The following is a 70,893-nucleotide window of genomic DNA, read 5'->3' as shown; positions in this document are numbered from 1 at the left end:
GGCGTGATCGCCAAAGCCTTCTGCGTCCCAGGCAGGCCAGCGCCGCTGGGGCTGCGGGGCTCCGGGAGCCTCCTACGGCCGCAACACGGCGGGAGCACAGCCCGAGGCAGCGCCGAGCCGCACCGCGCTCCGGGCTCCCGACCCGGCTGCGCCGGGAAGGTACCACCCCGCTCCCAAAAAAACTTCCCACCGCGGGCCACTCGGCTGCGATGCCGCGCCCCGGCCGCCGCCGAGCGCAGCGGGAAGGACCTGCCCCTTACTCCTTGCCCCCTCTCCGCTCCGCTCCCCGGCGGGCCCGGCTGCCCACCTTGGCGGCAGGGGGGCTGCGGGGCGGGCCCCCCGAGCCAATGGCCGCGGCAAGGCGGGCAGGGAGCGGGGGGCGGCGCCGGGCCGACAATAGGGGCGGTGTGGGGAGCGGGGCCGGGCGGGGAGCCGCGGGAGAGCCGGGCAGCACCTTGCGGCGGGCGGAAGGTGAGTGCCGCCGCGCCGGGGAAAGGGGATTTCCTCGCTCGTTTTGCAGCCGGGAAGTTTGCGCAGGGGTCGAGCGGTCGGGTGCGTTCTTCTTCGGCCGTTCTCTTCCTCCCTTCTTTCGAAATTTTCTTTTAGAGGAGAGTGCTGAGCCTGCCTTCCCCTTCCTGATTTCCCCCTCCTGTCTCCCCGCTCCTGCCTCCTCGGCTCATTAATTTAACAAAGGGAGTTGTTCTCAGTCCCCGGGAGCTTTGCGAGAGGGGAGCCCCTCGGGGCCGCGTTCCTGGGGTCCCGGCGCAGAGGTTGGGGTGGAATCGGGGCTCAGCCCACAGTTTTTGCCTGGCTTCGCCTGGAGGAGCGGGCGCTTTGGGCAAACACAAAGAACTGAGGATCTGGACCCATGCTGGGCGATGGGGTGATGAAGCCTCAGGCTTTGTGTGGCTGGTGAAGGAAGGATGGAGTGGTGGGAGCTTGTCTTTTAACCCATCCGCCCGCGTGTGTGTACGGAACCGTGGCTTTTTGCTAGTAAAGTACTTAAGAGCGAAGCTGAACTTTGGGATCGTGGCATAATTCAGATTGCAGGGAGCGTCAGGTGGTCTCTAATCCAGTCTCCTTCAAAGCAGGGGCTTCTGCCTGGGGAGTGGGTAGCAGTGAAGGGACATCGGAGATGGGTGGCACATCTGGGTGCTCTTGAATGAACCTGGGAGCTCGAAGGAGGAGGCAGCACCAGTAGGACGAGACTTCAGAGGCAGTAGCGTTTGTGTCTTCTGATGTGCCTGGAAATACCCAATCCACAGCTCTCCCATGCCGGCAATCCCTGTTTTTGCTGCTTTTGTTATTCGGAGGGCTTAAAACTCATGATTGTTGGGAATAGCTGGCTCCATCCGCATGTGTGTCACGGTGCATCTACTCCTGCTGAGCATTACTTGATTCTTATTCCGACATTGCCTCCAGGAGTTTTTTCTTCAGGAGCAAGATTTATAAATAGGTGTCAAAACCTAGCTCTTGCTTGGGACTGGCTGTAAGGCGTGTACTTTATGTGGTAATTATGTGTGAGATATGTATATGTGTGTAAGAGCAGCCATAAAAGCTGTTCAGTTAGCCAAGCTTTTCATTTTCAAAGTGAAAGCAGGTATTGTAGCTGGGTGAAATGGCTGGGTCGGGCACAGACGGAAGAATGTTTGTTTTCTTTGCTCACAATTACTCTTTGCCCAGTGGCTTATAGATGCCTTTCACTGAACCACCCCTCACCCTCCATACCTGGAGTTTCCCGGTGCTGTGCACATTACCTGGCCAAGCAGGGGACATTTTCCTGTCTGCTGCTCTAAGATCTCTCAAGTGCGGGTGTGCTGATTTTGCTCTCAGCTTTATAGGGTAAGGCTGGAACAACTCCTTCTTGTGGAACAGTTTGTGTGTGTGTCCGCTGGATGCTTCGAGATCGCTTTTCCCTGTGCATTTTTTGTGGGTAAGTCAGAGAAGTGAAGCTTGTCTCTGCTCGGAGAACAGAAGGTATGGTGGGAATTTGAATATGTCTAAATACTGATTCTGTTTAACTCTGGATTGCCTGTCCTGTGCCACAGAACAGAATTTGTTCTCAGGTGTACTGTGTAACAAAGCTGGAGTCTAAGACTGGACAGTAAACCCCACCAGGTGATTTTTTTTTTAACCTTTTTTGAGTCCTGTGGGGAAGGACCTGCATCTTTAAATAGAATGATATAACTACCAGTCTTTGATTTGAAAATGAAAGCCAAAAATAAACTTGAAGAGGAAGATGCTCTTGCAGCATGACAGCAAGAATGCTTTTACTGTTTTTTGAGGAATACTGTGTGCTCTGGATGTTGCTCAGGAAAAAAAAAATAAGGAAAAGTGATGCTTTTAATTCATGTCTTTTTGTTCATCATGGGGATATTGGAAGAAATATGTATGTGACAAGTCCAATATAACTGCCACAAGTAAAAATATATTGCTTACTTATTGTGTTTCTGACTGCCTTGCTTGCAGTGGATTGAAAACTGATGGTCAAAGAACTATTTTATTATCCTTTTCCGGGTCTCTGAAGGGAGACCTTTTCTCTCAGTTTTGATTCCAATAATAAATTTCACCAGTTTGCTACTAGTGTTTTGTCTTTTTATAAATGTGAGCTGCAGTATGGCTTCTTTTTCCTTTTTTTTCGCTTTTGTGCACCTGTCTCACTTCCTTGGTGTGGGTAGTTTTGTAATTTCAAAAGCTTGTTGCTATGGTCCAATTTCCTTATATGCTTAAGAGTGTACGGAAGAACCTAGAGCTGAAATATACTTTTCTCAGCTGAAAAATACAGAAATTATGCAGAGCTCCACCCTCAAAGTGTTCTGGTTTTACAGTTCATCCTGTCATCAGCAGATAACAGAAACAAATAGAATTTGTAAAGGAACTGACCAGTCTTGGTGAGGATGTGCAAGATACAACGGAAACCAGATAACTAAAAATCAGACATTTCTTAAAAGCATGGTCAGCCATTAGCCCTCTGACAGGTACAAGAATGCCTACTGCTGGCTTTTTATCTCTGTGGGAAGGGAAAATGATACTGTGTGCCATACCTTTATTGTGTCAAAGAGTGTTTTTTTATACTTGGCAATGAGCTGAACTAATTTTCTCAGCCTGATGGCTTGGCTTGCATAGGAATTGGGGACAATGTCAGCATGTTCTGCTCGATGCTGAAGGTTTGCTCTTACGGAGAAAATAGTCCAGTGTGTGATTCTTCTTAGGCACTTGCACAGCTCTCATGTGGGAGGAGCTGCTTTGCACTCCTGTTGCCAGAGATGGGAATGGCTGAATCCGTTCCCCTTCGTGGCAGCAGAACTGGGACTGTCAGCCAGTGCTCACTGATGTAGCACAGAAGTCAGCAATCAGTTCTTTCCACCTGAGTTTAAGGCACATGGTGCTCTTTGAGAATGGATAGGTTAAAAGTATCTCATGCTGCTTGTACTAATCGGGTTTTTTACGCAAACTGAAGTTCAGGTTTGAAATTCCTGTGCTTGGGTGCAGCTGGGCACAGCATGTGCAGATGTGGATGTTGTGCCTGTGAGGAGTAATGCTCAGTGTTTCAGTGGTGATGACTGCCCCTGGCTTTGTGCAGGAAAGGGAGCTGACTTTTGTCCCATCCCACCTCAGGCTGGGGTGGGATGTGGATGAGCTTTGGGTCCTTCCCAAAAGAAGCTGTGGATGTCTTTGGGTCCTTCCATGGTCTGTCTTCTTTTTGGCACATGACACTCGGGTGCATGGCACAATTCCAGGGCCCTTCATGGGATCCATTTGATGAAAACATGGATGCTCCAAGCTCAAAACATTGTTGCTCTGAGCTGAACATGTCTCTCCAGCCTCCTAGTATGGTCTGCAAAGATAAATTGGAGACCCTTTTAGGATGTGCCTTATGTCACCTTCCTGTAGGTATTTTTAAAATAGGTCAGAGTTGCATTCTAAAAATGCCAGTTATTCTTGTAGTCCCCTGGTCTCCTCTGTCTCCACTGTGTTGTGTTGTATATTGGAGCTGCTGAGAGAAGTTTTATCTGCTCCTCTCGCTGTGGGGATGCAGGCAGCATTGCTAACAAATCCATCAGCAAAAACACTGTTGTAGTGTGGCTTTCACCCTTTCTCTTCATTTTAGCATCTTTTTGTTGGGATGGGAGAAGAGAAAGCAACAGCAACAACAAAAACCATCTGAGAAATGGATTTCCAGGGTAATGTGAAGAAAAAGTCCAAGTATTCAGTTCTGGTTTGTGTATTAATACACTCTTTCAGGCTGGCAGTGCAAGTGTTCTGGCTTCCACTCCTCCATTGTCAATCTCTTGTGTGTAGTCTGAGATTCAGGTTAAACAATAACTTCCTCTCTATAGTTGCTTTCCTTCTTGCAGTCTGTACTCTTTAGACCGACCATACAACTAGTTTGTTTTACTCTTAGGCTGGTATAACTTCCTTCAAGCCATTCTGTTTCGTACTTCCTGTCAAAAGTCAGAAGTGGTGCTGAATCAGGCAACCTTGTATCTTCTTAAGTTTAAAGAAGCAAAGAGAAAAAGGTGACTGGTGTAGAAAAAAAAAGTCCTAATTTCTGAAAATTTGGTGAAATCATAAGACTGCAGAAATAGTAACCAAATGTACTTTCTGGAAAGAAATAATTTTTGCCAAAGTAGCCCTTTGTGATCCCAACTACTATGTCAGAGTGTACAAAGTATATTGTGACTGCCTTGAAACCTATGACATCTAGCTGCAAATAGTTCCTTGATCTCAATGGGCCTTTAGCTGTGGGGCTGTGAGGAAGTCAAGCAGGGAGTGTGTGCTGCAGGCAGGTGGGGCATAAAGACCTGTGTCATACCTTTTTTTTCCTTATTTTTCCATGAAGTCTGTCCACATCCTATCTAAAAGGAAAATGGGAGGAATATTATTGCTATTTAAATTGTGGGTGTTTTGGGAATGAAGAAGTCTCCCAAGTTTACCTTAAGGCTTTGTTTCTTGCCCTTGTGAGTTTGCTGTGGATATTTACAGTGTCTGTCCATGGTTTACTGCTGATGGCATTTGATGACTTTCCAGATGGCAGCAGAGAGAAAGAAACTAAAATACAAAATGTTAGGACACATTTTGAAAGCCTGGCTTGCTAAGGTCACAGCACAGCTTTGAGTCACTCTCTGTAAGCATCAGTGGGGCTTTGAACTATCACCTTTCTTAATGACTGTTGTGGCACACCAGTATTTTAGATGATGCTTCCCTTACAAGGCAAAGCCCGTTTCTCAGGGCTGATGTTCTATTCATGAAGTAAGAGCTGGAGTGAGAAATATTTTTATTTGGCTTGCATCATGTGTGTTTTTTTTGTCTTTTGCATATAGTGTAATGCAAAATACCTTGTCACTTACTTAGCGTAAAGAAAATACAAGATAGATTATTATTTGTACCTACATATTCCCAAATGCTCATTCTCTGCTGATCCTAAAATATGAATGGCTTGGCCTCTTAACCCAGTCTCTTCTGTGGAAAGAATAGAGAAGTAATTCCTTATGTGAAACTTGTATTTAATTTCCCCAGCTATCTGTAAGTAAACATTATGCAGTTTTGCCAACAAGTTCAGCTTGAAAGCTTTGTGCCAGGATGATTCTACGATTTGCCTTTAGTAGGTATTTCAAGAATGTCTTATTTCAGTCATGCTTTGAGAGGCTAGAAGTGACAGCTGAATGTGGAATTCATGCAGTTCCAGGGGTAAGACTTGCTGGGGTTAAGCAAAAGCTGATTTCCTTCAGCAGCAGATGGGAGGGATATTCCAACTCCTCTTTCCCAATTCTCTGCATACTGCTGAAGCTGTTAGATTCATTCAGCTCAAGGCCCTGTGCTTGCCTGTGTGAGGTGTTTGAGGCTTTTATGGGAGCTCTCTAATGCCAGCATGTGTCAAGGTAGAGGAGGGAAAAAAAATGAGGCCAAGCTCATAATGTATCCTCTGCTTTTTTTGCTCATTGAACTGGGTACCTGAGCCTGAACTCCTGTGTCCCTTCACAATAGAAGGTAGATTTGTCAGATAACAGCTGCAAAGACCAAGGAGTGCCTAGCACAAAGAGGGATTAGCAGCAAAGGGACACATCAGGATTCAAAATGCAATATTGATTAGCTCATTAAAATGAATAAGACACTCAATTATGGAAGTCCCATTACATATTCCAGTTCTTCTGGAGATAGAACAGTTTATATGTCCTTGTCCTTTCAGAAGTACCTCACACAAGACAAATTTTAATGTCATTTTCCTCTGCAAACCACAGAACGTGTTAACTTTTAATAGAGCCCAAGTACCTCAGTGTTTTATTGGGAAAGCATTGTTTTTGGTAGGGCACTGTTTTTAAAAGACTGGAAGATGTAGGCATAGTAATTAAAAGTTTCTTTTACTGAGAGTGATCGAATTAGCATATAATTGGGCTAATGTTGTTTTAGGTAGGGTCAAAAGCTAAATGGGAGATATTCACATACTGGCCAATTTTAGCAAATCAGTCAAATCTGTCTCAAAATACAGGACACAGAGGGAAAACCCTTTGATTCAAGCTCAGGAGCTCAAGGAGCAAGTGTGTGAAAGGGCATGTTGTTCCTAAAAGGGAAAAGAGTAAAATTTTTCCCAGTTCTTCAGAAATATGTGTATTGCCTCCCTAGTACATAAATGCAGTTTTTAAGCTACAGATGTTTTTGCCTTATGGAATGTTAAATGGCTTAGAACTGGATTGCCAGTGTGAATTTCTGTGCTTTACTAAGTTTTGTGGTTGGGTTGTTCTTTGGTTGTTGTTTTTTGTTTGGTTGGTTTTTTAATAGTATCTTTACTAAAGACTTTGCTTGAGAGGGTTTGAGCCATCTGACTCAGGGCAATTCTTGCTGAAATTGCTTTAGGAATACTCAGTTTCCATGCAAGAGAGAGGCTGGAGGAAGATAAAGTCATAGAACTAAGACCTGTAATAATTGCTAATGTGATGGCACTTCTCATGGATGTGGCATTGCTACTTCTTTTTTCTACAGATGTTTGATGGAATTTTTTGCCACATTGCCCAGGAGAGATAGTTTTCCTGTTTAACCACAAAATGTTAACCACAAGCTTATAGTTCCCATCCATTTTACCCTGCCATTGTACTTATCTTCAGTCCCACTTTGCAATGTGTATTCACTTTCACTGTTGTTCCTCTGGTCTCATGATCACAGTAGATCACAGGTAATAACGAAAAAGCTTTGGGAGCTGAACTCAAAGGAGAGACCCAGAAATGAAATGGTGATAACACCGCACAGTCCTTCATCAAAACCATCCCCTTTCAAATAATCAAAGTCATTGGTAAGATTCTTTAGTAAAATGCATGCAGTTGTGGGTGTATGTTAAGGTGCTTGATACTTTCTGTTAAACTCCAAGATTGTGGAGATGTAAAAGCTATGCAAAAATATGTGTCATATGAAAGAGACTTCTCCCATTCCTATCCTCCTATCTGTAGAGAGAAATGGCAGAATTTGATCCAAATGTACCTGGAAGACTTAAATAGATTTAAGCACACGGAGGCTTTGGTTTGAGTCTCCAGTTCCTAATTTTGGGTGAGGAAGTGACTGTATCTACTACCTCCTAACAGTGAGTTACTAGCATTATAACTTAATTCTCCAAAATCAATGAGTAGCCTTACAGAAAACCAGGGAAGTTGTGAGGGAAGGAAGGAGAGGAAACTGCAGCACCAGCAACAAGTATTGTCTCACAGTTATCTTGATCTAATATAAAAATCTGCATTTTAATTTCTGGCTCATCAAGTTTCTTATTGTTGCATCAGCCTATATGTCTTGGTAATAAGGTGCCTGGGAAAAATTGCGGTCTCTTACATTTGTGTGTGCTATAAATTCTTCCGTGCAATTTTGACTCCCTTGGTAGCAGAGAGAATGAGTAAAAAGGCTGTACCATATTCACAGCAATCAGCAGGAGTCTAATCCAGTGCCAGGCCACTGCCAAAAGACTCCAAAGAAGTGAGACTGGAAGTACTTTTCCAGGCCTGCTTTAATTCCTTTGCATACGTTCCTAAACCAGATTTTAAAGAGTATGAATAAAATTAAACTGACATTTTATCTGGAGCTGTAAATTCCAGTGCCAGTCTTGTGTCTCTTGCCATTTCTAGGAGCCCTGACAATACTGAACTTAACTTGCAGCTTGGTTTCTTTTCTCTGCTTCCATTCCTTGATCATGTATGTCTTAAAGCATTGTCTGCTAGTTTGTTGGTTTTCCTTTTGCCTGTCTACAGAAACCTTGTTCATCTCCTGCCTATCTTTACTTTCCCTGACCACTCCCAAGACTGATGAGAAACAGATTCCTCACAGTTCTGTGGTCCTGAAGATATTGGGCAAGCACAGGTGAGCAGCAGGGAGGTAAAATACTTTGTCCTCCCCCCCCCCCCATTAATAAGCATCTTCTTTTGGGCTTGGGAGGAGGATGAAGACTGGATAGGGGAAGAAACCCATTATCTTCCTCTATTAAACAGGTAGTTCCGGTGATGTGTGGAAATACTTAAATCTTTAGATTTCATTATAAAGGCTGAGGGGGTAAGGGTAGGACTGGGAATGACAAAAGCAGGACGTGATTCAAGAAGAGAAAGCAAACAACTCGAGATTCCTTCAGGGCTCTCTTGCAAGACAGAAAATAGGCAACAGTGTCTGTGTAGGCTGTCTTCAGATGGAGGCAGACGGTCACAGGCGGTGTTCGGATTCCAGGTTCAATAAAAGGCACATCCTTCCATTAGAGGAGGCAAAACAGTGTCACTTGCTAGAATTCAAAATCCTTCTCTAAATGCCTCAGTGACTTGTCATCAAGTGACTCACTGCACTGTCATAGCAGGGCTTCTGGCTTTCCCATCCCAGTTATGCTTGCTGAAACAGTGTCTTGCCTGCTCATTCTAACAGTCCCCCCTCCCAAGCTTGTTTCTAGTTTACTCAGTGAAGAGGGGATTTGGGAGTGTCAGGGCAGGAGAAGGCTGCAAGGGCAGATCAGAAATCGCACTACCTTGTAGACTTCAGAATGCTAGCTTTTCATTTGTTTAGTGTGTCTCTGAAACAAGTCCTTGAGTTGCAGAAGAAAAACACTCAGCAGTGATGAACTGTAAAAAATGGTAAGAATTTAGTCATTTACTTTGTCCAACGAAAAATGTCTTTTCTTGCAGGCAAAGGCTTCTTTTAAAGTTGCTACTTTAGAAAAATGCTAATGTCAAAATGCTCTCAGCTTGATTTCCTTTATCCCCTGCAGTTCATTAGACGATCATCAGGATCATTTTTTTCTTTCTTTAATTCACATAATCAATTTTATTCTAGGTGACCTTTGTGTCTTTTTAAGAGCCAATTCTTTCTAACACTAGGTACATCCTGCAGGAGCCCTTCCTGCCTTCTGATCCAATAATTATTCGTCCTGGGACCTAGTCCAAATGCCACCAACAGTGTTTGTGTGGGCTTTCTTTGTTTGTTTCAAAGACATTTCATCATGTGATGACATATGGCAGCATTAAATGTGCAGTTTAGAATGTGATAGTCATGAAGATGAAAAGAATCTCACCCAAGCAGCAAGTGGCTTTCTGCTTTTTACATCATACCTGCTTTAAATTTAGTATTACAATGGATGCTTTGTGTTTCTGATGATGTTGCTTTTTGAATCCCACCCTGTTATTTTGGCTCAGTAATCGAGGAGTGGTGACTTCAACAAGGTGATCTCATCCAGTGTGTGGTGTGGCTGTGTTTCTTTCTGAAGGCTTGAGATCCCATTCCATCTGCACTTCCTGTAGCTTTAGGTAAATCATCTGAAATCCAAGACGGTGAGCATGCCTGATCTCTGTGCTCTGAATCTCCTTTCTCATTAATTCACGTGCCTCCCTTCTGTGATGGGGCTCCAGTGAGTGTTGTTTTTCTTTTCACTGGGATATGAATAGGTTGAGCAGGGAAAGGGTTCTCTATAAAGCATAACCTGTGCTAGTTTTGGCACAAAAACTCCCTTTGTGAGGGCTCTTAATTCCTAATGAATTAACTACAAATTTTGGGGAGAGTGTGGTTGACTTAAGATTCTTCTTGACTAGCGTATGAAAAGCTTGTGTTTCACTTTTTTTCTCAAAAGCCAGCTTGCACTGCCCTCCTCCCCCAAACTACAAAGCAAGGATGTGGCCGTTGGCAGCTGTTTTCCTTTTGATGTGGTCGACTCAAATTAACATTAAAAGTATAATTCTGAACTTGCATTTTCTTGGAGGATCAGTGCATGATGAAAGGACAGGAGGGATCTCTCTCCACCTGCTGGGTGGGAGTGTGCTTCTCACTTGAGTTTCTTAGGAGCTGAGATCAGAGGATGAAGCTTGACACAGCTGAGCTCATCGTGGCACACAGCCATCCAAAGACAAGGGTGCTTCTCCCTTTCAGCACTTGGCTGTGAGCTGACCTGGCAGGAAACTTTGCAAAGCAGTATGACTGTAGCTGTAGTGTAGTATTAAAGATCACTGAGCTGCCTGCAGGTCTGAGAGCTGGAAGTAAGGTCTGTAAGGTGTGTAGTGAGATCGAGCAGCTCCTCAGAACTGACGCTCAAGTAAGTGCCTTTTTACTCTGTCGTTGTGATACCTGTTGTATACAGCTTTTTATTCTGCTTATTTTGGTCCTATACCTCTCTCTACCCAAACTCTCTGAACCTCTAGCACCTACCCAGTCAGCTCCTGTGGGACGTGCTTATGCTGCAGATCTGGAAGTCTTTGGTGCCCAATGGATTTTATAGAATCATAGAATTGTTTGGGTTGGAATGACCTTAAAGATCGTCTACTTTTCAACCCACCTGCTGTAGGCAAGGAACCTTCTACTAGAGCAGGCTGATCAAAACCCCATTCCAGCCTGGTCTTGAACAGTTCCAGAGATGGGGCATCCACAGCTTTTCTGGGCAATCTGTGCCAGTGCCTCACTACTTTTATGGTAAAGAATTTCTTCCTAATATCAAACCTAAACCTACCCTCCCTCCTTCAGCTTAAGACAACCCCCCCACCCTTGCCCTGTCACTACATGCCCTTGTCAAAAGTCCCTCTCTAACCTTCTTTAGGTGCTGGAAGGGGCTTTAAGGTGTCCCTGGAGCCTTCTCTTCTCCAGGCTGAACAGCCCCAAGTTTGTGAGCCTTTTGATTTTGACTCTTCTCTAGTTGGTTCTCTGTCTTTAATAAATGTCTTTGAGAGAGATCCTGACAAAAAAATCACAACTGGATCATGTATTTCTCCCCATCCCATTGTTCTGTTGCTCTGAACCCTGATTTGATTTCCATATGGAGGAATAATTATTATAATCCCTGCCATGCTGTAGGGACTTCCATGCTTTGCCCAGTGGGTTCATTTGTTAGTTAACAGGGTTGGCTAACTAACAAATTAGTTGTTTGCTCTGTTAGCAGAGCACTTTTGGGATTTGTCCATCACCTTTCTGGATAATCTCTTGTGTTGTGTGTTATATGCATTCTTGAGAAGTTTTTCAGAATTGAAAGAATTATTATAAGCTGGGCCCAAACTTCTGGTTTTCAGCTGGAACTATATTTTTACTCAGACAGAATGAAGTTGGTAATGCTGTAGCCAGTCTCACAAAATTAAGTAATTCTGCTGTTCCCCTCTACCTTGCAGTCCTCCACTTCATAGCCAAAGTGTAGGAGTTGTACAAATGTTTGATGGATTTTTCATGGAGGTGATTCCTTGTCACCTTCCACCTAAACACTGCCAGTAAAGGCTCACAGTGAGTACGTAACACAACTGTGCTGGAGAAATAATGTGCTTTGTTCTGTCATATAGGTGTAAAGGGCAAACAGAGAAGCAGCAGGCGCACAGGAGGAGTAGGAAAACACATTTCTGATATAGCATAATGTCACTTTATCTCTGAATACCCTGCAATATGTACAGAAAGACTTCAGCAACATCTGTGCCTCAGAATTCCTAGCCAAGGTGAAAACAAAGCCTTCATCTGGCAGGAGCTGTGCAGCAGGTATTTGGTAAGATCGTCCTGGCATGAAAGAACAAAAATCAAAAGTTGTGGAGGGATTTTTCTTTCCTTTTTTAACTTATCTCATCCCCCACCCCCCTTCTTATTATTTATTTTTTCTTTTTTCTTCTTTTTTCTTCTTTTTTTTTTTTTTTTCTTCTCTCCCTAACCAGGAGGCATAACTCTCAGTAGCCTGTGTGTTTCAGTGGGAACATTCAGGGACTGTCTTAGCAGCACTTGAGAGCCTAACCTTGAGAACAAAAGTAGTGTTTCATGTGGTTACGTACTGAAAGATGTGGGTAGGCATCTAGTGGGAATCCAGAAAGCGCGTGGGCGCTTGATTCCCTCGGAAACTGTTGGGATTTGGCACCTAAGCTGGTAAAGTATTTTAGAAAACTTAAATATCTTTCTGAAAATTGGGTCTGATGTTGCTAATCACTGTGAAGGGTGGGGGATTTTTTTTATTGTGATGTAATGGTGCCTTTGATCTTTGTTACTTTCTAGTAGATAAACAGAAGGAAGTTGAAGGAAAGCAACAGAAGTGACTTTGGGGTTGGAGGGATTGACGCAAGAAGAAGATAAAAGCTGTATTCTTGTATAGTTTTTATAAAATGAGTAGGAGGGCAGGACTGCTAAGGGTTTCAGGAGGGTATAAATGCCAAGGAATGGAGGGTGTGGAAGAAAGAAACTTGAGTCTCTACTCTGCAAGTGCTTGTGCAGGCAGGTAGCTTCACACACAGCCTCATCCAAAAGGAGAATTTTCACAGAACCTTGTGATGGTTATAGGGACGTGCTGGTGAGGAACAGCAACTCTTTGTGTGGCAGCAAGGAAGGTACCTGCTATAGTACTTTAATCAGGGTAAACCACTAAAATCTGCAGTTGTTTGCACCTCAGATTGGTTAGCATCTATTAATGTCACCATGTCACACAAAAGCTGCTTTCCATTTGTGCTGGCCTTCCCAGACAGGAGGAGCTTTAGAAAACTCTGCTTTAGACCTCCATAGCTCCTGTCCCAAACTTGAATTGTTAGTGCTTGGGTCTCTACCTTGCCTTACAGGTGGCTGCCATGGTGACACAGTTTAATCTCTGTGATCTCTTGTGGTATCTGAAACTTTGACCAGGAGGGAAAAGCAGGGTGACAGCTGCTCCAGGGCACAAGTTGGTAGGAGGGGGACACTAGGTAGGTAAAACAGTCTGTCTTGGGACTACTCTTCTGGGATGTTAGGACATCACTTATTATATCCACTAGGACATAAATATTGTATGTGTGAGGATATAGTCCAATAAGATTTGAGTATCCTGGGGTGTGCTTGATGTCAAAGGTATAAAGAAGCTACTTGAAGATGACAAAGCAGAGAATATGAGTCTTAACTGCTGGAGGTGTTGGGGATTTCCTGTGTCAAGTGCACTTTTTGTAGCCAATAGATTGATAAACTAATTCGAGATAATTACTAAAGATAAAAATAGACCAAATAGGTAAATGTTAATAAGTCACCAGAGCTGGATGGCATTCAAGAGTCCTGAGGAGCTTGAATGTGAAACTGCAGAACTGCTGGCCAAGCTGTATAATTTATCACTACAGACGGCTGCTGTGCCAGAGGACTGGGGAGCTGCCAGTGTGATTCCCAACTATAAAAAGGGCTCTAGAGGGGATCCTGGGAACAACACAACAAAGAGTCATGCTACCAGGAGTGGAAAGGATCTCTGAATATGTAGAGAAGTGTTAACTGTTGGGAAGGTCGGTGTGGCTTCTGAAAATGAAAATCCGGCTGCCCAATGCCATGAAGTTCTGTGGGGTGTCAATAAGGAAAGGTTAAAGTGGATTATAAAATATCTGGATTTTCAGAAAACTTCTGTCAACACCTTGAGCTCCTGTAAGTTTGGAGGAAAGGCTTTTTTATGCTTTGAAAGCCATATGGCTATTAGAAAGTAAAAAATCTGGGACAATTTCACACCTTAAGATGGAGAGGGAAACACCACTGCATCAGCAACCAAAAAGGCCACCATCCTCATTGGGAAAGTGATGAACGACACCCTTTGGCTGGTAAAAATGCTCAATGCATGCTTATCTTGTGGGTGATGTGCAGGTCTGCTCTCCACATCTCTTGCAGAGCATAGTGGCATTGCAGAAAGGGCAAAGAAATGGGCCACCTTCCAAGAAGAAGCTAAAATAGTTGAGACTATTCCATATGGGAAGAAGGGAAGGAACACAGGTTTATATCACAAAGTCAGCAGGTAAAGCTAATATGAACCATCAGCTCCTCTGCTTTTACAGCCAGGGAACTTTTGAATAAACATGATGTGCTTTGATTTTAAAATAGGTGGAAGACCATACTTGTGCAGTGGAGAATGGGTGACTGTAGCCTCAGAATAGGTAGAATTTGGTGTCAGGCTTTCAGGTACTCACCTGTGCAGGGCAAATCCCAGTTGCACTTTGCAAGGCTCTTGCCTTTGCAAGAATCTCTAAATGACCCTTCCTTTCCCCAGGGCTCTCCTCTGCAGTTTTTCATAGGAAGCAATTATCCAGGTGGCTGGCAAGTGTTCGACACTCCCTTGTGTGCACAAAGAGATTTTTTTTTTTAATTATAAGTGACTTATTCCTCATAGAAGTATTTTTTTTAATGCTGTCTTCAGCAGGGTGTGCATGTGAACTTTATTTTAATTAAGAGTGAGGAATCTGTTTTACATAACTAAATCCCAAATTCTCATGAGAGAGTGAAAACAGCCCTGAGGGATTGATGAAAACTCCAGTGAAATCGGGTTGCCTCACAGATGGGAGGCCTGATTCCAATCTCTTAGGTTTTCTGTACCTGTGGGACTTGCTCCAAGCTGGTTGACAGACAGAGGAGTTGAACCAATGCAGAGGCACTGCCTCTTCACAGCTTTATTTTGGCCACTAATTTGTGGCTCTGGGCAGATACTGGGGTGGCTGTTGCAGCTCTGCCTGAGGTTGTTATCCCTGTAGTGGGAGTGGCCAAATGGGATGTGAATCTGCTTCCAAGTCCTTTCAGCCATGTCCTATTGCTAGCTCAGACAATTTCTGCCATTGTGACTGTTGCCAGTATTTGTATTGCAACGTGTGGTTTACCCATCTCTTTGGAACAGGGGTGCCTGTTACAATCAAAATGTGATCCCCACCAGCCAGCTGAGCTGCTAATTTAATGGCAGTACTAATGGGATTGGGTCAAGATGGTTCTCTGAATTTTTGAGAAAGAACAAATTTTAGCCAACATCATTTGTTTGTGACTTCCAGCACCATTTATTTTTCTGAGTGGTAAAACCTGAAAGGAACAGGGACCACATGAATAAAATGTTTCTGTACCATTAAGGAGGGAAAATCCAAGGTCTGTGCGTGGCCTTTTGTTTGTTTTCCTGTTAAGAAAAAAGAAGTGATAAAGGTGTTAAAACTCAGCTGTTGCTGAAACTGTACTGGAAGTGGAGCATACAAATAAAAGAGGACCTCTTTCACTGTGCACAAAGAGAAACATGAAAAACAAACCACAAACTCTGTAAAGAGGCTGATGAAGTTTGAGTTAAACCTGGCATGCTGTTAGCACCTGCTGCTTGTTTGTGGTGACTGAAGTAAGCATCCCTTTCAGAAAGTCTCTCATACTGAAGATAGTTTTACTATCCTGTAATCAGAACCTCTGTGTGGTTGAAGAGGCTGAACTGCTGATAAACTGCACAGCTGAGACCTTCAGCTTGATTCCTGCTGAATCTGGTGGTAGTTGGCAATTTTTTCTGATGCCAAAAATCTAGAGAGGTTTGGCGTGATCCCGCTGCATGTGGATAATGTTGGTTTTGTTCTATGTCTGCTTCTGCCCCAAGAGCTGGCTCTAGGGAGTATCTAGAAATTTGGCTTTTCTTATCAGAATCTTACATGAATCAAAGGATGGTTTTGATGCTGAGCTCTTAATGTTTCATTGAAGTGGCAGTTCATGCCATTCATCTGAAGAGTGTTTAGGAGTTGATGGGAATTGACTGGTGATGCTGGGGCTTTGCAGCCCCAGGTGGGCATCTGCCACCAATCTCCTGGGGAAGGAGGGAACAGATGAGCAAGGAGGTGAGGCAAAGATAAGCCTGTGGAAATAGATGTCCTTCAGCTGTTCATCAGAGCAACATAAATGAGTGCACTTTAGCGATGCAGGAATGTGATGGTCATGTCACAGCTTGGATGTGCTTTGCTTTGGGATGATTTCATAGGTTGGAGCATGTGGTTTGAGTGGAGGTCAAGAGATTCAGCCTGGTGTGAGGTGAGGGAAGTGGGGAACAAGTTCAGTGTCAGTCATGTCAGTCTGAGGGCATGTGCCGAGGGCTTTAAGCTGTAGAGAAATGTGCAGGAGCTGTAGAGAAATGTCTGATGGTGAAATGTTTTTCCAGGGGAAGAGGCCTGGCCATTTCCTTCATCTTAACAGACCATACGGAAATGGCCTCAAAGTATGCCAGGGGAGGTTTAGATTAGATATTATGATTTTTTTTTCCACAATGGAGTTGTAAATCATTGGAACAGACTGCTTAAGGAAGTGGTGGAGTCACCATCCCTGGAAGCGCTCAGAAAATGTGTGAATATGGCACTTGAGGACATGGTTTAATGGTGAATGTGGTGGTGGTGCTGGGTTGATGGTTGGACTTGATGATTTTAAAGGTTTTTTCCAACCCTAATAACTCTCTGATTCTGTGACATGAAAATTCCATTCCTGGCATAGGTGGTTGGAACAAGAACGCTATAAGCTGTGCCAGAAGCAGTGATCCAAATCTCTGCTTTATGCAACTTGTGCTCTATAGGGAGTAGGGTAAAATGTTGTAATCACTTGGTAGTTTAAACCAGGAACAAATCTGTGAGGCTCATTCAGGTGAAAAGGCAAAAGGGAGTGAGCAGTGCCAATGTCTCTGATTGGGAAAGTTGCACAGAAGATGGATAAGGATGGCTGAGTGCTGCCAGTTCCTCCTGCTCTCTGAGCTGTTTCCATTCTGATTGTGGTACCAGCCCCAGAAGCATCTGCCTGACAGCCTGTTCCAGCAGCAGATCCCTGCTCCATGCCTTACTCTGGAGTTGATTGCAAAATTAGCAGGGGGTTGGAGGGTTACAGGTGCAGAACCTGAACAGGACAGAAGCCTGGAAGATGTGTTTTCTTCTCTGCTGTAAACCTGCGTGACCTTTCTCAGCTCACTTCAGCTGTGTCCTCAGTTTATAGAAGGGTAGTGGAGCTACTGTGCACTTTCAGGTATTCTGTGTTACTGGGCAGAAGTTGTTCTTTCACCCACATTAGTGAAGCTTTATCACTGAGTAGTGTTTTATGCATGAATGGTTTTCTGTGCAGTGCTTAAAATTTAGAAAAGGTCCTGAAATTCTATGAGCCTCTTGTATAGGCAGAACTGGCCAAGGGGGTGGGGGAAGGAGGAATTGTATGCTTTTTTGGAGAAACTCCTGTGCATTTTCTCTTCCAAAATAGTTTTAGGCTATTTATTTATATCAAACCTTCATTAATCCATTTTACAGTGAAACAGCAGATTGTGGGGTCTTTTGGAAAGCTGTACAGATGCTTCAATACATAAGCAATAAGCAAGGAAATAAGAACACCCTAAGGAATAGTATGAAGTGTGATACTTTCTGGGCCTGCTACACAGCTGCAAAGCAATGGGTGAAGTCAGATTTTGCCCACACAGCTCTCTTAAGCCTCAGTACTTTGAGTTTTACTTTGCTTGCTTTGGCTTCTGAGACAGCTGGTGTCTGGAGCTGAGGCACTCCGGTGCTTTGCTTAGTGTCCCCAAAAGACCTGCAAACTTAGCCAAGCTTTTGGGCTTGAAAGAGATGAGCTGCGTAGCTTGAATTGCAACTGGGTGCCTCTAGTTCTGGGAGGCTGTAACGGCTGCGACCTTTTGAAATCTTATTCAAACTGTTTTTGTTGCACTCAGACAGGAATGTTATGTTCTTTGTTCCATCTCCTAAAAGGCAAACTTTTCTGTATAGGCCGCTTGTGGTTTTTAGAGTTTGATATATATGGGTCAGGGGAGGAAGCAGGCTCAGACTGTCGGATGTTTTCAAGCTGCTGAGAAAGTCCTTCTGAGTGCATGAAGTGGGTTTTAAGATCCCAGCTGAATTTTTTGCAAATAACTTCTGTCTTGATTAGGGAAAGAAAAAAGCCCCCAACTGTGGATTGCTTCCAATTTGTGTGCACACAAGCGAGTGGGCTGACTCTTCTCTGAGGCAGACCTGTGTGGTAAGGTCTGCCCCAGAAAAGAGATGACATCTTTAATCCTGAACCCCTTCTCCTGGGGTAGGAAGCATGCTACATCTCAGCTACCATTACTGAAATGTCATTGTTTTCCAAGCAGAATAAAAATACGCATTCAGTAGTCAAAATTGAGGTAAAAGTTTGCATTGCCTCTTGGAAGGGCTCTTCTTGATGCCTGTACACCTTTAGGTACATGTCTTCACAGAATCACAGACTGGCTGAGGTGGGAAGGGAACTCCAGAGGTCATCTGGCCCAACCTGCTGTAATCAAGCAAGGCCACCCACAGCCAGTTACCCAGGACTGTGTGCAGACAGCATTTGAATATCTCCAAGGATGGAGACTCCACCACCTTTCTGGCCTGCCTGTCAGTGCTTGGTCACCTTCACAGTGAAAAAGTGTTTCCTGCTGTTTGGAGGGACCCTCTGTGTTTCAGTTTGTGCCCATGGCCTCTGGCACTGGGCATCACTGATAAGAGCCTGGTTCTGTCTGCTTTGCATCCTCCCTGCAGGTACTTAAAGACATTGATGAGATCCCCCTGAGCCTGCTCATCTCTCAGCTGGACACTCCCAGCTCTGTCAACCTTTCATCACTGAAGAGATGCTTCCCCTCAGCATCTTTGCAGCCCTTTGCTGGACTCTCTCTGGTCTGTGTGCCTCTCATGTAGGAAAGCCCAGAACTGGACCCAGTGCTCCAGGTGTGTCTTCACTGGTGCTGAGGAAAGGGGAAAGATCATCTGCCTTGAACCTGCTGGCAATACTTGGCCTAATGCAGCCCAGGGTACCATTTGCCTTCTTGGCTGCAAGGACCCACTGCTAGCTCATGGTCAACTTGGTGACCACCAGGACCCCCAGGTCCTTTTCTGCTAGTATTTTCCATCTGGGTGACCCCTAGCACATGGAGGTGCCTGTGGTTGTTTCTCCTTGCTGAACTTCAGGAGGTTCCTGTAGGCCCACCTGTGATTCCCTGGGTCTCCTGGAACATCAGGATTGATATTTGCTTTCCTCCAGACTATGGACCCCTCTGCCAGTTGCTAGGATTGATGAAAAATTATGGAGCCTGGCCTCACAGTGTCATCTGCCAGCTCTATTTGCATTCCTGGATGCATGCTGTTAGGGCCTGTGTACTTAATTGTGAGTCTCTATCTGTAGATGTGCACAGAAACTTCTAGAGAAGGGCTAAGGCTTGGGTATCAAGCTGCTCTTTGGTCTTCCTTTCTTCTCTTCTTTCCCTCTCCTTTGTCTGTTGACCTCAGTCCTCAACTGCTGCTAGAGGCTCTTTGCTGGCATGACAAGGCTATTGTGGGTTTGGCTTCAGGTTTAAAGCCTACAGGTAATGTGGCTTTAAAGCCAGGACACCTCTTTTGCAAAGGTTGTTGTGCAGTGTGGGGCTGTTTCTGAGGTGGTGTGTCACGTACATACACAATTTGGCTTGTGGCTCCTGTACGGTGTTTGCTGTTTGTTCCTGGCTGAAGAAGGGAGTCTGCCACAAGGACTGGCTGTGCAACTTCAGCTCAAACTGCCTTAACTCGCACTATTTACTTTGGAAATTACAGATTCAATTGCAGCTGATAACCCAGCTGATAGTTATGTTTTACATTTAGCACAGTTTTTTTAGTTCCTTCCTTAATTACTTATGTAAATAATTTTAGAAGACTTAGCGTTAATTTTGGAGAAGCTGGCGTGTGGGGCTGTGAGGCTAGCAGCAGGTGCTGTAAGCAATCACTCTTCTAAATTAAGCAACACTTTCTGAGGCAGTAGGTTAATTTCTGGGTAAGCAGCCTGCATACAGATTCTTGGAATCAGCTGCATTTTGACCCAGCAAGTGACTCAAGGCTTTGTGTAGGTTTAATTGCTTGAGTTATCTCACTGAAGCCTTTAATTTCTAGAGAAAACTAGGGCTGTGCTTGAATGTCTGTTGAAACTGTGTTATCACGTTGAAGTCTTTGTCACCTGGATTTGTGCTTGTCTTTGTAGCTCAGTCTTCACTGCCATTGGAGGTGTATTTGGAGCATGGGCAATGTCATGGCTTAACCAGGTCAAGCTGCCTGGAGCCAGGGTTATCTATCATAGAATGGTTTGGGTGGGAAGGGACCTCAAAGATCATATCATTCCAGCCCCCTGCCGTGGTCAGGGACACCTTCCACTAGACCAAGTTGTTCAGAGCCCCATCCAACCTGGCATTGAACACTCCCAGGGATGGGGCATCCACAGCTTCTCTGGGCAAACCGTGCCAGTGGCTCACCACTCTCACAGTAGAGAATTTCTTCCTAATATCACATCTAAACCTGCCTTCTGTCAGTTTGAAGCATTTTCATCTTGTCTTATCACTGCATGCCCTTGTGAAATAAACAGTTCCCCTCCAGACTTCTTGTTGACAACATTTGTGTACTGAAAGACTGCAGTGTTCATGAGTGGCTCGTGCTTATGCTGAAGTTTGTGCTGCTGTGGGTTTCTCTCATTAATACAAGAGCAAGCTGAGTAGTTCTTGAGAGCTTTTTACTGTTTCTTTCTCCACCTTTGTGCCTGTGAATGGATTTCTGTGGAAATATTTCCTCTAATGTCTCTAGTGGAGCTCTCATGGGATCTGTAAGCAGTAACTGTTGACCAGATTGTACTCAAGTGCTGCCTGTCACTTTTGCATTGTCACAGCTCTGGCCAGCATTGTTCTTGCTCAGGGCTTGGAGATTGCTTGCAGAAGTGTGACCCACTCATTGTAAAACCACTCTTGAGTCTGTGAGGCTGATGGGACCAATGGTGTTTGACTTGAAAACTTAAATGATTTTTCATAGGCTCAGCAGAGCTCTGAGCAAACTGGTAAAATCTTAAGTTCTGTTACTACACAGAGTATGATTTTGGGGCACTTTGTCTAACTTGTGGAGCAGGAAGGTGCAGTTCTTACAAGCTCAAGCTCTCTTTAAAATCTGTCTTCCCTGTGTAAAGATTATGCCAAAAAGTAATGTGAAAGGTGGAGTTTCTACTTACATGGAATCCCATGTAAAGTGGAATTGAGTGGGAAAAATGCCTTTCTCCAAGGATTCAAGAAAGGAGAGAACTTCAGAGAGCCTGAGAGAAAAAACAGATTTTTGTTGTGCTTTTATGACTGTAAGCTGGGACTTGCTCCATCTCTGGCTTAGAGCTGGTGTTTCGTGTGCCTTTGAATATTCAACCTAATATCAAACTGGTGCTTGAAAACCTGCTAAAAAGGTTTGAAACCACTTCCTGCACTTATAGCTTTTTTTTTTTTTTTTTTTTGCTATGGTCAATCATCTTCAGGTCAAAATGCTCTTAGGCTTGAAAGTCAGTGTAGGGATACAGCCCTTTCATGTTAAAAAAAAAAAATTAATAATCCAAATGACAGGCTCCTGAAAGTAGACCTCAATTCTTCCAAATACCATTACAGAATGACACGGCTTTTGCAATTTTTTTAGGGGTCTGTAATCTCTTCCCACTTTCTAGATTAAAACTTTACTTACTTCTTTGTTCTGCAATGTTGAAGAGGAACTGTTCACATGTGCAGAGTCCAAGAAACAATATTGTACTTCTCTATAATGGAAACTAAATGTATAAGCAACTTGTTTTTTTGATAGCTCAGCTTTGCTTGAAAACCTGAATTCTCATGTAGCTCTGGAGGCAAACAGCCCCTCTTTAGGTGACATTGTGGTTCTGTGGGGATTTAAAGGGTCTGAAATACTTCCTCTTCACCATTTCTTTTTTAAAATAATACGCACTGACTCTTTGTTCTTTATGGATCTTCTGACAGGGGATGCCTTGTGGGTTTAACAGATGATCCAAATGCATATTGATGCATTCAGATGATCTCAGTGTATTCTCTGGGATGCTGTGAGATGTCTGTAAGCTTGGAAATGGAGAGGTGCAGTGGGCAAGAGCTGGATGGGCAATGCGCTGGTGATGGGAGCACAGAAACGTGCTGATCTTCGACAGCCTATTCAAAAGGGATCAGAATTTGAAATTGGATTTCAAATCTGATTCTTCAGATTTGAGCAGTCTTAAATTCTGTGGGGTAGAAGCCAGAGAAATATTTTTTTCCCAGATGTGTTAGCTCTGTATAGGCCACAGGAATGGAAAGTGTCAGGTGAAGAAGAAACCAGATGCTCAACAGGCATCTTGAAGGTTGGCTTTCTGAATGGACTTCTGAAGAGAAAGCAGAGGACCAAAATTCTCTGCTCCAGATTTGTAGATTTTGATAGGTAATTTGAATAGGTAATTTAAGAATATTGCTTTGCACCTTTCTCAATGACTTCCCTAAACTCAGTCTATCCAAATATTTTTTTCAGGTGGCATGAAGAATTTGTAATGCTTTCTGTTATCAAAAGCAGAACTTGAAAGAATCCTGCACCATACCAAAGCTATGAATGCTGTGTTAGGGAATTTGGGCATATTAATAAAAACAACATTTTTTTAATAAAACAACATACTCTACCACTCTTGCCTCTGAGATTAAACATGTCAAGCAAATTGCTGAAACAGTAGATGGAAACTTGGCAATTACATTTGTGTGGCAATTTGATTCTGTTCTCCTAAAATACCTCTGGAGAGCATCCAACTGTAGCTCTGCTCTGATCCCAAGACTACCCTGTGGATGCCCTGAACACAGACACGTAAGCAGCAAGCTCTGGTGGCTTGACCTGTGTAGTTTCTAGAAAGCTTCAAAATCTGGTTTGCTCTCAGAGGGCTTTGCATTTGGAAAAGGAACTGATACCATTCCAATTTTAACTCTGGAAGAGGAAGGGTAAATATGAAAGCTTTGGAGAAGCAAGTTTTTGTCTAGACTGTGGAGCCAGGTGGGTATTTTGTTCTGTCTTGTCAGGCTGCCTTCTTGTTTGGGGCTGTCTCTGAATGGTTGACAAGTGCATTAACTCTGTGAAAATAAACCCACTTTTGGTGTGGCATATGATCCCTGGTCTCCCATGACCATCTCCTGCCACAGTTGTTTCAGCAGTGCTTTGCTCACCCATAAAAACAGTCTTCTCTCCTTGTCCTTTCACAGTCATCATTTGAAAAGCTTTCCTCTGTTTTTGCCTTAAGAACTACTTTAAGTGAAAGGTCCCTTTTGTTTCACTGGCTATAAAGTGTGCATGATAATTACAGGACGATTGCTGTGTTAGCTGGGATACTGCAGTGTTTCTGCAGGACAAAACCCTGCTCCAAGCAGGAGCAGTTCAGCTTCTCTCACTCAAACCCGGGGGCCAGGGACGTGGAATTTCCTCAGTTTTGTGCTCAGCAGTGACAGTGGTATCTCTGTGGATACAATTTATTGCACTGTAAATAATAGTTTAATGGCCTTGCACGCCATAAATGCTGTTTCGTGCTCGTGTGTGGTTTTCAATGGTATGTCAGAGAATTACTTACGCCTTTTAATCTGCATCATTCAAGAAGGCAATATTTTAAAAATGTGATTATAATATCAAGGGTTTGTGAAGTGAAGGGCAGAGAGGTTTTTGCTGCTCTAGATATTTCCTGTCTGGAGAATGTAAGTCATAAGCATGACAACTATGGGATTCTTTTTTTTTTTCTCTGTTTGGTTTGATTTCCCCCCCCACCCCCCCACATACATCAGGCTTCTTTCCTTCTCCTGCGTTTGCATCCTATTAAAAATGACTAGTTTCAGGGAAAAATGCAAGCATACCAAAAAAACCTGTGGAAGTCTTCTGTCATTAGATAACTAATTGCTGCTTTTAGAGTGGAACCCATCTGTTTCTTCAGCAGTGTGTCTCCTTGGCTGTGCTCTTGCTCTGAAATGAGTCATGGTGCAGTCTCTGAAAGCCCCACTGACCTTGACTGTCTTTTAAACCTTTTTTTTTTATCCCTTGTTTGGGTTATTTTCTGTTGGTTGCTGTCAGGGAGATGCTGTGACAGCTAAAGAGGCTGCTCCTCTTACCTACTGTGTCCCAGTTGCTGCATTGGTTATTTATAAGGATACAACCTGACTTGCACCATAGGTGTTGACCCCACCTTGTGGAAACCCCTGCTGCCTCCAGGGATCCAAATAAAGGATCTTCTTAAGAGTTAGATGCTACAGACCCTGTGCTGCTGACTGTGAAACCAGGGGCTTCAGTTTCGGCAGGACCCAGGGCTCCCATTGGCCCCTGGAATACCAGAGTTTGTTATTGCTCATCTTCTCACAGGATCAAGGCCAGATTGGGTTGAGCAGGGTTCATAGACATGTTTCTCCAGAAACCCTCAGATCTGGCACATACTTACCTGGTCAATATTTGCTTAGTTAAGAGTGGGACAGTAGTGAGGAATAGTTAAGGATGGGAAAGTTCATCAGCCAGTGGCAAACTGGTTTCCTGACCATCAATACCAGTAGATTTGGGTTCAAAGGCACTGTGTGAGCAGAAACTGGCCTCTCAGACCTCGGTATCTCCTGGCTGTAAACCAATCCACCTTGTCCCAGATTGTGTTGGGGATGACAGTAGCTATTTTAGGGCAGTTTTGGAGGTATTGGGTGGGAAAAGATGGGGAATTGGGTGCTAGAAAAAAGTTCTGGAAAAGCATCTGAAGGTGGGGGTATTATTGCACAAGTTAAATAACATGCTGGATGCAACTGCTTTGTGGTTTGGGGTTGGTTTGTTGGGTTTTTTTTCCCTCCTTTTAAAGTGTGGTTTGTTTGGCATTGAGTATCTATCAGAGAAGTGTTTTTAGCCACTGTGCTTTTAAAATCAGCATGCTAAACCCCCCTTGGAGCTGTGAGAATATGTGCATATGCAGACTGGTGTTGGTTGAATTCAATTGTTACAAAACACACCTTTGGAAGCCTCATCTGGGATGGTGCTGGCTTGTCCCTCACATTTTGCTAGTTTTCAGAAGCTGTCAGGTAGTACTGTGTGGGAAGTGTTACAGGGATAAATCCTGAAATCCTAATTTGGGCTAAACTCCCACTGTTTTCAGTGGGTGGCTTGCTGGCATTAAGGCCAAGTACCCTTCAGCTATTACAGATTACCTTTGTGCCTTTAAAAGTCAAGGGGACTGAGACCTGATGGCTCTGTCTTGTACTGGAGACCAAACTGCAGGATTGCAGCCCTTGAAGTTTGTACATGTGCTTGAGATTTGTGAACAAGAAGTTGGTTAACCAAAAACATTTCCAGTAACTGTTCTTTAGTTTCTCAGTAGTGCTGGTGAAATGCCAGAGATCTGGAAGCAGAAATTATCTGGTGATTTAGAGCAGTGCATGAAGAAGACACTCATTCTGTAGAGGAAACACTGAAAACTCTACTTTTCATAAATGGAGAATATATAACCCCATGTATTTTAAATTGAGAATACTAAATTATTTCAAAATACCAGCACAAACTTATTGAAATTTTGTTTGCTCAGGTAGTTGATTTCTGTTTTTTTAGGGGAATGTTTCTTTGAAATGCCTGCAACTTTTGTCAGCATATTGCTTTCCAGCAAAATTGAATTGAATGTATTTTAGAGGTCAGTAGTCTGAAAGGAGGTACCTGAAGTTCCTGACTATCCCCAAGTAATTGAGATCATATGTTGTTCTGGCTTCATCTCTCTGTGCAAGAAAGAGGGAAGATGTTGTGTTTGTGTTGGCAACACAGAATAAAATCAGAGTCTCAACAGTAAGAAAAGAAAAAGGCCCAAATCGCTTCAGAAAATGTTGCTGTGCAAACCTTGTCTGGTAGAAGGTCTTCCCAGCTGAAGAGCTTATTGCCTGTACCTCAGTGGAGCATCACCATTAAAGTCTGACTGAACCCAGCCTGGTGTCACACTCAAATGCTCTGCAAGGACGTGCCAAGAACTTGCTCAGTTGCAGCTGAAGCTCTGAAGCGCACACTGTGTTGTTTTTCTTGTCTGTTTCCCCTTAGGTGGTCACTGCCTATTCATATTGCAAGCTCAGGAGGGCTCTTCTGTCCCATCATTGGGACTCCAAAGGGGAAGAAGGTTTTTCAAATCCTTCCATGCTGCCCTTTACTTCTGAGTTCCCCATGAGGATTGCATACACAGCTCTCTTTTCAGTTCTTTTCTTGCTGAGAATACGTTCCTTGGGCTTACTGAAGTTGCAGAAGCATCTGGAAGGGATTTTTCTCATGCTGTGTGCTCTAACTACCAGAATTGCCTTTCCTTTAAAGAAGTGATTGGCTGATAGGAGGAGGGCCGAGCAGACAAGAAGTACTTCTCCTCCTCTTGTGCCTCCAAGATCACAAATGAGGTCTGTGAGAACTGGGACAAGAGCTGGCATCTCCCAAGTACTGGGACTGTACTCCACATACTAAACTTTGTAATGAGGTTGTTCTGGTACTGGTCCCAACTCTTCTGCTGATTTTCTGCTCAAGATTGTCACAACCACTTTTGTCTTCATCACTAAACTGGGGCTTTGGACACTGAGGAGTAAAAACACTACTTGTTCTTCAGACAAGTACTTGGAATCATGTGTATGTCTTTCCTTTAAAACCTGTCAGTTTGTGTGGCGTGTAATTGCGAAATTACAGGTTGGCAGGAACCTCTGTGTGGATAGTCTAGTCCAATTCCCCACCTTATGTGGTGGCAGCTGAAACAATCTGCTCAGTGGGGTTTTGAGCATGCCCAAGGATGGAAATTCCCATTATTTTCCTGAGCAATCGGTGGTTTTCTGGGTTCTGTGGTTTTGTGTCCATCTCCCCTCATCCCTAACCCAGAAAAGAAGTGTGGTTTTGTTGTGAGGTTTGTTCTTACTTTTAAATGAAATTTCCTGTGTTTCAGTTTGTGCCCACTGACTCTTGTCCTGTTGCTGGATACCACCAAGAGGAGCCTGGTTCCATCTTTACACCTCCATCAGGTATTTATGCACATTGCTCTGAACTTTTTCTTTTGCAGGCTGAAGAGTCCCAGCTCCTTCAGCCTCTCCTTATGTGCCAGGTATTCCAGTCCCTTAATTATTTTTGTGGACATTTGCTAGACTCTCAGCAGTATGTCCACGTCTCTGTTGTACTGGGGAGGGAAGCACTTGTCCCAGCACTCCAGATTTGTCTCACCAGCCCTGAGCAGAGGGGAAGGATCTCCTCCCTTGACCTGCTGGAAGTTGTTTTTCCTAATGCAGCCCACATGCTGTTGACTTTGTTTGCTGCCAAGGTAGTTTGGAGGCTCATGCTCAACTTGATGTCCACCAGGAATCTCAGGCCTTTCTCTGCTTCCTTTCTGCTTGTTGGGTCTCAGCCTGTGCTCCTGAGCAGCAGGGGTTTGCATTTTCCCTTGATGAATTGCAAAGGTTGGTGCTGGCCCATTTCTACAGCCTGTCCACATCCCTCTGAGTGGCAGCACACCTGTCTGGTCTGTTAGCTGCCACTTCCAATACTGTATCATCTTCAAACTTCCTGAAAGTGGACTCTGCTGTCACCCATAATCTTTCCTTTATAAAGAATTTAGAGCCCTGGGTGAAGTGTTTAATAAATGAAATCTCTCACCAGTTCTTGAAAGTACATTGCTGTTCACTTGGGAAATTCAGGCAGAGATGAGGCAGCTTCACTAGCACTAACAGAACATTAAATACTGTGCCTTACAGTAAAGGACTTCATTATTATTATTTAGGACTTTAATTCCTTGAATCTCTGATACTTCATGCAATACCAGCTCATGCCCTTTGCTAACACCATAGCAACCTGCTATAAATATCACTATATAATGTGGTTTGTTAGCCAAAAGCTGGAAAAGGAATGCTTTCTAGGGCAGGAAATCCATGGGGTCAGTAAAAAGGGTGCAGTAGAATGAGGGAAAAATCCTATTGTTATTTTATAGTATTGCAAAGTGATTTTTCTTCTTCTCTCCAAAACTGCCCTAGAGGAAACAGAGGCATCAACTGGAATTCTCTCAATGCCTTATCTATATCCCCCTCCCCCAAAACCTACAGCCTAGGCACAGTCTAAACCTCTGGGCTAACAGATGGTGTTGAGAGGGGGAGGGAAGGGGAACAATTTGCATCTAAATAGCTGAAATAAAAAAGGGTCACGTCCCACAGACCAGCCCCACTCACCTGCTGTTTAAATCCCCCTGAGAAACAGGCAAATGCGCTTAGCTTTTTAATGTCTGCGTCAGCTGTACTTGCTCTCTCTGGAGCTTTCTGCCCTAAAATAGCTGCAATCCTGTGCATCTTGCTGTATGGATTCTGTTCTGCCCCTTGAATGACAAACTTTTAAGGCTTTAGTTCTGTGAATGGAGTTGACAGCTGTGTCACTTCTGTTCAGCCCTCCCATCAGAGTGAGTTGCTGCTGTTGGTTAGTGTAATTAGCACAAGCACTAACGATACAGAAAAGGTTCAGAGCAAATGCTACCTCTTCTGTCAGCTGGCTACTCTCACGGCTGCCTGACTGCACCTTCAGAGGTGTTCTTGCCATATGGTCCTGTTGCCTCCTGACGCAATACTCCATGCTGGGATTGTGTGTAGGCTTTGGCTCTAGTGACCGCCAGGCTGCAGCCCAGTGGTGATCCTGACCCTGCAGGACTGTGGCATGGTGTTGGATAATCCTGCAGGCATGCAAAGCCAAGTTGCTCTGGCTTCCTGACTCTATCCTGTAAGAATTTCTCAGGTCTGACTAAGACCTTGCTGCTTTGTAATGATTTTGTTTTGGAGTGTAAGGGTCGTTTGTCCACCACTTTTACACATTCACGGAGACTACTCTGGGTCTACCCTCCTGTCCCGGCAGCAAGAAATTTGCTTTTGTCTCTTCAGGCAGACTTTCTCACAAGTTTAAGGCTGTGGAAAGCCTGTAATAAGGAAAACCTTCCCAGTTCTTTGTAATTATGTACGCATTCATCACATCAAAACCATCCCACCTTATTTCCCGATGACATTTGGAGAGGCAAGAGGGCTTCACAATGAAGTTTAGTCTTAGTAAAAAACCTGATTCTACCCTTCAGTTCCTTGGACTTATGCACTCAAATGCTAAAAATAAATGATGTGACAGTAGTCAGGTAGTTCAGGAATTTTATTACTTTTGTTTGTTGGCAATATCATCTCCACTTCCCATGAAACCAGAGGCATTGGAAGGTTGAGTTTGGCAGAGTGGAAGGCTCTGCAGGATAAGGAGTGGCGAAGATGATGTCTGGGGACCCACCACTGTCTTCTGTGTGTTGAACTGGTAGAATAAAATGTCTGCAAAGGAGGGTTTATATTTCTGGAATTGCAAGGCCTTGAATCTCTTCTTTCTTCAGTACAAGCATGGAGGGAATTGGTGAGGTTAACCTTTACTAAGCTGCTGGGCCCTCCCTCCCACAAGTGTCTTGGAAGAGGAAATGGCCTCAAGAAGCATCTTTCATTTTTTTTTCTCATTTAATTCCCAAGTATGTTTCAGTACTGTGGGTAGTAGTTGATGTGCATTAGGGCAACATGGATCTGGGCAACAGCCTTTTTTGCATGCCTCTGGGAAACAGGTTTATTTATTTTATAATTTAATATAGATTCCAGTTAATAGAAACAAGATCCGGTGTATGAATGCTTACAGAAGTAATTGGGCAATGCACAATACCAAATTATATTAATTTAGAGTGGTCTGTGGTACTTTATAACTTTCCACAACTGTTTTTCTTTTTAGTACTTTGTCACTTGAGGATAATTATGTTTTATAAATGGTCATATCACATGATGCGTACTCACTGTCCGGGAGTAAACAAAATGAGTTAACTTGGGTGATGCAAGTTATATGCACACATGCATGTGTAAAGGTGTGTGGATATACATGTTTACACATCCACACTCTCTTCTGCAGGACAGACCTCTGCCCTGCTCCTCGTGCCCCCTTCCCCAGTTCAATGATGCAGGCAGGTAGCTGGCTCTGGCAGCTGTGCTGCTGGTCTTTGCTGTGGATAAAATGCTTGTTTATGCGGCATGGTCCGCAGACCATGTAAGAGCAAATCCAGAAATGAAAGATGATACTGGAAATATTTCTTTTCTCTGTTTTTTAAAAACAAAGCAACGTAAATTGTGCAGCTGCAGCAGAGATGCATGTTACTTTTTGACGAAGCATGAGGAATTAGGTGCCCTTTGAGGTGAGGTTTGCAGGTACTGGGATGAAGACTGAGGAAGCTGGATTTCACAGACTCATAGAATGGTTTGTGTTGGAAAGGACCCTAATGATCATCCAGTTTCTACAACCCTTTGCCATGGTGATTACCCACCACTGTGCCAGGTTGCTCAAAGTCCCATCCAACCTGGCCTTGAAGACTTCCAAGGATGTGATATCCACAGCTTCTTGGGCAACCTGTGCCAGTGCCTCACCATCCTCAAAGGAAAGAATTTCTTCCTACTATCTAATCTAAACCTGCCCTCTGTCTTATGGCCATTGACCCTTGTCCTGTAACTCCATGCCCTGGTCCAGAGTCTGTCTCCAGCTGTCTTGTAGCCCCTTTAGTTACTGGATGGTGCTCTGAAATCTCTGTGGAGCCTTCCCTTCTCCAGGCTGAACAATCCCAGCTCTCTTAGCCTTTCTGTGTATCAGAGGTGCTCTGGCCCTCTGAGCATCTTTCTGGTCTCTTCTAGTTTTGCTCCAGCAGATCCACATCCCTCTGACACTGAGGTCTCCAGAGCTGGATGCAGCACTCCATGTGGGGTCTCACCAGAGTAGAGCAGAAGTGGAGAATCCCCTTCTTTTACCTGCTGGTTACAGCCTGAGATACAGGCTGCTTTTATTTTAACAGGTTTCTTTTTGTTTCTTTTATTAAGTGGCTTACCAAGGACTGACTGACATTGGAACATTTATTTCTGTATCTTCCCAAGATCTCTAACTGGAAGAGGAATTTGCTGTACAGAAAGGACCATGCTGGTAGTCTACAGTGTTATTTCAGTCACTTTCCCTGTGTGGAACTAAAATAATAAATAAAAATATGTGCTGGATTGGAACCATGCCTAAAGCAATTCTCAGCATAATGAGATTATTTTACTGATTTTTAATTAAAATAGAATTCCAATAGATTGTTTTGAGCATACATACAGCTCTGGTTTGTTGTTGTTGGTCTAATTGCCTCCTAAATTAAAGATACCAATATTCTAATCCACCTTCTCCCTTGGGATACTGGCATTAAAAGAGGGTGTGGAATGCTATGTAAATGATATACAGGCATGCAAGATAGAATATGGTCCTTAACAGCATTAGCCAAAACTTAGGTCTTCCCTTTACCTGCGATGTCTTGACAGAGAGATTGATGAATTGTTATTTTTTGGTATGTATTTATTTCTCTGTCCTGACAGGTATTTTAAATGGTTAGAAATGTAGTCTGAGAAAAATGCCAATAATCTCAGCCTTTGAGGAAGAAGCAGTTAACAAATCTCCAGGGAAATAGCCAGAGTACAGATGCTCTGTGTGGAGGAAAAGGTTAGGAGCCAGTGGACCAGGGGATGGAGACAATACATTATCTCAGATCTAAGATGGAAGCTGTCTGCTGACAACACAAGATACTAAAATGACAGAATTATGGGCTTATTTGCTTAGGACTACTTTTTGAGAGCCCATTATAAAGTAATGATTTGGGATTTGACTACTTCTATTTAAGATATCTTGGTTAAATTTTGTCAGAAATAAATGATCTTTATTTATCTTTAAAAATCTGCAAGGTTTTTAATTATCTCTACTAATTGAAACCCTTTGGGGAAGTTTCACCTCTGGGGAATGTAAATTCAAACCATGGTGTAGGTTTAAATAATATATATTATTTATATATTATATTGGCTGAAATCCAACTTCTATTTTTAAAGCTAAAAGGGACCTTACAAAGTAGCCAGCCACAAGTTTAGGTGTCTGTTTTGTAACATTTTAATAGAGTAGCAGAGACTGACAAAACTTTTGCTAATGTAGAATATTTAAACTATATTTAAACATATATTTAAACAGATAAAACTAGATGTGCATTGAAGAGTGTTCATGGAAAAAAAGAAATTTATTTCCAGCCTGAAGAGATCTTTCTTAAAAATAATCTTTTATCACTTCAGCTCTGTTGTGGATTGATTTGAAGGATCTCTTTTCCCACAGCAAATGTATTTTATACACTGAATCCGTCTGCAAGGAGTGTAAGAACAGGAAGGATGGAGTTGGTGCAGGTTGTGCCACAACATGGGTGTGAATTGTTAGTAAAGAGGAAGGCAGCACTGAGACAAGTGTAAATGGCATAAAGTGAAGGGGGAAAAATTGGTTTGGGAAGTGCATTCCCATGCATTGCTGGTTTGTGCTCAGGACCAAACCTGGGATTTCTTGAGAGCTGTGCAATAGCTGTTTCCAAAACAGACTGCCCTGTTCATGTCTTGAGATTTTTTTTAGCAATCAGAGCTGTTACTGTAAGGCTGAGGGGTGAAATTATGGTGTGCTAGTTACAGAATTTAAAGTATCACTTTGCACTCTCTTGCCTTGGATAGGAGAGAGGAAGTGTGGTCAGGTAACTTGAGGTGGGTGCTGGGTTTGTGTGGCCAAAATACTGAGAAACCTTTGGGTTGTGTGTAGGTACCATATCTCTATGGCAGCGTGCTGTGAACATTCTTGACTCTTAATTGCTGAAATTAGGGGAGGGTGATCAGAAAACTACACCTGGACATACTGCATGCTGTGCTCTCCTAATTCTTATGCTGATGGCTTTAGGAGGAAGGTGACTTAAAGCAATGGGAGGGAACACTACTGAACAAAATGCCTTAACTCCTGCATCTTCCTAGAGCCTCTGTCTTTGATTGTTGTCTTCATTTTGGAAATCGGTTGAGTTTTAGCTACCACTTACCAAAGGTACCACATTGTCCATAGAGCTGCTTGTCTGCCCAGTAGTGACCATAAAAAGATTTTTCGCATTTTAAGTACACAGAGGACAAACACAACCTGACAAAGCAGTCTTGAGATTAATAAAACATGCATGCTGGCAATCCATCCATCAGTGAAATCCCAATTCTGCTGAATTTGCAGTTTATATTGTTGCTAATTGTATGATGTAGATGCTTGTCCACTGGGAATTGGATGGAAATAAGCAAGTCACTTGCTTCAGATGCTGACAGGGCTGTGAATGAGAGCTCAGCCAGTCTCCTCTGGGTTGAGTTTTATGGCTGCAGTGTTGCTTCTTCTTGAGAAAGAAAGAGTTTTAAATAGGTAGCAGTGAAGATGCATGCATCCTACTGAAAGCTGCAAAGGTCATTGTAGCAAGAGCAGAGGGTAAGAAGATTGGTGCCCCAGAAAAACCTTGCTCAAAGATGTTGAGGAAAACCTTGCCTGTTATATCTAGCCTTGCAATTAACTCCTACTCCTAATTACATAGTGCCTTAAAATGGGCCTGCCACTGTAATAAATGATGTTGTTATATTTCCTTTTGTTCAGTGGAGTAAAAATAGTTCACTTGGCTCATGGGCTTTATTTAACTGAGTGCTAATGCCGACTTGGTTGCAATATGTTGCAGAAACAGCAATTCCTTTGTGCCAGTCCTGTAGGGCTTTATTTTCTCTACTGACATACAGTAAGTATGATTGGAATCTGGGTAAATGATGTGATAAAAGGCTTGATGGTGCTCCCTAAAAACAAACTGCTGCTCATTAAATTAAAAATTAAACGATGATAATTGTTAATGGACCAGTTAGTGCTCTCCATTGCATCTGGTACAAGCAAGGAAGTCTAGGGAGTGAGACCTTGCCACTATGGCTCCTCCTGCATGTTCTGGAATATAAAGCAGGTGGAATAGGGACTTATGCTAAATAGCTTATAATTATAAATACAGAGGCGATGTTCTTGCAGCAAAGAAGACTACTGTGACAGTTTAATTAGGGAAGAAACCATAAGCCACCTTAGGCTTTTCCATTTTGGCTTATAAGTGAGCTGCTCATAGAGCATTCCATGTATCTCACTTGAAGGAGTAATCATTGCAAACCTGAAGGAGATTTATGTGCATTTCTCAAATTGCTTGTCTTTACTGACATTAAATTAGCCCTTATAGTGCTGGGTATTTGATGGTACTTCTCTCTAAATTCAGTTTGTCTACAAAAGCCTCATATTTGATGCAGAGCTTATCCTATTTTTGGAGAAGTGTTCATTCTCCCCTCTTTCCCCAGCTTTGATGAACCAAAACTTTTAACAAGCAATGTGAAACTGAACCAATCTTTGTGATTTTATTTAATTGAAAGCTACTGCCAGTATGAAAATCCTGGCTAGCAATTAAGGCAATGTGACAGCTTTGCCAGTCATTACATAAATACTATGGAGCACTGGGCTTCCTACTGTCATTAGCTGCAATGAACACAATGGAGCTATACACAGCACTACTCTGATGATAAATGTTTGCATTTCCAATTAGCACTGAACTATTATGGCATTTTTCCCCTCAGTCTAATTGAGGGTCTCGGATGGTTTCATTCACTAAGATAATTGGGTTGTCTTCTTGCTCTTTGCTTTCCCAGCAGCAAAGGAGTTGAATGAGTTTTGTTCTTAAGAACATTGGTTTCCTCCTTGCAGCTCTCTGTGTCTTGGTGTTTCTTCACCTCAGGGAAAAACCTCAGCTTTTACAGGTTAATGTAAACTTTCATCTATTTACTAACTGTGGCTTTTTGCTAACCAATGCTTTGCAATGTCCTCTGTGCCTATGGGATGCTGTTGACTTGATCTGACAATGTTCTCATTTTCTTATATATTTCTTACCCCCACACCCATTGCTAAATGACAGATGTCTGCATTTAGAAAGGTGCAGTTTTTGAAAATGCTAACATGTATTTAAAGCATGAATACATGGGAATTATTCCACGTTAGGAGATAGCAGGGCTTAATTCTGAGCCCTGTGCTCTATGTCCATCTTCTGCATTGGAAACTTTTGAATGGAGGAATGATTAATGATTTGGCTGCTCTCAGTTGCTGTTGCTGCTAATGTGTAGTTAGGATTCTGAGCCAAGTAACTTAGGCTAGAGTAGTGGAGGTGGGTTTAACTGCGTGCATTAATATATACTCTTTATGCTGCATCCGGTCATTTCCTCTGGAGCACAGATTTCCTCCAGGAAACCTGTTTATGAGAGCTCTGGATATGCTTTAACATAAGAGGCCTTTATTTTTCCCACCCTGCTTAGCAAGCTGGGACTCCAGCGACTACTTTGACTTGTGTGGTTGAAGCCCTGCCCTCCTGTGAGCAAAAGCGGAACCGGAGCCAAGGCTACTCTGTGCTGTGCTGGAAAAGGGAGCCTGTCCTGACATCTGCAACAGCAAACTTGCTTGTTCAGGCATGTAGCTGGGGGAGGGGAGGCAGCACTTCTGGAGATGAGGAAACAAGGAGGATGATTTGTGGGCTGAGAGCTTTCAAAAACTGTACTCCTGGTTCTTTCTGTCGTAGCTTGGATTTTATTTTTATTTTTTCCTCCTTGAATGTGGATGCAATTCTCTTAGGCTGTTTGAAAGTGCTGTTAGAAATGGGTAAATGCTCGGTCAAAATGAGGAGGCTGCTGCCCAGGGATGGGATCAGGCAGAGCTGAATCTCTGCAGTTCTCCAAGCTTGAGCACAAGTAAGGGTAGTTCATCACATATTCCAGGTACTTGGGCATGGCTGGCATTGATTGTGAAATGGTCATTGTTTGACACGGCCATTTATTTGTGCAACAGCTGAAGCCAAGTCTAAACACAGCAATTTAAGCTGGCATTGCCTCTCTGTGGTTTTGGATTCAAGCCTAATGTGAAAAGGGCTTAACCTGCCTCAACACTTCTGAAACCCTCAGTGTGCCTGGGCTACTGTCACAGTGCTCACACAAGGGCCTACGCTGTGGAAACTGGTGAACATTGGGCCTTGATTCTTTCAAACAAAACAGAAAGAAGCTTCCTTAACTTGAATGAAAGGAGGACTCTGTTGCTAGGAATCAAGTAGTTATAATTAGTCTGTTCTTCTTTAGAAGCGTATCTGTGCCGTAGGATGGGTTAGCATGGATATCTGCCCTGGGAGAGATTTTTGCAGCTCTCCTGCCCGCTGCAGTGATGTCCACCTCCTCCTGCAAAATCTGGGCTAGGGAATCCCACCTGGCAGTTCTTGCATTTAGCCCAAACTGTTTGGGTTGAATTAAAGGTGTTTTTTAAAAGGACTGTCCATACGTTCGGTTTATAAAATTCCAAGCCATGGAATTGTCCAGCTTTTCCTGTTGAGTTGTAAGTGGTCAGTCGTCCTTTATGTCTGGCCCTGTGGAAATAATGCTGGCAGCGGAGCAAGACTGCAACTGGTAGTTGGCCATCTGCCATGAGGGTGTCTCCCTTCCCCCTCCTCACACCCACCCGTGCTGTAGCAGTGGATGCATTCTCTTCTGTGTGTATACTGATGCTGAGTGGTTATTCTTTCATTTAACTGAGCGATTTCATCTGCATCTTGAGGTGTTGGCAGCACCTGCAGGGGTCTAACAGGTAAGTTCTGAAAAGACATCAGCAAACACTGCTGTTTTGTAATTATTTATTTGAACTTTATGCAAACATGTTGTTTAGTTTATTGGGTTTTTGTTTGTTTGTTTTTGTTGTAGTTTACGATTAAATGCTGGGTCTGGGCTGTTGCTTTGCTGGTGCTTAGCTTTTTTGGTTTAATTGGCACATTTACACAGAGCTCAGATGTGCAGTAACTGTTCTGGGGAGACAGCTCCATGAAACAGTTTGAGGCTTTTTTTAATCACCTCTAAATGCAGTGATCGGTCTGTCCTCCCTCAGAGTGTGTATGTTGCAGCTGCCTTTTTTTGTGACAGCATGTGTTCCAGGTCCCATCTGCTGTTGGTTGGAGGAAGAAGACACCTCTTGCCTCTTTTTCAGGTGGAATGCGTGGGGTGCCTTTCCTTCAGTGTGAGACTGGTGTTTGACACTTAGTCCCACATAAAGTAATAAAAAACGAATTACTGCCTTTTCATCCTGTGTGGAAACCCAGCTGGTAAACTCTGATGTTACTTTTTCTGCTGGGATTTGCATGGAAGCGTGACACACAGGGAGGGAACCTGCTGCTTGCAGTGTGTTTGAAAAGAGTAGGGCACAACCTGTGCTCTTTCTCACCAGGGCAGTCAGTGTAAGGGGGAAGGAGGAGATTTTAACTGTGTGTGCACAAGCAATTTCCAGCTATGGGTGAAAGGATGCAGAGATACTGGTGCAGGGGTGAAGCACTTGTTCTGATCAGGATCAACTCGATTAAAGTTCAAGACACTCTCTCTCTCTTTTTTTTTTTTTTTTTTTTTTTTTTTTTCCGTGGGCAAGACACCCTTTCTTCACCCTGCCAACAACAGAATACTAGTGTCTGGGAAAAATGTGGATTTCCTTCTGGTAGTAGGCAGAGAGGAAAGAGCAGTTGCTGAGCATCTTCCTCCTCCCTGTCTTGTTTAATATGGTTTATTCATCTGTAAGCTGTAGTGAGTAACTTACAGCTATTCTCTTGCCAGACTGCATGAATTATAGATGTCTCTTTTATGAGTTTTCATGTTGACTCCTGCAATTAGTATGCATTGGATGTAGTTATCTGTATGGCATCTACTGTAGCGTAGGTTTCAGCCTTTCTGACTTTTTAATTGCTTTCTGTTTTAGCAGTCAGTCATCTGTCTGTCTTGCTAAGGCGTGCAAAGAGAGCACAAAGCAGCTTGATAGAAATCTTAGAGTTCAGTGTGGAGCAGTAGGTTTGAAATGGTGTGGTTAAGTTAAGAGGAAGGAAAAATTACATACACAGGGGGTCTTCGTTCTCTCTTTTTTCTGCTTGTGTGTGTGCTACAGTAGGGTCAGAATGTCCCACCTACTTTTGGGTCCCACTCTGTGTGGTGAATGTCTCAGGAGGTTGTGTATGTACTACAGTTTATGCCTGTAGTTTAGCATAAACCTCATGATTCCCAAGGCATGTAGATGTGGCACTTTGGAGTGTGATTTAGTGGTTAACACAGTGGTGCTGAGTTAATGATTGGACTTGATGATCTTAGAAGTCTTTTTAAACCTTAATGATTCTGTGATTTTTCTTTTGTGTTATATCTTCTTAACAAAGATCAGCAGACCTGCATGGATCTTTGCATGTGGGAATGTGCTCTGAGCTCCTGGATGCCACTCTTGGCACCTGTGGGTGCTGTCTTCTGTTCAGTACTTCTGCTTGTTCTGTCTTCTTTCTGTCTCTTGTCTGCAGAAGTGTTTTGCACGTGTAAAAGGAGAGTTTGTCAGATTTGCTTTTGGACTCTGAGGCAATGATATGTAGCTAATGGGCTGCAAAAGTTGATGGGAAGGGACAGGGATGCATTGAAGGCAACCATAACTTGACTACAGCAGTCACAGATTGCAGTATGTAATAAAACTTTTCATGATTACTGTGTGCTGAAGCAACTCAAACTTTTAGTACTCCCAAATGTCTGCAGAAACAATAGTCCTACATTACAGCAATGGCTTCCTAGTGGTGTCTATGGAGTTTGGTTTGAGTGCTGGTATTTTAATACATATAGTAGTTGAGAATAATTGTGTCTGCAGCTAAAATGTATTCCCTCATCTGACTCTGGTTGAAAAGTTCATGTGCTGTTTCACTGCTTTCACCGTTCACTTAACCACACCGTGGAAACCCAAGATGGATTTCTCAAGGCAGAGTTGTGCTGGTGTGAAGAAGGAAATAACTCAATGCAGTGATGCTTTGCATTCCTTTTGGGATGGATTGTGCCGAGCAGAGTGACTCATTTTGGTGGCCAAGTGCTGATGCTTCTGGAGAAGCAATTGCCTTGTGCTCTGAATTTGAGCAGTACCTACATGAGGGGGTTTGTTTAAAGCCTGCTTACATGTGAATTGGCAGGAGATTATTTTAGGAAGGGGAGAATTTGCGCAGCCAACTGGGTTACAGTGAGTGAGATGGCTACCTCTGTAACCACTTGGCATGGCTCTGGGCTCTCAGCTCTGACTTGGGGGGTATAATTCCCTTTAAATGTATGGTGGCACAAGGCTTTTGGGAGCCCTCTAGTGCTGCTATTATAGGGGATAACTTCCGTAGAATCAGTCTCTTAGTTTTGTGGATCAAGAGATTTCTCTCACCCCGTCTCCCCATCTCCAAACAGCTCATGTAACTCTAAACATAAGACTTCGATGAAAAGAAAGGTCTGTGAGCTTGAGTGATGGAAGGAAAATCAGAGAGTCTACTATAGGCTTTGCCTACAGCAAAGGTGCAGTTATCAAATAGGTGTGAAACAATATTGTTTGTAAAACTGTGTAACTTCTCAGCAGTTACTTGCTCTTTCAGGGAATAATGTAAGATAAAGAAGAGCTTGTACTGCCAGTTTCTATCCCTGCGGTAAAACAGTAATTCACTTGTGCACTATCCTTGCTGACTGAGGAATTTTGAAAATCTTTCTTATGTTGAAGAAACTGACAGTAGATGTCCCTGGGGTTTTGCACTGGTGGAACTGAGAGGGAGGAAGCTTGACATCCAGAGATTTTTCTTATACTTTTTTTTTTTTTGAGGTTTTTCCTTGTATTCTTTTTCTTTCCCTCAACACTAGGCCAGACTCTGCCTGTAATCTGGGCTTTTTTAAAATTCTTCTTCTCACTTCTTTTTCTCCAGCCTAGAGCCACATACTGCTCTATTTTGGTCTGATGTTGCATCCATTCCTCTACTTAGTGAACTTTACTCTGTTCTCTGATTAGTTTTGTGCCTCTGAAAGCAGGTGTACTGACCTCTCTTCTCAGTGGGAGAGGGACCCAGAAGTGAGTCAGTCTCCATCTCAGCCATGCCTGCAGCTCCAGGAAGTCTGGCTGATGGGGGAATCTTTGGATGCACCTTTATTCAAACCCCTGTGGGGGTAAACCAGTGTGTTAGAGCAGCAAATGTGGTGCCACTCCTGGGGAGGTCTGTTTGGCAGGCACAGGGCTTCTAACATTGTTTTTCCTTCTGCTTCCCTGTTTGTAATATATTCCTAGCACCTTCCTGGCAATTTGCTTTCTTGTAGTTAAATAAGGTCAAAGCAGAGAATGCATCTCTTATGGGATGCTGCTGTTTATGTTGTTTCAAATGGTTTAGTTATGCCAGTTCAGTTCCAGGCACTGACACTGTGATGTGCAAAGCCTGTCAGGATGGACTTGGTATCTTCACATTTCACAAGATACATGTGCAGCAGTGGCTGCCAAAATTATCAGTTGGATTTGAGCTTAGACTTTTTTCCACTGCTTAGGCAGAGGGAGAATTCATTTGCACCAACCACTTCGTGGCTGGCACTCCAGCTGTCACTTAGTTCTGTTCTGTTTAATACCCGAGAATGGCATGAGGCTGAAGCGTGAGCAGTGGGACATGTACAGGGCACATGTGAGGACACGCCCAGACAAGTGCACAGATAATTTCCCCCCACCCCTCCCAAATGCCAAAACTGTCCCACAATTAAAACCAGTCCCCAAGTGCTAGTCAGTCATTTAATATTCAGTTGCACAGCTGTATTGGAAGGAAAATGGGGCTGGGGTCAGATCTTTTACAAAATTCCCTGTCGGTGAAGACTTGCCCCCAAAGCCTTACAGGATGCACAGCGCTACTGACCCTCTGATTTAAGGAGAGCTGTGAAGAAACTGGGAATCAATCAAGTGGAAGCGAAGGTAGAGCTGCAGCCCAGCCGTGGCTTGGCAGGCGACAGGCAAACTCTGCTCTTGGCAAAATCTAGCACATTGCTGCTGGGTGACTTCTGTGGGCAGTGTTTGCCTGCCTTAGTTCCCCACATCAGCGAGAGCAGTGTGCTCTGGCTGCAAATCTTGCCCGTTACACTGAGGATCAGTAGCTTGGCTGAAGAAGACTTTGGAGGCTGGCTGGGAGCTGTGTGGCCATAGGACTGTGGTGTGGTGCTGGGATCTGTCTGGAGTGTGGGCTCAGTGTCACACTGAGTCCAGCCTATGAAGAGTGGCTCCCAGGCAGTCAGCAGTGATCTCAGCCTTGTAGCTAGACTTCTTACAGAGAGCAAACAGCTTCTGACTTTCTGTCACCCTGTAATTCTCACTGAGTGAAACTTCTTCCCTTACCGCCTGTGTAATTGGTAAAGCTGTTGAATTGCTTTTCCCACCCAAACAGAAACTTTGGTCTTTATTCAGCAGTTAACTCCCAATTTACTTTTGAAAGAAAACGTAGTGGAGATGAATTCCAGTTTCCAGAAGGATCTTGCTGCAGCGGGGCTGTGCCCAGAGTAATGCTTATCTCATTTGGGTGGAACAAGTTAGTTGTTGCAGAATAATCTATTACCCTGTTATCCAAGCTTCCGTCTTTAAATCTGCACAGCAAGGCTTATTTACTTATGGATTTAAATGTGTGTTGGGGATCTAGTTTTGTTTGACTCTCCCAACAGAACAAAATGCAGTCGACTTCCTGGCAGTTGGAGTTGCTCCTGAAGTTTGCTGTTACTGCAGAAAGGCCAGGGCTGGCTTGGCACAATCAAGAGCTGTGGCACTGCATCTGAGGTGATGTGGGTACAGCTCAGGGTTTCCTGGCCACCTCTGCCTCTGAACTTGCTCAGCAGCTTTTTAGCAAAGGAGCCTGAGTAGCTGCGTCAAAATTCTGATGTCTCTGTACGGTGCTGTGCTGGAGACCGATGTAAATCTTTTGGTGTAGTTTTTAGGAGAACTAGCATAGATCTGACAGGTATTACAAACTCAGCAACTTGTTGGGTCCTCTCAGGTATCCTTACTCTTTGCTACCTCATATTTACCTTCCGACCCTGTGCTTCTACTTCATGGTTTGCTTGAGAATTGCTTGTGTCCTGAAACAGGCTTTTCTCAGTGATCAGTAACTCAAATGCTTGAACATAATCTTATTAACAGAAAAAAATTTGGATCTTGAGTAGCATTTGTTATGCTGACACAAATTTTTATGCTGGGTTTCTATTGCTATCATTATCCCTGGAAGTGTTCAAAAAGCCTGTGGATGTGGCACGTGGGAATATAGTTAATGGTGAATACAGCAGTGCTGGGTTAATGTCTGGACTGAGGTTGCAGGTCCATCTGCAAATGCCTGCTTGTCATTTACTTGATAGTGTGTGGTTCTAGTCTACAGGAAATAAATAATTAAGGCTTCTAACATGTTCCTTTTCCAATTCCAGTAACGGCCTCCCCAATCGAAGATGTCTAACAATGGAGTTGAAGCAGAAGACAAACCACCTGCTCCTCCAATGAGAAATACCAGCACTATGATTGGATCGGGAAGCAAAGATCCTGGAACTTTAAACCATGGCTCAAAACCTCTGCCTCCCAATCCAGAAGAAAAGAAGAGAAAAGATCGATTTTACCGATCTATTTTGCCAGGAGATAAAAGTACAGTATATAATCTCTTCTAATAAACCTTCTGTCTGAATGTTGCTTTGCTTGAACATAGTCGAACTCTTGATGCTTAGTGATGGTTGAGGTTTTAGAAGATGTTGTGTTTGTTTCCTGCACATCTGTCTTGATCGTTTCAGGGTACCTAAAGTAGTCTGTAGATATTTTTTTTTCTAATGATGAATCCTGTAACATCTAGTCCATCTCACTTTTTTCATAAGATCATAGAATACTAGAATTGTTTGAGTTGGGAGGGACCTTAAAGGATCATCTTGTTCCAACTCTCCTGTCATAGGCAGGGGTATCTTCCACCCTACCAAGTTCCTCAGTGCCTCATCCAGGCTGGCCTTAAATGCTTCCAAGGATGGGGCACCCACAGCTTCTCTGGGCAAACCATGCCAGTGGCTCACCACTCTGAGGAATTTCTTCCTAATACCGAATCTAAACCTACCCTCTTTTGTTTTTTAATCTATTCACTCTTATCACTCCATGTACTTGTCAAAATCCCCCTGAAGGTCTCTTTTAGACCCCCTTTCTTGTAGTGTATTTTTTTTAATTTATTTTTTTCATTGTTATATTGTTTGTTTGTTTTAATTTATTTTGCCTTTCCCATAAATTATGAGAACAATGTCCCTGAAAACCGGGACTAACTCTGGGACTGGCTCTGTTACTTCCCAGCCTGACTTGTCCATAATGGCCTTGAAAATCATAAGGTTTTGTGCCAATTACGAGCTGGCCAATAAAGCTGGCATTGGCAATTGTTGGAGAGCAGAGGGAGGTCTTCTGCTTGTTTTGTTGTTTTAAACGGCAAATAATTTGAGTTTTACAAGGCTAACACACAATCTCCTACTAGATCTGTCATATTTTGCCTCAGGGCCATTTACTCTGTTCTAATGTCTGGGTCAAGCATTGTCTACTTGCTTTTAAGAACAATCTGTCACTGAAAATTCTTCCAGATTTCTTGTGAACTGAAGGAGTTTTTTGTGTTTGAGGGACTGTAGCAGATGGAAAAAGAGATAGGAACTGTGAACTGTACATGAAATTCTAATTTTTAGGATGAGGATATTTTAAAACACCTCTCTCCTATGAATCTTTTGAAGGGATGCAAAAAAAGAAATAAATCTCCATCCCCTAATATGTGCTGGTTTCTTTTTATATCTGACCTATTTTTTTTTTTTTGAGTTCCTCTTTGTAACACATCAGCTTTTTCTGTATTGCAGTGGTTTCTGAGCACCGGGTAACTAAAGTCAAGACTAAATATCTTCAGTTCCCTGGGCTTCAGGAGGGAGGCTGCCCCCTGATTTTTATTAGTGAAAAGACTAATTGAAATGATAGCTTCACTAATTAAAAAAACCAAGGTGGTGGATCATTTTCTACAAAATGAATGTTTTTTATTATTATTCTTATCTGATACTTTTGGTAGTTTTAGATTGTTTTACAAATGTGGGGTTTTGAACCTCTAATCCAGAAACCCGTGAACTCAATGTTAAAAGTGTGGTGGGTCTGTGTTAGAACTTGCCATTATGAGTACGAATCCTAATAATTTCTTCCAAAGAAGCTACAGGATTTTTGTGTTGACTTCCTCAAGGGAGAGGAGTTGTTAAATCTCTGGGATCATCTGTTTTGGAGATCAAAGGAATCACCTGAAACTTGTAAAAGAGTAAAAGAAGTAGAACCTGAAATGCTAGTTTGAATTGGATTATGAAGGAGAACTATGAACAAGGAGAAAAATGAATGTTTGGGGAAATTTTGCAGATAGACTGTGACTGATTTGAAGCTGCCTATGTTTACTGAAGATTGGCCAACATGGCAGATGCTTCAAGACATGAGTGATTTTTGTTTAGCCAAGCCCAGCAGAGCCTTCTGTTGCAACATACCTGCCCAAGCGAGAATGGTTGCTTCTGTCCTCTAATTCCTGTTGAGCAAAAAATTCCTTTAACGCTGTCACCTTCACTTCAAATCCGTTGATTTCCATCTTATGAAAACTTCTTCTAGGCTCATGATGACAGCTAAATTCCTATTGTGTCATGGTGCTTAAATGTCGGGAAATTCTTCAGTGTTCAGACACTTCTCTTTGGTTTGTGCCTGAAATAATTTGGGTGTTGTTTTCTGGTTTGGCTGAACTAAGAGGGACGTTGGTTTCTATTCAGTTAGAGGAAAGTAATTTTGAGCAAATCTGTGCTACCCCTGCACGTGAGCAGTGGTGTTGTATAAAGGGCACATGGGGTGTAAATCCAGGGCCTTGTGCATGTTTGCACATAGGCACTGAGCTATACCCCTTGCCAGGCAGCTCTGGAGGTGTCATGCTCTGCCTGCAAAATTTAGGGTGTAATTTGTAGACCTGATTTCCTGATTTAGTCCAAGCCTAAACCACAAACCTGGTGTTTAAAAAACCTGTTGGATTAATACTGGGCGAGTCCTGCCCAATGGGATACAGAGCTTGTGTGACTTGTTGCTCATAGCAGGACTTGTGAATATTTTGAATTTTTGTGGGTTCAGGGCGCTCATCAGTGCCTACCTGAGCGTATCAGTCTGGCTTGACTGGGGCACGTTTATCTCCTTTGAACTTTGCTGAGCTCAGCTGCAGGTTTGAATAGAGCGAGGTTTTACCCACAAGGTGACAGTGTGCAGCAACCAGGAGTTCTTTCCATGGTGATGGGGAGCACTTTACTCCATATTAGCTGTGGTGAAGACCTTTCTCATCTCAGTGTGCTTCAGGATGCCCTTACTGCACGGTCAGGCATCGAGCTTTGCAGCTGCAGCTCAGGTTGCCAGAACATTGTATGGAAGATTTATGGGAGGCTCTTGTTAACAGCATTGAGCATGGAAGGTTGTGAATGAGAAGGTGATGAGGTGTTTGTGGGAATAAAGCCTTTGGTGGTGGTAGGTAGGTTGTCTTAAATATATTATATTATTTCTCTTTTACATTGTTTTTTTTAAATTAAGATTCTTCAAGTTTTTTTAGCTCATTGCACGGATAATGCAATCACTTTAAAGGGACGTTAAATGTTTAGCAAGATTGGGAGTGCCTTTCTCTTTGGTTCTTTTTTCCCTTATACCACCTGCTATGACATAAATATCTGCTTACAAAGGCAATTATATTATTAATGGTTTAATAATGTTCAGGCTTCTAGATTTGTCAAATCTGCCTGAATGCAGACACCTAAGACTTCTGGGTAACAACTTAATGCCATTAAAGCTTTTTCCAGGAATATGTTCAGCTCTGCTGTGGCAGCCACCCTGGACCATGTGTGGGTGTCCACTGTCCATGTGGAAGTCTTGGATAGTGGTGCTGGTAGAGGTGTTGTCCTCTTCTTCCTCACCTGAGCAATGGGCTTCTGGGCTAAGATGGCACCTCAGTCTTTGGCCGGGAAGAGTGGACTGATCCTGCAGGCAGACCTATGGAATATGGTGGCTCTGATGGCCCTCACTGCCCCTCTTTGCCTCTCGCTTTCCATCCAGTGCTGGTGCATGCAGCAGCCTCTGTGCTGCAGATGCTCACCATCTGCTAAGCAGCAGCTGCTCCTGTCTCCTCCTCACTCCCTTCTCAAGGATGGCTCCTCCAGCATGGCTCTTTTTCCCTTGGCAACTCTGTTGCTCCTCTGCGACTCAGCTTTCTCCATTCCCTTTGTTTGAAAGAGGGATCAGAAACAATCTGTTCCATCTTCATGTCCCAAATGGAGCATCTGATCCTTTTCTTTCTCTAAAATGACTCTGTACAACTGTAGCTCTGTAATGCTACAAAGAACAGTGCCAGAGCTGGCACTGAAGGAAATGGAATTCAGTCCTTTGGGGCCGGCCCTGAGCCTCTCTACACAACCAACCACAGCAGTGTCTTAAAGAATTGCTAGACTGAGTGTTAGCCTTGCAGGCTTCTCAAATACCTGGGGTTTGGCCTTCATGTTGCCAAAAGTGCACTGTGGAGTGTCAGCCACAAAACAAATTCTGTTTGGCTTTGGATAAAAAAGGGGAGCAGCTGGGAAATATAAATGGTTTGCTCACCTTCTCCTGGCTCCACTGATTTTATAACTGCAAGCAGCAGCAAAGCCAACTAGAATGTGGTTCTTCCTTAAAGCAATCTCCGTTTCTTGAATACAGTAAATACTAAAAGGAAGGTGGAGTCCTTAATACATAATGAATATGGATGAACTTAATCCAATGCATAATGATAATCCTGTTTGAAGACCTCAGTTTAAAATTTGCAGGGTTCATCTGCCTTGATATATTTCCTTCTCTGTTTCTTTATGATTTCTGCTTCTCACCTGCCAGATTCTGCCATCTTGCTCATGTCTTCAAAGCTGGTTATTAAAACCATCTTTAGTTCGTTTTGTGAGAAAAAAAACTCCACAGTTCTTTTGCTCATGAGATGTTATAACAGAATCCCACATTATATTTAGGCTTCTTCATAAACTTTTGAGGAAATGGGATGAAAGCAATTTCTAAGCAGTATTTGTAGTCGAAATTGCCCCTGGCTTTGTATGAGAGGCAAGTGTATATTTAAAAGCACATAATACTGTTTTTTGGTTTTTTTAAAGTTGCTTAAAACAGCAGATAAAAAATGTGTTCAAAACTGACTGGCTTCCACTTACTGCCACTACAGAGCTTTTGACTCTGACCTGTGGAAGTTTGAGAGGATATTTTAGGTAAATAGCTCTCATGCTCTTGAGTCTAGATATACTAGTTGATACTTTGCATACTGAAAATATCAGTTGCCTTCTTTTATGCTTGTCCTGTGTTACAGGACTTTTATTTCTTTTGTCCACTGACTGCAGCCGCTCTCAAGCGTGGAAAGAAAGTTTTTAAACTTGCTGTTTGTCTGCTTCAGATCAAAATCCTATGACTAGCAAAAGTTAGGTGGTGATTGTGTAGGTGAATTAGAAGCTGTCGGGGAGATTTTAATTCTTGATGCACGCATGGATTTTTTTATTATATATTTTTTTTATTTTTGTTGTTGTTTTGTCTGTGCAGCCAATAAGAAGAAGGAAAAAGAGCGGCCGGAGATCTCCCTCCCTTCAGACTTTGAACACACAATTCATGTGGGGTTTGATGCAGTCACAGGGGAATTCACAGTAAGTGGATCTGGAGGAAAAGAGAACTGTGTGCTTTAGCTTATTGCTAGGAGGAGCCAGGGCCCATTAATGTTTTATATATTACTGCTGGAAGGGCTGTTACCATCATCTAGTTTGATCTCACTTGAAACACATCTGCAGAGGTTACCCACTAATTTATGCTGAGAGACTGTCAAACTTGGCACATCCCAGAAGCTCAGGCTGCCAGCAAACTTTTCCTCTCCTGGTTTTTGGCTGTTGTGGTCAGCTAAACATGGCATATACCTCCTCCCTTCCCTTCTCCTCCCCTCCCTTCCTCCTCTAGAGCTGAAAGAGGTCTATAACATAGTCTGTGTCCCACAAGTGGGGCTCTGAGAGTTTTCCTTTGGGAGGCACACAGCAGTGTACAACTGCTTAGCACAGAACACGTGTGTGCTGCCCTAAGGCTAAATGTCAGATGCTTTTATGTGTGGTGGGTTTGTTTTTTTTTTGTTTATTGACATGCAAAATACTGTAACTACAGAGTAGTATTTCATCAGTGTCATCATATTTTCGTTCTTATTTTGGTTATGAGATACTGTTTCCTAGCAGCAGAAGTTGTTTGTGCACAAGATCTTTCTACCTGTCTGTAATATGCTGCTTTTTCAGGGACTTTGTTCCCCTACCCTGAATCATGTGTACACGTGTGTTGTGCATGGCAGCCTCTAGACTTGCCCAGGTTACCCCACATGTATTAATGGGGAATTACCTGAGGGTGTATCCAGTCATCCTTTTGAACAGGGAGGATAACTTAACTGCTCATGGATCCCAATCACTGCTACTTTGTCCATACAACCTGTTATACCTGCTGGTGAGGAAAGGCACAAGCCTGGCTGTTCTCCAGGTGTGTTTATTTTCTGGCTTAAATTATATCCCTATAATGAAATTCCAAGCTTCAGATGTGAAGTTAGCACCTCTGCTTTCCCAGCTCTGGTTGCAGTGGGCACCACAATGCAGTTACCAAAGAAGTGCTACCAGAAGACCCAAATGAGTGTTGCATGTCCTTTGTGCTGGAGGCTGTGTAGTATGTGTAATTTCTATAGTCTTTCTTGGGTGCATATATAAGTATGTGAATACCTGTACACAAAGATTTTGTGTTTTGTTTTGTTTCCTTGAGGCTTCTCCCAGACTGCAGCAATTGGGTCTTCTCCTTTCTGGTTTTTGAATTTTGGTCTGCAGAGAATCTGGGAATCACCCAGAGACCCAAGAGCAGAGTGACATTTACATGCTCAAGTGTGATTTGTAACACAGATAGTGGCTAGGGAGGCACACATTCACAACCTCTTTCTCTTTCCTCTTCTGTCTTCTTTTCTCCCTATTTTCCTCACAATGCTGTGCAACTCCAAAAGCTGGGGCAGAGCTGTGACAGTGGGCTTATGTTTTGTGAACCACATTAGGCCAGCTGTGTGTTAACAAGGTACCTCTTCCCACAGGGAATGCCAGAGCAATGGGCACGTCTGCTGCAGACTTCCAACATCACCAAGTCAGAGCAGAAGAAGAACCCCCAGGCAGTGCTGGATGTGTTGGAGTTTTACAACTCCAAGAAGATCTCCAACAGTCAGAAGTACATGAGTTTTACAGGTACATGATGATGGTCTCATGTGGCTGCTTTGTCCAACTCTCTGTGGTCAGGGCGTGTGGGATTTCTTTTGTTTAATCAACAAGTAGGTCTCTCTTTTAAAAGATAATATGAACTAGATTCTCTGACTGCTCAAGCACCCTTCTTCCTTTAAAATGCTGTTCTGTTAATCTGGATGCCCAGCATAGCTGAAAAAGAGGAGGTCAGTCAACTGGCTGAGCCTCCTGAGCACATACTTTTTCTGATGCCCACAGCCAGCATCTGGAAGGCAGATCCCAGACTGCCGGGGCTGGGTTCCCCCCGATGAAAGTCCCTGGAGAAAACAGGCAACTAGATTTTGTACCAGTTTCAGTTTTTAGGGTGGGTGTGGATGTTGCTTTTTGTGTACTTGGGGTGAGAGTCTCTCAGGTCCCATGTGCCATGGTTGAAGAATATGCCTCAGCTGCCTGGGTGCTTGAAAATTGCTGGCTGGGTTCCTCTAAAAGTCAAAACTGCCAAGGTTTTGTGCCTCTTTCCATTGGTTATCTGCCCTCTGAAGGACATCTGCAACAACCACCACTCCTTTTCCTGCAACTTCCCTTTCTAAATATTAACCCCTACTTTGGTTCTTTTAGGGGAATAGAACCATGTCACCACATCTGGTACTAATTAGGAAGGCTCCAAGCAGGGATGAAAGTGCAAATATTCCCTAAATGTGCCTGGATAGTCAAAGAGAAGTCCATCATTTGACTTGTGGGGTCCTCTGTGCTATTCCAGGAAGTTTAGGTGGCTGAGACCAAATATTTTGCAGTTGTGAGTCAGCTGCAGTGCCTCTGGTGGGGACTTAGTCCACTGATAATATTTTGTGTACATGGATGGAGGACAATATTCATTCAGGTTTTGCTCTGGGCAATTCCACCCTCCTCTTGCAGGGATTGGTGACCCCTGCATTTGTCTGCATTTATTTTTCATCTGTTCCTGTATCTTCCAGGGTTCAGCTGTTCTGGGAAGCTGGAGTTAGGGAGCTAAGTTTGGGAGCAAACTTTTTTCCTGTCTTTTCTATAGAGAGCTTGTCCCTTGCTCCTCTCCCCACTGCTGCTGCATTTATAGCTTATTTATAATGGCATTATTATCTGTCTTTCAGATAAATCAGCAGAGGATTACAATTCATCTAATACATTGGTAAGCCTCACATTCTGTCTCGAGTTTGGGGATTAAAGAACTTGCAAAAACTAGTTAATTGCGTGTAAACTTGTGGTTTGCTTAGAGTTTTAGAATCTGTACTGTATCTGTTTGTGTAGTGAGTACATGTTTATAAAAACAGGCATGCTCGTTTCATTTTTTCCCCAAGTGGTGGGGAATAAAGCACACAGAAGTAAGATTTTTAGTGAATAGTGAATTAGTGAATGGAGATCAGTGAATTAATGAGTAGAAATAGCTGTTTTCATAGAAGTTGGTCTTTACCTATACCTAGAATTTGATATCCACTCTGTTGTCAGGTTTTATGTGTCTGCAAACATCTGTGATATAATAAAACTTATTTACTAACCTGCAAGGTCTGATTTACTGCAGCTAATGTTGATTAACCGGACTAATCTCTAGCACCACAGGAAATAAAAGGTTCTTCTCCTCTCTGCTTGACCTTTACTCAGTCCTTGCCAGGGCAGGCACCACTCCTATTTGCTTTGTTAGGAGACATGATAAATTTCTGTATGTGCCTGTGAGATGGAAGAAACAAAACTTTCAGTTTAAGATGGTTCATAAAACCCCACAATTCCCTCAGCTCATGTTTTCTCATGGCCATGTTGTTACCTAGAATTGGCTTGTTCTGCTCCCTTCCAAAGGCAGTTTATTCAGATCTTATCATTTAAGACTCTGTAAAAAGAAAAGGAAAATATTTCTGCCATTGTTCATTATTGCATGTCATTATATGTCAGTCCTCAGAAGCTTCATTATCTGAAGTTGGATTTTTAAGTAAATCCTGAAAAAAGCAGCAGTTACCAGTCTACTGAGATACCCAATGCCTCCCTCAGGCTAACCTTTAATTTTGGGGATATTCAGGAAATTCCCAGTACATATTTTTTCCTTGTTCTTGACAAGCTAGGTTTTTGTATTATGGCACATGGATTTTGACAATTATTTATCAGGATGATGATGATGACTTCAAGTATTTTAGACTCAGTGAAATACTGTGTTGCTTTTCCTGTCTTTCTGATGACTTTAATACTTTTTCCCCCCTCCTCCCCCAGCAATCTTAGGGAAGTGATGATGTGCAAAAAGAACTGGCCTAGTGGATTGAGGACCTTACCAAGTTTATTCTCAAATGTTTATAGTGTAAAGGATGTAATGAACTTCAAATCTGGTTTCATGTGGATAAATTTAAAAGTAACTTTCATTCCTAATCACAGTATTGCAGAAAATTCCAGATAATTTTTAACCACTTATAAAACTGGTTTTAAACAAAATAATTGTTCCTATTTTTCCTAATTTTTATGTCAGGAAGTAATTTAAAAAGAGACTTGAAAAGATTCTGCTTCCAAAATCTCACATTAATTAATTAGTTTTCAATCATCATACCAGAGGCAACGTTAACTTGACCTCCTAACTTTTGGAGAAAACATTAAGAGTTTGATACTAAATCTGTCATCTAAAGTCTGAAATCTTCATACTGAATGGTCAGGGTTTGAAGCAAACAAAAAAACCATAAGAGACAATATAAATAGGGACAAATATTTCCAAACTTGGGTGTCCCAAAACTTGCTGGTCAGCTGTGTGGGTGTTGGGAAAGCAGTGAGAGAGCTCAGGTCTTTGGGAAGAGAATTGCTGTCACTCAGGCAGATGAGGAGCTCTGTCTGAATGGCTGTGTCAGGCAGTGCTGGACTGCACATCCATTTCCCATGAAGACCCAAGAACCTTGGGTTTTGAATTTTTCAGACACTGTAGCTCACGAAGATGTTCTGATGATTGTTTTTCTGCACTTGCGTCAGTGCAGTCTCTGTTAGGAGCTTAATCCAGTGTTTGTGATTTTGTTTATAACATGTGATTGGATTTTGATTTTTGCTTTTTGTGCCATTCCACGCAGAATGTGAAGGCTGTCTCTGAGACCCCTGCAGTGCCCTCAGTGTCTGAAGATGAGGACGATGAAGATGATGCAGCTCCACCCCCTGTGATAGCTCCACGACCTGAACACACCAAATCTGTGAGCAGAAATTCTTTGTTCAGCCTGCACTGCTGCAGTCACAGTCAGGCCTTGACTGGCTTTGTCCCTCTGCAAGGATTGATGCTGAGTCCTTCTTGGGAGCAGGAGGGAGGCAGGGGGAGCCATTCCTTCTGGCAGAGTACCTTGGTGTTGTCACCTGTCTAGTTGTGGGGGGCATGAGTCCTTGATCAGTGATGTTAGTTGCTAGCAAAGCAGCTATAGAAATGCATCCCTGACACCAACAATAACAATAACAAGATGAATAGGAGTGTTTAAATCTTCACCATATGTTAAATCTTCACTTGTGTGTTTTTCTCAACAAAATCAGATATACACCCGCTCTGTGATAGACCCTCTCCCTCCACCTACCAGAGATGTGGCCACTTCTCCTATTTCTTCTCCCTCGGAAAACAACAGCACGACAGCACCCGACATGCTGGTCAGGAACACGGAGAAGCAAAAGAAAAAGCCAAAAATGTCAGATGAAGAGATACTGGAAAAATTAAGTATGTCCTTGTTCTTTAAAGAAGTTAAATTCCAGGTCCTGTTGTGTTGGTTTCTCAGAATGTCTATAAGATGAAATGTTTCCCCATTTTGTGATCCCTTACTGAAGACATGGGCATATAGTCACAATTCAGAACTGGGGGCAAATGTAAGGGGTGAGATAGAATTGAAGCTGAGCACCTGTGATACTGGCTGAAGTCCCTAGGGAGTTACAGATCCTCAGGCTCTGCAAAGCAAGCTCTGAATAAATAACATTTGTTTAACTATGAAGTCTGAGATCGTTCCACATCTTATTCTGTGGCTATGAAGCATGAATGATTATACTGCGATGTTAGACACAAGGTGTCTAAAAGATGGAGAGAAAATTAATGCATCCCCAAGTTTGCCTTCCACAGTATCATGGTGTAAAATGACTTGGTTATTTTTAAGAGCTTAACATTTTGTGGGTAGCCAAATTGGTGGGATTTTTCTGAGAAAAATTCATCAAGTATCTCAGTTGTGTCCTCATGTCTTTAACAGTTCCTACCTTCAGTGCAAGTGCTCCTCTCCTGCCTGGTGGTTTTGGGCTATGCTGTGGCATATCCAACAGCTGAACCAGCTCTTTCATGCAATTAATTGCTGTCCTCAGCCTGGGCCAGGTTTTATTAGGGTAGAGCATTTCTAATTCTTTGAACTACTAATCCTGTATTAGTCACATCCATGCCTTGCTTGTCAAAATCGTGTTAGCACCTCTATGATAAGCCTGGTCTCTGTAGTTTGAGGGTATATTTATCAGTACTTTAGGAATAAAGAGTCTAGTAGTTAGATGAAGATTTAATTTAGGGATATAACTTTAAAAAAATTAAAAATATTAAAATGGTACCCGATCATTTATCTAAATAAAGACTAAATTGACTTGATGTCTTATTAACTGGGACTGCTTGCTATTGGAGGACTCACACCCATTGTTTCAAAACACCAGCTTCACTTGCTCAATTAGCAGGATCTTTGTACCATTAAGGATTCAAGATATTTTTACAACCAGGTAGGGTGAACAGCAATTGTGACACTAAAAAAGTGCTATTCTAATAAAAGTACACCCACTTCAGTCATGCAAGAAGTGCAAGTGCTACTTTTGGGAGTGTTGGGAAGCAGATGAACCTTCTGACACCTTGCTAGCTCCAGGTGTCAGCTTCTGTGTGTGGGCTACTCAGAAAAATGTTATGAAGTTTTAGTCTTTAGTCTTAATCTAAGTAAAAATATCTTTCCACTGAGGGCAATGGAACTGTACTTTTGCAGACAAACAGCCTTTTGAAATTCTACTTTGACGTGTAACTAAAATGATTAAAGCAAAAATATATTTGCACCCACTAAGGATGTGCTAAATGCATACAAAGGTTAAAAGGAGGCTGCTCAATCTCTACCTCTCAGCAGAAATGCGGCACTGGTGCAGACATTAATGAATCCTCACCTGACTCTTAGGAAGGTAGGAAACACCCCCCCCATTTTAGAGTTAACAGCATTAAACAGGGCAAAACTGGAAACTGGTACTTGTCACCACAGCGTTCTGTCCAGTCCTTGCCTTGGGAAAACATCTGCAATCTGAGCTGGTAGCCTGTTTTAGGCTTTGGGGAAAAATTTCTGAATATTTGTCCAGAATTACCAGTCCTCAGTGCAGACAGCATCGCTTCTGTAATTGTAGAGTGGGTTTTGTAAAGCCAGATTTCTCTTCCTGCCTTCCTCTCCAAACATGGGCGATATTCCCCACTTCTACCTCTGTCTGTCTTAAACCCTCTGGGTTTGGCTGCTCTCCAGTGGTATCTGAAAATAGCCTGCTCTTGCTCTGCTTGCTACTGGATTTCTTGGCTTAAGGACCATGAGCAGTTTCTTTGCCAATATACATCTGTTAAGGCTCAGCCCCAGACCCTGTGAGAGCAGCACCGTATGTCAGCAGCTTCAGTGTCTTGCAAACCCCAACTCGGGTGCAGCTCTGCATCCCTTGATCCTATTAGCCACCCTGGTGCTGTCAGAGAGGAGACTTGCTCCCAGCTGAGCTCTAGAAATTGCTGGCTCTGGTTCCTTCACCCTAAAGAGGGTGTAATTCCTGCCTGCCATAGGGGAGTTACCAATATCAGTTAAAGTTTGCAGCCACTTGCAGCCCCGTGCTGTGGAACACCAGGCAAAATGCTTTTCCCTTTGAGGAAGGCAGTGATAGACTTGGCTTTGGTTTTGGGAGAATGAGCTGAGATGGTCTCAGATTGCTCTCCAAAACCAGAGGGATGCTGGTAACTGCTGCTAAAACCTGTGCTGACTGTCAGGTTTCTGGAAGAGTAGCTGAGCATTGCCCAGGACAGGCCAGGGGAGGTTTGGCTCTGAAGGGTCTCTCTACCTTCTCTCCTGAGTCTTGCAGCCCAGTCACTGGGTCAGTAAATGGTATTGGTTGTGCTGGTATGAAAGCATCATAAGTATTTTTTTTTCTGCTGCAGATTGTTGTGGTGTAAGGGAATCTTTGACTAGTTTTATAACAGACTGTTACCTCCAAGATGACTGAGAGCCCAGCCTCCAAATTCAGAGACATTGTGGTGCAGGGGCATCTTAGATCATCCAGATTGTTAAAGCTGGGAGTGACTTTAAATAGGTTTCTAACAAATAGTTATTTTTCCATGTGTTAGGCCTGTGTATCCCCATCCTGCATTTAGCAGTGACAGCCAGTGAAGGTTAAATGTTCTTAAAGTGTGTGTCGCATCATTTCTGAAGGGAAATTCCTGATACAGGGGAATACTGCAGCTGTTACGTTCGTAAATAACTGGGGACTTCCTTGGGGTCTGTGTGCCTCTGGATTTCTGATGAGTGGTTCATGAGGCAGAGCCTGCTGTGGTTGGTGGAACTGTTCTTACAGCTAGTTCTTGTAGCTGTATGAAAAAAAAGGACTTGAAGAAAATCCTCTTGTTTTTTGTAGGAAGTATCGTGAGTGTGGGTGATCCAAAAAAGAAGTACACGAATTTTGAGAAGATTGGACAGGGGTTAGTATATGCTTCTTCTCTGTCCTAAATCTTTCATTTCCTTAGGCTAAGAAAAATTCACTGAAACCAGGTTAGTTTAGCTTGCTGGAAAGGCTGTTGAGGATACTTTGGAAAGTTTATTTTATTTGGTTGTTTGTTTTCTTGTTTTTAGTTTTTTTTTTGCTGGGTTCTGCATCTCCCCCAATCTTCTGTTCCTGGCAAAGTCATGGGGACTGGGTTTTTGTGTTGTAATAGAAGAAATTATGCCATTAGATGATCAGGTTGATAAATACAGCTACAAGCAGGGAAAGAACTGCAAGACTATCTTCAGTTTACAGATTTGCTTCTGAATTAGCTCTCCTCAAGGCATGTGCTGTGCCCCTTTAAGCAAGGTAGGGGAAAAGTGAAGGTTGTAGGAGAGACTGTACTGAGGCAAAACACAGATCTGCGGACAGGTCCACGTGCTGAGGCTCAAACTCCTGTTTCCCTCACTACAAATGCCCCATTTGTTTACTTGAGCTGATCCTGTTGCTCTGTTACCACTTGGGGCATTCTGCAAGTCAGGATAGTGTGGTCATGCCACTTGAAATGGAATAAACTCACGGTCCTCACAGTTTGCTGGTTTAGCAGCAAGGGTTTTGATGACCATAGTGTCCCTTATTGGGAACTTTTCTCCCCATGAATCCTCTGGCTTCTGCCTCAACAACAGCCTTGTGTCAGAAATATTTCAGGTGATGTTTACCACTGGAATTATTGCATGTAAAGGAATGGGATTGAGAGCACTTCAGAGGAACAAGTGGGAAAGGGCATGTGTTAAGCTCTCACTTTTACTTTGAGACACTAATAAATGACTGTTTTTTCTTTTCTCTGTTTTGTTTAGAGCCTCGGGTACGGTTTACACAGCAATAGATGTAGCTACAGGACAGGAGGTAAGTGCTGCCAGAGAACCACAGCAGTGGATTATGGATTGTGTCCCAAAAGTTCAAGTTGATGCTACAAAATAAAGACTGTGCTTCAGGGATTCATGACATCTTATTTTTAATGAGGTCTTTATTTACTTACTAATGAGACATGGTTGAGTGGTCTGAGCAGAGAACTGGAAAAAATTACTTCACAAGATTTGATTCCTGAATAATTTCATATTTATAAAGATTCTTTCTGTGATTGCAAAGGCTAGAAGCAAATGTTTGGACTGGCAGTTCCTCAGTAAAAGTGTCTCTCTTCTTCCCCAAGATTGCTGCCTGTCTCCATACAAACTTTTTATTTGCCCTCTGCTCCTTTGCTTCCTACATTTATGCTACTTTCATAAAAATAGTTCCTGTCCAGCTCTTTGCCCACTTACTTTCTGCCCTAGAATTGTGAGACAAAGAATGCCTGTCTTTCGCTTTTTTCCCCTCAGAAATGTTAAAAAGTGCCATGCTTATTGCCTGCATAATAAGCTAGTAGTAATGGATATGCAGCATCTGTGGAAACCTTTATTTCTAGATGGAGGATTTTTTAAAAGATGGAAGTTTGTGTTATTCTATATATATATGTGGAAGTCTGCAACAATGTGTGTCTACTTTGCATTTGTACAATATAAGACTTACCAGTAAATTTCATTATTGTGCTTTTTGCTGAAATTCCTTCACCTCCTTTCTCAGTTCCTGAAGAATTAATGCAGTTTAATTGCAGCCTTTAAGGAAAGGATCTTATATTCATCTTGAAGCAATGAAAAATTTTATAGCAGGGGGAAGTTCCTATGATGGTTTTCTGCTTTCTTTCTGGACCACTTGGATGTCTCCCATGTGAAAATTTAAACTCTTGTATTACAACGGGCTTTGAAATAGTTCCTATTATATTAGTGTGATCAAGCCCTGAATTTTTAGATCTGCATTTGGGATCACTGTAACTTTGTCGTGCTGTTGCTTGTTCCTTTCTATGAAGTGCACCAAACTCAGGAGCTCGGTGCAGGGAAACTCTGGGTATTTCCTCATCTGCATAAAATGCCTTTCCTCTCTTCTTTACCTTTCGTTCTTCTCTCTGGTCTTGTACAAGGAGCACGATGGGGTTTTTGTTTTTGTCATCCTTAAGTACTGTCTGGCAGCCCTTGTGAGTACTGTGGACAACCAGCATGTCTGTCTGCTCTTGCCTTCTCATGTGTTGGGATTTTTGTATAGTCCTCCTTGCTATGCTATTAAAATTGTATCATATATATGGGCACTCTGTGGCCTGTGTTTTTTGAATCGCTGTTTTTGTGAGTTACTGTAGTTGCTGGCTCTGGTCCATTCACCCAAGCCTCATTCTTGGCATGTAGAAGTTTTGTAAAGGTGTAGTTTCACTTTATTCCCTTTGCCTAAAAGTTGTACCAAAGACTGCTGAGTTGTAACCTCTGTGAGCTGTCTCTGCCTCCAGCTGTGCTGAGGAGGTTTACTGATTTGAAGGCTCCTCTGAGGGCCAGGTGCTCTCACAAAGTACTGGTAGAATATGAGAGTTAAAAACATGTTGTAACATTTCTGCTCTTTGCACACATACATGCAGAGCAGGTGTCCTAAAACAGGAAGAAGGCTACTAAACCAAAGGGCTGCAGTTGACAAATCCATTCCTGTTGCCCTTCAGGCATGACTGGATATAAAGCTGACTCCAATTCATTGATTTTCAGCCTTTTATTTAAACACTGGTGCTTCTCTCCCCCAGGTCTTGTTGTGACAAAAGAAATAGAGTTACTACCTTGAAGTACTAATCATGATTGTGTTATTTACCCACCCTTCTTTAGATTTCTAGAAGTTGAAATTTGCATGGGAGCAGGGAAAAAAAACAAAAAAAAATTCAGAAACGTCCAATTAAAAATAAAATTAATAAGAATTCTTTCAGAAATGAAAAGTTTTTGATTTACCAGTCTGTACCAGAGTGAGAGGATCTCTTCCTTGTTACCTAGAAACTGTAGATGGAGATGGCTATCCAACTGTGACATTAGGATCCAGCACAAAAATGGAAATTCCCCTCATTCTTTTTTTCATTAAGCATTATCCAGCATGTGTGGAAATGGACTGGCTGCAGGAACCTGCAGAGTTATGGAATGGTAATTCAGTAGCTAATGATGAAAAAGTGACCTCATGATAAAAGTGTTTTTTCCTCCTTCATGTGGATGTGGGACTAAATCAGCTGGTACTGGCAGGTTTCTGGAAGACTCCTGCAATAACGCTTTACTTGATCTCTTTTCACTGCAGGTTGCAATCAAACAGATGAATTTGCAGCAGCAGCCCAAAAAAGAACTGATTATTAATGAGATCCTTGTGATGAGGGAAAACAAAAACTCCAACATTGTCAACTACTTGGACAGGTATGTCAGTATTTGAAGGGCTCACAAAGGGATGCTGGAAAACACTTCCTTGTCAGTGTCTTAAGGGTTCCTGGCTCATCTTAATATAAGTGTAGGACAACCCTGCATTGCTTAAAAGTGTGTGGCATTGTGGCAGTGTGGGTGGCCTGACAGTCTCTCTCCAGAATGAGAAGAAACAGGTGTCTGAACAAATGTCTAGGCTCTCCAGAGATGCTGACAACTAGGGTCCTCTTGTGACTCCATTCTTTGTCTCTCTCCTCTGCCAAATTTGACAAAATGAGCTTCTTGCTAATTTCCTTCCTGTTACTAAAGGAGAAATAGAAACAGTTTGAAAAGTATTATTTCTACTTGCTTTCCTCTTATTTTCTTTTCCACTGAGCAATGCTGGAGTTCTGCTGCCAGAGGAGCAGACTGCTTCCAAGGTTAGATGTAGTCTTTTCCCTGTGACTGTCCACTGAGGTTTTTGCACAGTAGCATAACAGCTGTGAGGGTGAATGACATGTGACATGTAACATGAGGTCTGGGGAGACCTCAATACAGCTTTGCAGTACTTTAAGGGGACTTTTTTTAAAAAGAGGGAGAGTGACTTTTAAGGCAGACAGTGATAGAACAAGAAGGGGAGCTATTTTCAGGTCAAAGAGGTTAGGTATAATGAAGAAATTCTTCACTGTAAGGGTAGTGAGGCACTGGCACAGGCTGCCCAGAGAAGATGTAGCTGCCCTGGCAGTGTTCAAGGCCAGGTTGGGTGGGACTCTGAGCAGCCTGCTGTAATGGAATGTGTCCCTGCCCATGGCAGGGGTTTGGAACTAGGTAGTCTTTAGGTTCCCTTTGAACCCAAAGCATTCTATCATTCCATGATGCTGAAAGCCCAGCAGATAAAAGCATTTCACAGTGGCTTGAATTCAACATCACAGCACTGCATTATGTCAAGCCTGTGTCACTCACTTGTTAAAACTATAGCTGGTTCCATTTGAGCTGCAGCAAGATTTGAATGAACCACAGGTTTGCCTTATTGTAAGGGTGATGACTGCTTGGATAAGGTGAGCTGCAGACTTTAATCTTGGCATCTTGGGTTTTTTGGAACATACAATGAAGGGATATGACCTAGAATCTCTGGAAATTTGAGAGAGGATTTGCACACTTTTTTTGCTCTGTGTGTATCTGAAAATCTAATCAGCTGTTTCTTTAATAGGTTTCTTTTGCAGGCTAATAATGTCTTAGCCAAAAAAGGTGGTACTTACAAACTGCAAGTTGTTTTGCTGAATTTTTGTGGCACTGTGTCCCATGTGTAGCTGTAAAGAGCTACTTTGTTGAGGAGACAGAAAGTCTGCTCCTGAAAATTTTATGACAGAGGCGTGTGTGCAGGGAGCTGATGTTGGGCACACCCTCTTCCTAGAGAGAGGAGAAGAATGTTACCAGTGTAAAATATGAAACAAGTGGTTAAGAATTGCATCTGGGCTAGAACTGTTATTTTCCTCTGGCTCATTAGAGGCTTTGTTTTGACAAAACTGTTTTGAGAGACAGGCTCTTCCCATTAGAGAGCATCACTGTGTACATGCACTTGCCTTATCTAGCCAGTGCATCCCAGCTGCAGGATAGCTCCATGTCCTGCTGTCTTCAAACTTTCAGCAACAAAAGCTGCTGCTTTTGCCCTCTATTTTCACTAGTCTTTTTCAGAGGGATTAGCTTTTGTTTGAGTGCTGCACATGGACAGAACAGCAACTGGGATGAACGTAGGGGTTCTTGTGCCTATTATGCCACTTCAGCTCTGCAGCTGCAGGATCCTGTTGCTGGGGATGTGTGTCTCTCCTGCCTGGCTTAAATGTGCCTGTGCTTCCCAAGTGCTGAATTAAGCTGATATTTGGATGCCACTTGCTGGCTTCTGCTTCCTGCTGAAGGAGGTGGAGGAAGGATGTGCTGGTCACTGTGGGTCCTGGTTTCTGCTTTGTGGATCTCTTACAGATCCACAGATCAGATCTCTCATCTTTTGAGTCCCTAATGAGAGCTGCAAGACAGTCACTGGCAGAAACCAGCTCTCTCAGCTCCTGCCCTCATGCAAGGGTTTGCTGTGCTCTGTCCTCTCTTAACTGCATGGCCTATTTGCTTGTGGTTAAGCAGCTTTCCTGCTGCAGTCGTAGTGGCCAGCATTGCACAAAGGTGTGCTGTGGTATTTAAGTAGTGACATGGCCTAATTCAGCCATACTTGGGAGCTGGATTTAGAAGCATCTGGCTCTGAAGACAGTGACACTAGTATTCTGTGTAGACAAACAGCCACTTGTGCTGAGTTACCTGCTGGAGGTGCCAGTTCCCTTCTGCTGCATGAAAGAGGCCCTCAGAGCCCTGCTTCTAAACTCAGCCATCCAAACACAGCCATGAGATGCCCAGTGCTAGGCAAAGCAAACTCCTGCCCTTTACTTTTGTTCTGAAGGACTCCTTAATAAACCCCCAATAAGAGGTAGCCTCTGTTAACCCCAACCCCAAACTGTAGTAAGGATGGATGGTCAATTAATAAAACTGAAGATGAGAGACAGTCACACTGTAAGAACACACTGATTTCTTTCCATTGAAAGAAATTGTATTGTTGTATTCATGTTTGCACGTAGAAAGATGTTACTGGTGCAAAATTCTGTGCCGAATGAACTTGCACTTCTGGGCAACTCTAAATCCCATCAATTTTATCAATAAAGAATGTGTATTCATGATGGAGGGGGCTTAGTGAGCAACTTCCTAAGGTATCTAAGTGGAGGCTGAGGAACACCTTACAGGATCAGACATTACCTGCTCTTGCAGGTGGATGAAGAGAAAGCTGTAGACCATCTCCTTCTTCAAAGCTTTTCATCATTTTTTTCTTACTGCCAGCTTGTTTTGGAAGGTGACTGTGGGTGACAGTATGTGACACTGTGCTGTGCCAGATGTCACATCAGAGCCGTGTGGAGGTGTAAGGACTTCCTGGTAGTGTCTCTAGAACTGCTGAGAGAGTGGGTTTGAGTCATGCCTACAGTGGGCAGCTCAGTGACTAAGACTGGCAAGAGAGTGGAAAGATCCCTGAGACAGTACCACCCTGAAATGACATTCCTTTGGTGGAAACTGGCAGGGAGCCATGGTTAATTTCACCTCCCTGTGTGTTATGTCAAATCTATCAATTATTGAATTGCCAGGGTCTCGGCATATGTTCGTGGCTGCTCATGGCTCAGCTTCGGTTTCTCAGTGTGGTTCTTGGCTCACTCCGTCTGTTTTGGCTGCAGAGATACCAGCTTGTTCCCAGCATGTGGAACCTGGGATTGTCATGCAAAGAGCCCATTCTGCCCTCATTCTTACAGTCAAGTGCATTTGGGCTGCAGAGAGTGCTACTGGCAATGAGGGGTAGCCTTGTGATGTCCATGGTGGTTGATTTGTTGAGAGGGCGCTGATAAAATCTGCAGAGAGCCTGATTTGGCAGAAGTGAAGAAGCAGCTATGGCATAGGGACAGGAAGGAAGAGTGTGGATGGAGTTGGGCTTTCAGAGCCCAACAGAAGGTAAATGACCCACAGAGTTAGCAGGAGTGCTTCTGAAAGCAGTCTTGCTGCTCCTTCCTCAGTCAGAGGGGCTGCTCTGCAGGTGATATTGCTGTTTCTGGGGTCTGTAATGCTGGGAAAACAAAATCCCAGTGCATCAGCTTCTGTTCCATAGGGGAGTTTGAGCCCTCTCTGCTGTAGGAGCAGAGCCCTGTGCCCTTGGGCTTTGTATCCTGGAAGAATCTGCAGATGGCACCTTCCTACATAGTCTTCAGCATCAGCAAACTAAGACACCCACTTTGTCTGTGGAATTAAAAGCTGACCATAACTGTAACACCACTGTCATCCGGATGAAGCTCAGACCAGTATTACTACTTAGGGGGATTGTTTTCAGCAGTTCGGTGTTGTCAATGTGTTCTTTGGGGGTAAATCACTCCTGTGATGTCTCATTCATCTCTGTCTACTTTGCATGCCAAGTTTAGTGGCTTCTTTCTCCTTTACTTTTTCTTTCTGTTTAATTGTTCCCTAGTACCTATCCCAGCTTTTGCATTTGGTTCCTGGCAAATTCATTCCTCAGTAGGATCAGTGTTTCATAGCAAAGCAAATGTATCCTTGGTGAACTCTAATGCCAGATGAAGCTTTTAATTAGATTCTCTGCCCTCTCACTTTTGACTCATTTGTCTACTCACTTGAAAAATGAGAGGATAGGCTGAAAAGGTGGCTTTTCAAACTGATGACTCCTTCCTTCTGGAATGTGTCATCCTGATGTACCTGTCATGGGTGTTTGTGTTGATGGGTCCAAAAAGGGGCAGAAATGGGTAGTGGTTCTTTTTGGTTTTTTGGGTTTTCTAATTTTTTTTTTGTGTGTGTTTGTGTGCATTTTGGATTCTTTTTTGTTTGTTTTCAGTGAGTTATTGCTGAAGTCTTCATCTCCTGTTCCACTTTTAGACATGGGTGCACACACATGCAGCAGAAAGGAATATTCCAAATGACTGAGAAAAGCCACTCTCAGCTGTCTCCTCCCAATCTTCCTATGGGTCTTTTATAGAAAAGACCTGCCTTTTTGGGGTTTCCTTTTTTATTTTAAGTCTTTAGAACTGCTGTGTCATCCAATAAGGTGTACTCCTTTGCCTTTCTGAATGGTTCTGAAATTTTCAGGTTGAATCACAGACTAATTTGATAACATGGAAAAGATTAAGGTGATTTTCAAATGCATGATGCTTAAAAAAAGAAGTGGTCTTTCATGATTGATTGTGGGTAGCCATCTTCTGTGTCACCCAGAACCGTCCCTGGGCTGAGGCAAAGCAGTCAGTTGCTTAGGACAGCAGGATTCCAGCAGTATTGAAACAGCCCCCAGCTACCTCTTCAAGTGCAAGAGCCCTCAGAAGCCATTGCTGTGTGCCAAATATCTGGGTTGCATGCTTGGGCCCCATCCTTGAGTAGCTCTTTGCCTCTTCTTCCAGCAGCAGGAGCAGTTGTATGGTCAGGCCTCCATCTTAGCCTGCATCCTTTCCATGGCAGAAAAATTCAGCCTTGCTTTTATGGACGGGAAGCTTGCAGCCAGCCCTCCCACTACATCTCTCCTCAACTTTCTGCACTTACCCTTCTCTTTGGTTGCTCAGGTTGTGATCGGATGCTGCCATGCACAGAAAGTACCAGGAGTACATGGTTCCCCAGTACTGTTAAATGCAGCTCTCGTTTTTATTGCACTTGCAAGAGAGCTTTAAAACCCATTCTGATTTTAAAGTCTGGCTTGGGCTCTTCAGTTACCTTGTAGGAGAGGAGCTGTGGGTGGTGATGGAGTACTTGGCGGGAGGCTCCCTGACCGACGTGGTGACGGAGACCTGCATGGACGAGGGACAAATCGCCGCTGTGTGCCGGGAGGTAAGGCAGCGCCCGCGCTCCGAGGGAGCTCTGCTTGGGAATGGGACACGGACTTCCCACAACCAGTGGAAATGTTTCCAGCTTCTGCAGTGTGACAGTCATTCTTTTAGAGGATGGATTGCACCTGTGAGGTTGCAGCATACAATTCTAATGCAAACCACATTTTACACCCTAGAAGGAGGAACTAGAGTGGAAAGTGGGGGTGGGATCCTCTTGGTTTTGTCTGTTCTTCAAGTCTTTTGGGGCTAACTTGTCCTCCTAGGACCTGCTGATCTCAGTGTGACATCTCTCTGTGGCGCTGCACATACTGATATATGAATATTTATAATTCTCCTAACACATTGCACCCCTACTACCAAAAATGCACAGTCTGTCTGAGTCTCTTAGTTGGCTAATTGTGATTGGTGAGTCATTTTATGCCCAGTAAGACTATCTCAATTATTTTTCAGTGTCTTCAAGCCCTGGAATTCCTCCATTCAAACCAAGTTATTCACAGAGACATCAAGAGTGACAACATCCTACTGGGAATGGATGGCTCTGTCAAACTAAGTATGCAGGGAATATTTCTGCTGATGACTTATCAACCCATGCCAGTTATCTGCTCTGGGCCAGGCATTTTAGGGAGATGGGTGTTTGAGGTGCTTGATGCTGTCATGATGAACAGGCTGTAGAAATGCTACTGTAGATATTTCTGTTGCATTTGTTTTAATGGAGATTGGCAAACACAAATCCTTGCGAACTGATACCAGACTTGAAGTGAGGCTTGGGCTTCGTTTAGCTTTGGGCCATCTGTTTATGTGAACTAAAATAACAGTATTTTAATGCTACTCCAGTCTAGAAAGCTGGGTTGGAAGGTGTAAGGCTAAAAGTCTTTATTTATGAACAACCTCTTCGGATTGGAAAATGCTGCAGGTGTTCATGGGACTGGGGGAGTGGAGGAAGAATTGAAAACTGTAAGTGGAAATCATTTAGTCTTACAATGCCATGTCAGACTGGAGCCTAAATGTTGTTTCCTCCTTGTGGTATCACTAGTAATGAAAATCTTGAGGCTGTTCTGCCCCTCGGGTGCTAACGCAGCTGTTGTGCTTGTCAGTGTCCATGCAGAGATAAGCCTGGAAACCAGTGAGTTACTATCTTCCATCTATAGCTTTAACAGAATGGTGCTTCCCTTTTCTTTCTCTCAGTTCTGTTGGCTAGCACTCAACAGGGATAAATAAATCTATTTTTGTCAGCAGCGACAGCAGATATGACTCAAAATTCAGAGTGCAGATACACTGAGTAAAAAGGTGGGGTTTTTTTGCACATAATTGCTTTTTCAACTAAAGCTGAACTTTGGCAGAGCCAGATCTCAGGAGCAATGAAGGAGTTGGAAATGAATAACTGATGGGAGCCAAAGTGCTCTCTTTGTATGCTATAACTTCTCTGAGCATGGTGTGCTGGTACTGGGCTGTAGTTTCAAGTTAGACAAATCCCTGTGGATATGAGCAGTAACCTTCTGAATCTGAGCTGCTTGTTGGCTCTGCTGGAAATTTGCCCTGTTTATAAACCATACGTCCTTTCCTGATATTTAGCCTTGATGAACACTCAGCTAGGAATCAGTTTAATTTTCATCGTTCTGCCTAAAATTAGACCTGTGATGCCATAGGGGGTCAGGGTGGGTGGTGCATCTTGCTGTGTTGATTCTGCTGGGCTCACAAGAGCTGATTTAGATTTTTTTTGGTGAGCCAAATACAAGGAAAACATAGGGTGCAGCAATATTTGTGTGAAGGCCCTCCATCTTTCTCTCTGTTCAACGAAAATAATTTATGTACTTTAATCTGAACACTCTTTATAAAATAAATGCTGTTTGAGGGATGATGTGTCTACAGGGGAAGTAACACTCCTTGGACTGAAAATATCACCAGACAGTACAGTATGTGGTCTGGGGGGGTGTATTGAGATCAGACTTGCATTAATTCCTGTTTTCACATACCCAGGAATGGTCTTTAGACCATAGTGTGTAACGTGTGTAATGCTGCAACACAGTTGATTGTCTTCTGTGTGTGGTTATTTCCTGATCCTCATCTTTCACACAGACAAGTCAGCAGCTCTAGAATACTCATGGCCTCAGAGAGTCAGGTTTAGAAACTTAGCTCTAAACACCATCCTTTGTATTAGCCACAAAACCGTTCCTGCTGTCACAGCTGCAGCACCAGCACACCTGACAGTGCAGCAGGGTAAAGTGTACCGTAGCTCTGGTGTAGCAAGGGTTGTTTTTGGAGAAACTTGCTGATTTCTATGTCTTTTCCCTCTGCCCTGTTTTAATTTTCCAGCTGACTTTGGCTTCTGTGCCCAGATCACTCCTGAGCAGAGCAAACGCAGCACCATGGTGGGCACCCCGTACTGGATGGCGCCTGAAGTGGTGACGCGGAAAGCTTACGGGCCCAAAGTGGACATCTGGTCTTTGGGGATCATGGCCATCGAGATGATCGAAGGAGAGCCCCCCTACCTCAATGAGAACCCTCTGAGGGTAAGCTTGTCTCCTCAGGCCTTCACTGAGCTGCTGGTGAAACTGAGCTCATGCTCCGGTGTGGTTTTGTCACCTCCAGCCCCATCTAACTCAGATGATTCTGTGGTCTCCTTAGATGACACAGTGAGAAGGCTGAGATAGTTAAAAGCCAGGGTTTGCTCTGGGTAGCAGAGGTGTGGGCTGTTCTATGAGTTAGATCATGCACACCCACAATTTTCCACTTTCTTGGGACACTAACAGAGGCAGAAGTTCTACCTTAAGACAGCAAAGCAGTCATGTCTTGAAACTTTCTGCCCTTAGATGAGAGAATACTCCTCTGAGAAGCCTGGTGTAGTGAAAGGTTCCCTGCCCATGGCAGGGTTGTTGGATCTAGGGATATTTCAACCCAAAGTATTTTATATTTCTATGATTCTATGATATTCTATTCTAGTAGGAGCTTTTTCCTGTGGGCAAGTTATTCCTCCTTGCATGCTCCAAGTGAAATTAGAAGCATAATAAGCCTTTAGACAGGGCTTAAGTCTCCTGATGTCTTTCCTTTGTTTAATTATTAACAAAAGGAGATATGCTGTCGGCATGTAGGGGCGTCACTGCTCCACATGAGCTAGGTTTATGGCTGTTTCCCCAGTTACATGAGTTGGAGGGATCTGCAAAAGTTGTGTTTAACTTCTTTTTTCCATCTCTTGCAATGGAAGTGATTTTTGGGATGGAAGTGCAGCAGCAAGGAAGACCATAAGCAATAAAACAGTATTCAGTTAAAGTAACAATACTTTGGCCTCGTTTAACTCAATTGATGTCAATTCCTAAGCTATCAGACTGCTCCAATGGGACATGTTGAGTGATGTGCTCAAAAGGCCTGTGTATTAACAAGTCTCTGACAGATTTCTGTTTCTTTTGAAAATTCATGCAGGAAGGTTCTCACATGAAATCCTGAAAATGAATTTTGATTCTCAAAGGAGGATGTATGTGAATGCTTTATCCCAAAGCAGTAGCAAAACTGTTTTTTTTTTCCTGCAGGATGTTAAAAGATGCCCAAGGGTCTGCTGGACATCTTTTGTAAGGAGCCAGCTGCATCTTTACCATGTTGATGTTTTAGTCCCTGTACACTCAGGCAGAGTACCAACAGAAAAAAAAGCTATTTAGTCAGGGTTACCTTCCCGTGAGGATACAGTCATTACAGGAGTAATGGTAGAGTTGTGCCAGTTAACTTCCCTATGTAAACAGGGTCTGGAATGTTGTTTTTGTCCTTGTAATTCCTTGAGAGGGCTGCAGGATCCAGACCCAGATTACGAGGGTAAAACAATAAAGGATTGGATCTCATCCACAAGAAAATAGGGCTGGCAGCTTTTCTGTTTGCTGAAATGTAGGCACTGATTAGTGACCCTTATAAGGTGGGGCTTTTTCCTCCCTGTTGAACTGTGGGGAGGGAGAGGAGAAATGGGTATCTCTAAACCAGGCATGTAATCTAATCTTCATAACCTCCTGTTTCCTGGGTGCTTGTTTTTGTCTCAGGCCCTGTATCTCATTGCTACTAATGGGACTCCAGAGCTTCAGAATCCAGAAAAGCTTTCACCCATATTCCGAGACTTCTTAAATCGCTGTCTTGAGATGGACGTGGAAAAGAGAGGTTCTGCAAAAGAGCTGCTACAGGTAGGTAATGGGGAGCAAGACTGGAACAATGTAATCATGCAATCCTGAGTGAGGCCAGGCTTAGGGTGGGCTCTTGTTTAAGGTCTTAAATACTGCATCAGCTGAAAGCACAAGCACAGCTAAGGTAACCTCTCAGGGGAGAAAAGCAACTGAAAATCACAGCCCCCAAACATAAATCTATAATAAAGTGTTAACAGACTGCTCCCTTTCCAGTGCTGGCTACTGGCAGCAGCTGTGTGGTGTGTCCTGTATCCAACCTCAAATAATAGCTGTGTCCCAGGCCTGCCAGATGCTGAGCCCCCCGATTCCTGTGGTTTCTTCACCTGGCTGGCCATGACACCTGTGTGTGCTGTCACAGTCTTGTCATGCTTGTTCCAGTTTGGACAGCAGGAGGGCTTCTAGCTATCAGATATTCTGGCTGTCTCCTTTTGGGAGGAGGGCTCACAAAGCTCTTGGAAATGTTCATGGCTTCAATTAGCTGGAGCAGTTCACTTTAACTACATTTTGCCTGATACTACTCCTTACAGAGATGATGGAACAAAGCTTCTGACATATCTTGATTATAGAATGGTTTGGATTGGAAGGGACCTTAAAGATTCTCTGGTTCCACTTCCCCTGCCATGGGCAGGAACACCTTCCACTAGAGCAGGCTGCTCAAAGCCCCATCCAACCTGGTCTTGAACAATTCCAGGGGTAGGACATCCACAGTTTCTCTGGGCAGCCACAGTACCCTATAATCAGATATTTCACTGAAAACCTGGTGTCTTAGTCTGAGCTCGCAGTGAAAGTTGAGGGCCAAGCTGCCAGGATTTTTACCAACATGAGAGGAGTGATATGTGTGTTTTCTGTCAAATTTGCCATGAGGGTGGAATATGTAAGTCTTTATAAAATAGATCTGTGATCAGGAGCACTCAGACAATAAGTATCAGACAGTTCCCATTTTTTTGTTTTCCTTTCCCTCCACTAATTTCTGTAGTGGTCTCAGACTTGGATGTGTTGCTGCTTTCTGAGACTATAATGAAGCATGAATGTCTGGCAGTATGATAGTATCTGAAAGATAATTTTATCGTAGTAGCTGAAAGATAATTTTTTCTTCTGGACTTTTCAGTCTTAAAATATCAGAAGGAAGTTATGTCCTGTTCCTTGGAGCAGGAGAACATTCTGACTGTAACACTTCAGCTTGTTCTTAACTACCTTGTGGCCTCTGAATTTTTACTTTTTATTTTTTTCCATCTCTGAAGCACGTTGCCTTGGATGATTGATCCTTTCTGATGCTCAGAAGTCTTGTGGATTATCACTGCTTTTTGTTTTCAAAACAGCTTGTGGACTTGCCCTTCGCTCTTACCTGAGAGCTGTTTTGATAATTATTTGAAAATAACTGTTTTATTTAAAGAAGAGCACCTATATGGGAAACTGAATGGTGCTGTGTTGCAAGCTGTGTACTGCTCTCCCAAATTTTAGCTGCTTTGCAAGTTTCTGATATCTGGTAGAGGGCCAAAGCAATGCTTTCTCCAGACTGTGACAATGGGGAGCAGGGAAAGGAGAGGTGATCCTTCCAGGGAGCCCTGTTCCTTGTGTCTGAATCACACAGGCTGGTTTTAATACACCTTGTTTCACGCTGGATTTCACTATAGATTTTGCAATTTTATAATTCCCATGGGGAATTCACTGAGTTTTGCTTGATCTTGAATGTGCACAAACATTGGATAATTTAGTGTGTGTCAGGTGCAAATCTCTTCATCACTTCAGGCAATCCCCAAAATTTTGTCATAGTAACAGAGCTCCTGGATTGACATGTTCAGAGACTAGAATAGGTTCTTAGATTTCATATGGATTTAGGTGAAAATGTTTAGAATAGCCACTTCTGGGGTATGTTCTGGTTCTGAAAAATCTAACCATTTTTCCTTTTGTTTTGTCCTAGCACCAGTTCTTGAAAATTGCAAAGCCTCTATCCAGTCTCACTCCTCTGATTATTGCAGCTAAAGAGGCAGCCAAGAACAACCATTAAAGTGGTGAAGTCGAACAGTCATCATGTCAAGACTTTGATGTTCATTTCAGAGACTGAATTACGTGCCCTTCTCTCCTTCTGCTCCTTCTTCACAGGGGTGTTCTTAAGACTTTGACTTGCCCTGGAGGGTGGCAGAGGCATCATTTACTGTGTGTGGAAGGGCACTCAACAGGGATGTGGCTGCTCTTGCATGGTGAACTGCCGTTCCATCCTCGTGATGGGGATGAGAGGGGAAGAACATTTTGTATGGCTGAGAAGATCTTTTTGAGAGTGTCTGAACCTGACCTACACGTAGCGAAGCCAGTTTGTTTTCATATTTCTTATGGTGTTTATTTTT

At 43.1% G+C, this 70,893-nt stretch overlaps 1 protein-coding gene across 8 annotated transcripts; it reads left to right on the top strand.

Moving 5' to 3' along the window:
* The first annotated feature begins 42,169 nt into the window (after positions 1 to 42,169).
* PAK1 (p21 (RAC1) activated kinase 1) lies at positions 42,170 to 70,556 on the top strand. 8 transcript variants are annotated; one of them, XM_062513910.1, is made up of 15 exons: positions 42,170 to 42,359; positions 47,331 to 47,431; positions 48,442 to 48,449; positions 48,867 to 49,030; positions 50,152 to 50,189; positions 52,090 to 52,206; positions 52,535 to 52,712; positions 55,649 to 55,712; positions 56,572 to 56,620; positions 58,901 to 59,013; positions 64,275 to 64,392; positions 64,842 to 64,941; positions 66,705 to 66,901; positions 68,411 to 68,548; positions 70,470 to 70,556. In XM_062513910.1, the coding sequence occupies exons 1-15, from the start codon at positions 42,170 to 42,172 to the stop codon at positions 70,554 to 70,556; spliced, it is 1,662 nt and encodes a 553-aa protein (XP_062369894.1). The 8 variants fall into 8 exon arrangements, with proteins under 8 accessions (XP_062369894.1, XP_062369902.1, XP_062369910.1 ...); XM_062513918.1 differs by lacking the exon at positions 48,442 to 48,449 and having other exon boundaries at positions 48,883 to 49,030; XM_062513961.1 differs by lacking the exon at positions 48,442 to 48,449 and having other exon boundaries at positions 42,182 to 42,359; positions 47,331 to 47,461; positions 48,883 to 49,030.
* The last annotated feature ends 337 nt before the right edge of the window (positions 70,557 to 70,893 follow it).

The sequence above is a fragment of the Cinclus cinclus genome, chromosome 2 (assembly GCF_963662255.1).
Source record: "Cinclus cinclus chromosome 2, bCinCin1.1, whole genome shotgun sequence".
Classification (NCBI taxonomy): Eukaryota; Metazoa; Chordata; class Aves; order Passeriformes; family Cinclidae; genus Cinclus; species Cinclus cinclus.
The sequence above is the reverse complement of the archived record's forward strand: the minus strand, read 5'-3'. Positions and strand labels throughout refer to the sequence as shown.

Excerpts from the sequence above, each read along its gene's own strand:
- PAK1 (XM_062513910.1), top strand. The coding sequence starts at position 42,170 with ATGTCTAACAATGGAGTTGAAGCAGAAGACAAACCACCTGCTCCTCCA. Across the intron at positions 49,031-50,151 it reads GAAGTACATGAGTTTTACAG|ATAAATCAGCAGAGGATTAC; the intron begins GTACATGATGAT and ends TCTGTCTTTCAG. Across the intron at positions 56,621-58,900 it reads ATGTAGCTACAGGACAGGAG|GTTGCAATCAAACAGATGAA; the intron begins GTAAGTGCTGCC and ends TTTTCACTGCAG.